Below are 72,089 nucleotides of genomic sequence, written 5' to 3'. Positions count from 1 at the left end.
CTTTAATCCATTTTGAGCTTATTTTTGTGTATGGAGTTAGGGAGTGATCTAATCTCATACTTTTACATGTACCTGTCCAGTTTTCCCAGCACCACTTATTGAAGAGGCTGTCCTTTCTCCACTGTACATTACTGCCTCCTTTATCAAAGATAAGGTGTCCATATGTGCATGGGTTTATCTCTGGGCTTTCTATCCTGTTCCATTGATCTATCTTTCTGTTTTTGTGCCAGTACCATACTGTCTTGATAACTGTAGCTTTGTAGTATAGTCTGAAGACAGGGAGCCTGATTCCTCCAATTCCTTATTTTGTTCTCAAGATTGCTTTGGCTATTCGGGGTCTTTTGTGTTTCCATACAAATTGAAAAATATTTTGTTCTAGTTCTGTGAAAAATGCCAGTGGTAGTTTGATAGGGATTGCATTGAATCTGTAGATTGCTTTGGGTAGTAGAGTCATTTTCACAATGTTGATTCTTCCAATCCAAGAACATGGTATATCTCTCCATCTATTTGTATCATCTTTAATTTCTTTCATCAGTGTCTTATAATTTTCTGCATACAGGTCTTTTGTCTCCTTAGGTAGGTTTATTCCTAGATATTTTATTCTTTTTGTTGCAATGGTAAATGGGAGTGTTTTCTTGATTTCACTTTCAGATTTTTCATCATTAGTATATAGGAATGCCAGAGATTTCTGTGCATTAATTTTGTATCCTGCCACTTTACCAAATTCATTGATTAGCTCTAGTAGTTTTCTGGTAGCATCTTTAGGGTTCTCTAAGTATAGGATCATGTCATCTGCAAACAGTGACAGCTTTACTTCTTCTTTTCTGATTTGGATTCCTTTTATTTCTTTGTCTTCACTGATTGCTGTGGCTAAAACTTCCAAAACTATGTTGAATAAGAGTGGTGAGAGTGGGCAACCTTGTCTTGTTCCTGTTCTTAGTGGAAATGGTTTCAGTTTTTCACCATTGAGGATGATGTTGCCTTTGGGTTTTCATATATGGCCTTTATTATGTTGAGGAAAGTTCCGTCTATGTCTACTCTCTGAAGGGTTTTTATCATAAATTGTGTTGAATTTTGTCGAAGGCTTTCTCTGCATCTTTTGAGATGATCATATGGCTTTTCTCCTTCATTGTGTTAATTTGGTGTATCACATTGATTGATTTGCATATATTGAAGAGTCCTTGCATTCCTGGAATAAACTCCACTTGATCATAGCGTATGATCCTTTTAATGTGCTGTTGGATTCTGTTTGTTGAGGATATTTATATCTATGTTCATTAGTGATATTGGCCTGTAATTTTCTTTCTCTATGACATCCTTGTCTCGTTTTGGTATAAGGCGGATGGTGGCCTCGTAGAATGAGTTTGGGAGTGTTCCTCCCTCTGCTATATTTTGGAAAAGTTTGAGAAGGTAGGTGTTAACTCTTCTGTAAATGTTTGATAGAATTCGCCTGTGAAGCCATCTGGTCCTGGGCTTTTGTTTGTTGGAGGATTTTTAATCACAGTTTCAATTTCAGTGCTTGTGATTGGTGTGTTCATATTTTCTATTTCTTCCTGATTCAGTCGTGGCAGGTTGTGCATTTCTAAGAATTTGTTCATTTCTTCCAGGTTGTCCATTTTATTGGCATAGTGTTGCTTGTAGTAATCTCTCATGATACTTTGTATTTCTGCAGTGTCAGTTGTTACTTCTCCTTTTTCATTTCTAATTCTATTGATTTGAGTCTTCTCCCTTTTTTTCTTGATGAGTCTGGCTAATGTTTTATCAATTCTGTTTATCTTCTCAAAGAAGCAGCTTTTAATTTTATTGGTCTTTGCTGTCATTTCCTTCATTTCTTTGTCATTTATTTGTGATGTGATTTTTATGATTTCTTTCTTTCTGCTATCTTTGGGTTTTTTTTTTTGTTCTTCTTTCTCTAATTGCTTTAGGTGCAAGATTATGTTGTTTGTTTGAGGTGTTTCCTATTTTTTAAGGTAGGATTGTATTGCTATAAACTTTCCTCTAAGAACTGCTTTTGCTGCATCCCTTAAGTTTTGGGTCATAGTATGTCCATTGTCATTTGTTTCTAGGTATTTTTTGATTTCTTCTTTGATTTCTTCAGTGATCACTTCGTTATTAAGTAGTGTATTGTTTAGCCTCCATGTGTTTGTATTTTTTACAGATCTTTTCCTGTAATTGATATCTAGTCTCATAGTGTTGTGGTCAGAAAAGATACTTGATATGACTTCAGTTGTTTTAAATTTACCAAGGCTTGATTTGTGACCCAAGTTATGATCTATCCTGGAGAATGTTCCATGAGCACTTGAGAAAAATGTGTATTCTGTTGTTTTTGGATGGAATGTCCTATAAATATCACTTAAGTCCGTCTTGTCTAATGTATTATTTAAAGTTTGTGTTTCCTTATTCATTTTCATTTTGGATGATCTCTGCATTTTTGAAAGTGTGGTGTTAAAGTCCCCTACTATGAATGTGTTGCTGTCGATTTCTCCTTTTATGGCTGTTAGTGTTTGCCTTATGTATTGAGGTACTCCTATGTTGGGTGAATAAATATTTACAATTGTTATATCTTCTTCTTGGATCGATCCCTTGATCATTATGTAGTGTCCTTCTTTGTCTCTTGTAATAGTCTTTATTTTAAAGTCTATTTTGTCTGATATGAGAATTGCTACTCCAGCTTTCTTTTGATTTCCATTTGCATGGAATATCTTTTTCCATCCCCTCACTTTCAGTCTATATGTGTCCCTAGGTCTGAAGTGTGTCTCTTGTAGACAGCATATGTATGGATCTTGTTTTTGTATCCATTCAGCCAGTCTGTGTCTTTTGGTGGGAGCATTTAGTCCATTTACATGTAAGGTAATTATCGATATGTATGTTCCTATTCCCATTTTCTTAATTGTTTTGGGTTTGTTTTTGTAGGTCTCTTCCTTCTCTTGTGTTTCTTGCCTAGGGAATTTCCTTTAGCATTTGTTGTAAAGCTGGTTTGGTGGTGCTGAACTCTCTCAGCTTTTGCTTGTCTGTAAAATTTTTGTTTCTCCATCAAATCTGAATGAGATCCTTGCTTGTTAGAGTAATTTTGGTTATAAATTTTTCTCCTTCATCACTTTAATTATGTCCTTCCATTCCCTTCTGGCTTGCAGAGCTTCTGCTGAAAGGTCAGCTGTTAGCTTATGGGGATTCTCTTGTGTCACCACTTACTTTTACGTTGTGAAGGTTGGCTCTAGCCTTGAACCAATGAAACCAACCATGGGTGGCATTAAACGGTGAGCCCTCTGAATCTTCACTGTGTTTTTTCTTCAAGTCTTCGTAAAGGCTTTTAGCTTTCTTTTGAATCAGTATTAAGCTGAGTGAGACTTAATGCTGATGCTGATCCTGCGTCTACACACTGAGAAGTTTCTCCATCTTCTCCATCATTTTTCCATGCTTCTTCAATATTATTGTTGATTTCATTGGCACAACAGACTTCACATGTTCCATGATCTTGTCCTTGTCCTTTAGAATCATTGCTGTGGTTGAATGATTCATGTTATATGAGCAAGCGATGTCTACCATCTTTTCACCTTGCTTCACTCTCTCAATTATTTTCACTTTTCTTTCCATCGTTATCACTTGGCACTCCTTAGCAGTATCAGCTATGTCACTGCTGCTTTTATGCTTGCTTCCAGATATCCTGGCCTTAAGATAAAGATACTGTACTACTGTACTCTATACAGTACTGTACAGTAAAGTACACAAAAGCACGACCAATTGTAGAGGATGCACGCACATGACAGTATACGCCAGACCCACGAACTAACTTAACGTGATTGGACATGAAGTTCATGTTTGCATCTTTGAAAGTTTGCAACTTGAAGTTTCATATGTAGGGGAATTACTGTAGATTCATTCGTATTATTTTTTAGATTACACATGTAAGTGATATCATATAGTATTTGTCTTTCCCTCTCTGACTTACTTCACTAAGTATATTTTCTAGCTTTATCCATGTTGCTGCCAATGGCAATATTTTATTTTTTTAAATAATAGTTGATTTTCAATACTGTGTTTGTTTCAGGTTCACAGCAAAGTGATTCGAATGTATCTATAGATCGATAGATCAATAGATCGATCAATAGATAGATAGATAGATTTGTCTTTCTTTGTCTGACTTACTTCACGAAGTATAATATCCTCTAGGTCCATCCATGTTGCTGCAAATGGCAATATTTCAACATTTTTTATGTCGAAGTAATATTACATTGTATACATATACAATATGTTCTTAAGCCAATAATCTATTGATGGGCACGAGGGTTGTTTCCATGTCTTGGTTATTGTAAATAGTGCTACTATGAACATTGGGGTGATGTATTTTTTCAAATTACAGTTTTCATATTTTCCAGATATATGCCCAGGAGTGGAATTGCAAGATCATATGGTAGCTCTATTTTTAGTTTTTAAGGAAATTCCGTACTGTTTTCCACAGTGGCTGCACCAATTCAGATTCCCACCAATAGTGACAGTGGTTTCCTTTTTCTCCACACCCTCTCCAGCATGTATTAATTGTATTTTTTTGATAATAGCCATTCTGACAGTTGTGAGATGATACTTCATTGTAGTTTTGATTTGCATTTCTCTAATAATTAGTGATGATGAGCATCTTTTCACATGCCTGTAGGTCATCTGTATGTCTTCTTTGGAGAAATGTCTATTTAGGTCTTTTGCCCATTCTTTGATCAGATTGTTTTTTGATATTGTGTTGTATGAACTTTTGTGTATATATATATATATATATATATATATATATATATATATTTACATCTTTATTGGGGTATAATTGCTTTACAATGGTGTGTTAGTTTCTACTTTATAACAAAGTGATTCAGTTATACATATACATATGTTCCCATATCTCTTCCCTCTTGTGTCTCCCTCCATCCCACACTCCCTATCCCACCCCTCCAGGTGGTCACAAAGCACCAAGCTGATCTCCCTGTGCTATGCGGCTGCTTCCCACTAGCTATCTACCTTACGTTTGGTAGTGTATATATGTCCATGCCTCTCTCTCGCTTTGTCACAGATCACACTTCCCCTACCCATATCCTCAAGTCCGTTCTATACTAGGACTGTGTCTTTATTCCTGTCTTACCCCTAGATTCTTCATGACAATTTTTTTCTTAAATTCCATATATATGTGTTAGCATACGGTATTTGTCTTTTTCTTTCTGACTTACTTCACTCTGTATGACAGACTCTAGGTCTATCCACCTCATTACAAATAGCTCAATTTCGTTTCTTTTTATGGCTGAGTAATATTCCATTGTATATATGTGCCATATCTTCTTTATACATTCATCCGATGATGGGCACTTAGGTTGTTTCCATCTCCGGGCTATTATAAACAGAGTGGCAATGAACATTTTGGTACATGACTCTTTTTGAATTATGGTTTTCTCAGGGTATATGCCCAGTAGTGGGATTGCTGGGTCATATGGTAGTTCTATTTGTAGTTTTTTAAGGAACCTCCATACTGTTCTCCATAGTGGCTGTACCTATTCACATTCCCACAAGCAGTGCAAAAGTGTTCCCTTTTCTCCACACCCTCTCCAGCATTTATTGTTTCTAGATTTTTTGATGATGGACATTCTGACCAGTGTGAGATGATATCTCATTGTAGTTTTGATTTGCATTTCTCTAATGATTAATGATGTTGAGCATTCTTTCATGTGTTTGTTGGCAGTCTGTATATCTTCTTTGGTAAATGTATATTTAGGTCTTCTGCCCATTTTTGGATTGGGTTGTTTGTTTTTTTGTTATTGAGCTGCATGAGCTGCTTGTAATTTTTGGAAATTAATTCTTTGTCAGTTGCTTCATTTGCAAATATTTTCTACCATTCTGAGGGTTGTCTTTTGGTCTTGTTTATGGTTTCCTTTGCTGTGCAAAAGATTTTAAGTTTCATTAGGTCCCGTTTGTTTACTTTTGTTTTTATTTCCATTTCTCTAGGAGGTGGGTCAAAAAGGTTCTTGCTGTGATTTATGTCATAGAGTGACCTGCCTAAGTTTTCCTCTAAGAGTTTAATAGTTTCTGGCCTTACAATCAGGTCTTTAATCCATTTTGAGCTTATTTTTTTGTATAGTGTTAGGGCATGATCTAATCTCATACTTTTACATGTATCTGTACAGTTTTCCCAGCACCACTTCTTGAAGAGGCTGTCCTTTCTCCACTGTACATTCCTGTCTCCTTTATGAAAGATAAGGTGACCATATGTGCGTGGGTTTATCTCTGGTCTTTCTATCCTGCTCCATTTATCTCTCTTTCTGTTTTTTGCCATGACCATACTCTCTTGATTACTGTCACTTTGTAGTATAGTCTGAAGTCAGGGAGCCTGATTCCTCCAGCTCTGTTTTTCATTCTCAAGATTGCCTTGGCTATTCGGAGTCTTTTGTGTTTCCATAGAAATTGTGAAATTTTTTGTTCTAGTTCTGTGAAAAATGCCAGTGGTAGTTTGATAGGGATTGCATTGAATCTGTAGATTGCTTTGGGTAGTAGAGTCATTTTCACAATGTTGATTCTTCCAATCCAAGAACATGGTATATCTCTCCATCTATTTGTATCATCTTTAATTTCTTTCATCAGTGTCTTATAATTTTCTGCATACAGGACTTTTGTCTCCACAGGTAGGTTTATTCCTAGATATTTTATTCTTTGTTGCAATGGTAAATGGGAGTGTTTTCTTGATTTCAGTTTCAGATTTTTCATCATTAGTGTATAGGAATGCAAGAGATTTCTGTGCATTAATTTTGTATCCTGCCACTTTACCAAATTCATTGATTACCTCTAGTAGTTTTCTGGTAGCATCTTTAGGATTCTCTATGTATAGTGTCATGTCATCTGCAAACAGTGACAGCTTTACTTCTTTTTTTCTGATTTGTATTCCTTTTATTTCCTTTTCTTCTCGGATTGCTGTGGCTAAAACTTCCAAAACTATGTTGAATAAGAGTGGTGAGAGTGGGCAACCTTGTTTTGTTCCTGATCTTAGTGGAAATGCTTTCAGTTTTTAACCGTTGAGGATGATGTTGGCTGTGGGTTTGTCATATACAGCCTTTATTATGTTGAGGAAAGTTCCCTCTATGCCTGCTTTCTGCAGGGTTTTTATCATAAATGGGTATTGAATTTTGTCAAAAGCTTTCTCTGCATCTATTGAGATGATCGTATGGTTTTTCTCCTTCAATTTGTTAATACGGATTATCACATTGATTGATTTGCGTATATTGAAGAATCCTTGCATTCCTGGAAGGAACCTCAGTTGATCATGGTGTATGATCCTTTTAATGTGCTGTTGGATTCTGTTTGCTAGTATTTTGTTGAGATTTTTGCATCTATGTTCATCAGTGATATTGGCCTATAGTTTCCTTTCTTTGTGACATCCCTGTCTGATTTTGGTAGCAAGGTCATGGTGGCCTTGTAGAAGGAATTTGGGAGTATTCCTCCCTCTGTTGTACTTTGGAAGAGTTTGAGAAGGATAGGTGTTAGCTCTTCTCTAAATGTTTGATAGAATTCGCCTGTGAAGCCATCTGATCCTGGGCTTTTGTTTGTTGGAAGATTTTTAATCAGAGTTTCAATTTCAGTGCTTGTGATTGGTCTGTTCATATTTTCTATTTCTTCCTGATTCAGTCTTGGCAGGTTGTGCATTTCTAAGAATTTGTCCATTTCTTCCAGGTTGTCCGTTTTATTGGCATAGAGTTGCTTGTAGGAATCTCTCCTGATCTTTTGTGTTTCTGCAGTGTCAGTTGTTACTTCTCCTTTTTCATTCCTAATTCTATTGATTTGAGTCTTCTCCCTTTTTTTCTTGATGAGTCAGGCTAGTGGTTTATGTAGTTTATCTTCTCAAAGAACCAGCTTTTAGTTTTATTGATCTTTGCTCTCATTTCCTTCATTTCTTTTTCATTTATTTGTGATGTGATTTTTATGATTTCTTTCCTTCTGCTAAATTTGGGGTTTTTTTGTTCTTCTTTCTCTAATTGCTTTAGGTGCAAGGTTAGGTTGTTTATTTGAGATGTTTCCTGTTTCTTAAGGTGGGCTTGTATTGCTATAAACTTCCCTGTTAGAACTGCTTTTGCTGTATCCCATAGGTATTGGGTCATCGTGTCTCCATTGTCATTTGTTTCTAGGTATTTTTTAATTTCCTCTTTGATTTTTTCAGTGGTCACTTCGTTATTAAGTAGTGTGTTGTTCAGCCTCCATGTGTTTGTATTTTTTACAGACCTTTTCCTGTAATTCATATCTAGTCTTATGGCATTGTGATCAGAAAAGATACTTGATACAATTTCAATTTTCTTAAATTTACCAAGGCTTGATTTGTGACCCAAGAATTGATGTATCCTGGAGAATGTTCCATGAGCACTTGAGAAAAATGAGTATTTTGTTGTTTTCGGATGGAGTGTCCTTTAAATATCAATTAAGTCCATCTTGTTTAATGTACCATTTAAGCTTGTGTTTCCTTATTTATTTTCATTTTGGATGATCTGTCCATTGGTGAAAGTGGGGTGTTGAAGTCCCCTACTACGAATGTGTTACTGTCGATTTCCCCTTTATGGCTGTTAGTATTTGCCTTATGTATTGAGGTGCTCCTATGTTGGGTGAATAAATATTTACAATTGTTATATCTTCTTCTTGGATCGATCCCTTGATCATTATGTAGTGTCCTTCTTTGTCTCTTGTAATAGTCTTTATTTTAAAGTCTATTTTGTCTAATATGAGAAATGCTACTTCAGCTTCCTTTTGGTTTCCATTTGCATGGAATATCTTTTTCCTTCCCCTTACTTTCAGTCTGTATGTGTCTCTAGGTCTGAAGTGGGTCTCTTGTAGACAGCATATGTATGGGTCTTGTTTTTGTATCCATTCAGCCAGTCTGTGTCTTTTGGTGGGAGCCTTTAGTCCATTTGCCTTTAAAGTAATTATCGATATGTATGCTCCTATTCCCATTTTCTATATTGTTTTTGGGTTCATTATTGTAGGTTTTTCCTTCTCTTGTGTTTGTTCCCTAGAGAACTTCCTTTAGCATTTGTTGTAAAGCTGGTTTGGTGGTGCTGAACTCTCTCAGCTTTTGCTTGTCTGTAAGGCTTTTAATATCTCCATCAAATCTGAATGAGATCCTTGCTGGGTAGAGTAATCTTGGTTGCAGGTTTTTCTCCTTCATCACTTTAAATATGTCCTGCCACTCCCTTCTGGCTTGCAGTGTTTCTGCTGAAAGGTCAGCTGTTAACCTTATGGGGATTCCCTTGTGTGTTATTTGCTGTTTTTCCCTTGCTTCTTTTAATATGCTTTCTTTGTATTTAATTTTTGACAGTTTGATTAATATGTGCCTTGGCATATTTCTCCTTGGATTTATCCTGTATGGGACTCTGTGTGCTTCCTGGACTTGATTAACTATTTCCTTTCCCATATAAGGGAAATTTTCAACTATAATCTCTTCAGGTATTTTCTCAGTCCTTTTCTTTTCCTCTTCTTCTTCTGGAACTCCTATAATTCGAATGTTGGTGTGTTTAATGTTGTCCCAGAGGTCTCTGAGACTGTCCTCAGTTCTTTTCATTGTTTTTTCTTTATTCTGCTCTGCAGTAGCTATTTCAACTATTTTACCTTCCAGATCACTTATCCATTCTTCTGCCTCAGTTATTCTGCTATTGGTCCCATCTAGAGCATTTTTCATTTCATTTATTGTGTTATTCATCATTGTTTCTTTCATCTTTATTTCTTCTAGGTCCTTGTTAAATGTTTCTTGCATTTTGTCTATTCTATTTCCAAGATTTTGGATCATCTTTGCTATCATTATTCTGAATCCTTTTTCAGGTAGACTGCCTATTTCCTCTTCATTTGTTAGGTCTTGTGGGTTTTTTTCTTGCTCCTTCTTCTGCAGTGTGTTTTTCTGTCTTCTCATTTTGTTTATCTTACTGTGTTTGGGGTCTCCTTTTTGCAGGCTACAGGTGTGTAGTTCCCATTATTTTTGGCATCTGTCCCCAGTGGCTAAGATTGGTTCAGTGGGTTGTGTAGGCTTCCTGGTGGAGGGGACTAGTGCCTGTGTTTTGGTGGATGAGGCTGGACCTTGTCTCTCTGGTGGGCAGGTCCACACCTGGTGGTGAGTTTTCAGGTGTCTGTGGACTTATTATGATTATAGGCAGCCTGTCTGTTAATGGGTGGGGTTGTGTTCCTGTTTTGCTAGTTGTTTGGCATAGGGTGTCCAGTACTGTAGGTTGCTGGTCATTGAGTGCAGCTGGGTGCTGGCGTTGAGTTGGAGATCTCTGCGAGATTTTCCCCATTTGATATTATGTGGATCTGGGAGGTCTCTTGTTGACCAGTGTCCTGAAGTTGGCTCTCCCACCTCAGAGGCACAGCACTGACTCCTGGCTGCAGCACGAAGAGCATTTCATCCACACAACTCAGAATAAAAGGGAGAAAATGTAGAGAGAAATAATTAGTAGAAGTAGGAAGAGAGAAAGAAAGAAAGAGAGAAAGGAAGGGGGAGGGTGGGAGGGAGGGAGGGAGGAAGGAAGGAAGGAAGGAAGGACAGAAGGAAGGAAGGAAGAAAGAAAGAAGAAAAGAAGGAAAGAAGGAAGGAAATAAAGAAAGGAGGGAGCGAGGGATGGTGGGAGGGAGGGAAGGATGGTGGAAGGAAGGAAGGAAGGAGGGATGGAAAGAAAAAAGAAAGAAAGAAGGTAAAGTAAAGTAAAATATAATAAAGTTATTAAATTAAAAAATAATTATTAAGAAAAAAATACGGACGGATAGAACCTTAGGACAAATGGTGGAAGCAAACTATACAGACAAAATCTCATACAGAAGCATACACATACACACTCACAAAAAGAAGGAAAGGGGAAAAAATCATAAATCTTGCTCTAAAGTCCACCTCCTCAATTTGGGATGATTCGTTGTCTAAAGGAGGGAAGGAAGGAAAGAAAGAAAGAAAGAAGAAAAGAAAGAAAGAAAGAAGATAAAGTAAAATAAAATAAAGTTATTGAAATAAAAAATAATTATTAAGAAAAAAAACACGGACGGATAGAACCCTATGGCAAATGGTGGAAGCAAAGCTATACAGACAAAATCTCACACAGAAGCGTACATCTACACACTCACAGAAAGAGGATAAGGGGAAAAAATTATAAATCTTGCTCTCAAAGTCCACCTTCTCAATTTGGGATGATTCTTTGTCTATTCATGTATTCCGCAGATGCAGTGTACATCAAGTTGATTGTGGAGCTTTAATCCGCTGCTTCTGAGGCTGCTGGGAGAGATTTCCCTTTCTCTTCTTTGTTCTCACAGCTCCCAGGGGCTCAGCTTTGGATCTGGCCCCACCTCTGCGCGTAGGTCGCCGGAGGGCATCTGTTCTTCACTCAGACTGGGCGGGGTTAAAGGAGCTGCTGATTTGGGGTCTCTGGCTCACTCAGGCCGCGGGGAGGGAGGGGCATGGAGTGCGGGGTGAGCCTGCGGCGGCAGAGGCCAGCATGACATTGCACCAGCCTGAGGCTCGCCATGCGTTCTCCTGGGGAAGTTGTTCCTGGATCCCGGGAACCTGGCAGCGGTGGGCTGCACAGGCTCCCAGGAAGGGAGGTGTGGATAGTGACCGGTACTGGCACACAGGCTTCTTGGTGGCAGCAGCAGTAGCCTTAGCATCTCCTGCCCGTCTGTGGGATCTGCGCTTTTAGCCGTGGCTCGTGCCCATCTCTGGAGCTCCTTTAAGCAGCGCTCTTAATCCCCTCTCCTCACGCACCAGGAATCAAAGAGGGAAGAAATAGTCTCTTGTCTCTTTGGCAGCTCCAGACCTTTTTCCCGGACTCCCTCCCGGCTAGCCGTGGTGCACTAACCCCTTCAGGCTGTGTTCACGCCACCAACCCCAGTCCTCTCCTTGCACTCCAACCAAAGCCCGAGCCTCAGCTCGCAGCCCCGCCCGCCCCGGCGGTGAGCAGACAAGCCTCTTGGGCTGCTGAGTGCCAGTCAGCACCACTCCTCTGTGCGGGAATCTCCCCGCTTTGCCCTCCACACCCATGTTGCTGCGCTCTCTTCCATGTCACCGCGGCTCCCCCGCACCCACCACCCACAGTCTCCACCTGCAAAGGGACTTCCTAGTGTGTGGAAACCTTTCCTCCTTCACAGCTCCCTCCCACTGGTGCAGGTCCCGTCCCTATTCTTTTGTCTCCTTTTTTTCTTTTGCCCTACCCAGGTACGTGGGGAGTTTCTTGCCTTTTGGGAGGTCTGAGGTGTTCTGCCAGCGTTCAGTAGGTGTTCTGTAGGAGTTGTTCCACGTGTAGATGTATTTCTGGTGTATCTGTGGGGAGGAAGGTGATCTCTGCATCTTACTCTTCTGCCATCTTCCCCCTGATGGGCTGTATATTTTGGATATTAACCCCTTGTCATTTGCATTGTTTGTGAATATTTTCTCTCATTTCATAGGTTTTTTGTTTTGTTGATGGTTTACTTTGCTGTGCAAAAACTTTTAAATTTGATTATGTCTGCATTGTTTATTTTTGCTTTTATTTGTTTCACTTTTGGAGACCGATCTAAGAAAGTATTGCTACTACTTATGTCAAAGAGTGTTTTGCCTACATTCTCTTCTAGGAGTTTTATGGTGTCATGTCTTATATTTAGGTCTTTACCATTTTGAGGTAATTTTTGTATATGGTATGAGGGAGTATTCTAATTTTATTGATTTACATGCAGTTGTCCAGCTTTCCCAGCACCACTTGTTGAAGAGACTGTCTTTTCTCCATTGTATATTCTTGCTGCCTTTGTCATAGATAAATTGACTGCAGGTGTGTGGGTTTATTTCTGGGCTCTCTATTCTGTTACATTGATCTATATGTCTATTTTTGTGCCAATACCACATTGTTTAGATAACTGCAGCTTTGTAGAATAGGCTGAAGAGTGGAAGGGTTATACCTCCAACTTTGTTTTTTTTCCTCAGGATTGCTTGGTGTATTCAGGGACTTGTTGTACCATATAAATTTTAGGATTATTTTTTCCAATTCTGTGAATAATGTCCTGGGTATTTTGATAGGGGTTGCATTAAATCTATTGATTGCTTTGTGTAGTATGGCCATTTTAACAATATTAATTCTTCCAATACAAGAACACAGGGTATATTTCCATTTCTTTGAATCATCTTCAATTTCCTTCATCAATATTTTATAGTTTTCAGCACATATGTCTTTCACCTCCTTATTTAAGTTTATTCCTAGGTATTTTTTGATATAATTTTAAACAGGATAGTTTTTTTACTTTTCCTTTCTGATATTTCATTATTAGTGTGAAGAAATGCAACAGAGTTCTGTATATTAATTTTGTATCCTGCTACCTTTCTCGGTTCATCTATTAGCTCTAAGAATTTTGGGGTGGGAATTTTAGGGTCTGTATATAAATTATCATGTCATCTGCAAATAGTGACAATTTTACCTCTTTTCTTCCAATTTGAATACATTTTATTTATTTTTCTTGTCTGACTGCTGTGGCTAGGATTTCCAATACTATGTTGAATAAAAGTGGTGAAGAGTGGGCATCCTTGTCTTGTTCCTGAATTTAGGAAGAAGGCTTTCCATTGAGTATGATGTTGGCTGTGGTTTTGAAGTAAATGGCATTATGTTGAGATATGCTCCCTCTAGACCCACTTTGATGAGAGTTTTGATCATGAATGGATGTTGAATTTTGTTCGAATGCTTTTTCTGTTTCTATTGAGATGATCATGTGTTTTTCTTGTTGTTGTTGTTAATGTGGTGTATCACATTGATTGAAATGCTTATGGTGAACCATCCTTGTGACCCTGGAGTGAATCCCACTTGATCATGGTGTATGATTCTTTTTTTAAAAACAATTTATTTATTTATTTATTTGGCTGTGCCAGGTCTTAGTTGCGGCACAAGGGATCTTCATTGTGGCATGTGAGATCTTTAGTTGCAGCATGTGGGATCTTTAGCTGCACCACATAACTCTTAGTTGCAGCATGTGGGATCTAGTTCCCTGATCAGGGATCAAACCTGGGCCCCCTGCATTGGGAGAGTGGAGTCCCAGCTACTGGACCACCAGGGAAGTCCCATGATTCTTTTTATGTATTGTTGGATTTGGTTTGCTAAAATTTTGCTGAGGATTTTTGCATCTATATTCATCAAATATACTGGCCTGTAATTTTTTTTTTATAGTGTCTTTGTCTGGTTTAGGTATCAGGATGGTGGTGGCTTCATAGCATGGCTTTGGGAATGTTTCCTCCTCTTCTATCTTTTGTGATGGTTTCAGAAGGATAGGTATAAATTATTGTTTGTATATTTGCTTGAATTCCCCAGTGAAGCCATCAGGTCCTGGACTTTTGTTTGCAGGAAGTTTTTTGTTTGTTTGTTTTTTACAGATTCTATTTCACTTTTAGTGATTGATCTGTTCAAATTGTCTGTTTCTTCTTGGCTCAGTTTTGACAGTCTATGTTTCTAGAAACTTCTAGGTTGTTCAATTTGTTGGCACATAATTTCATATTATTGTCTTATGATTTTACTCTGTACTTGGGTGGTATCAGTTATTTCTTCTCTTTCACTTCTTATTGTTTTTGGGTCCTCACTCTGTTTTACTTGGTGAGCCTGGCTAGAGGTTTGTTGACTTGTTTATCTTTTAAAAAAAACCAGCTCTTTGTTTTATTGATCTTTTCTGTGTTTTAAAAATCTCTATTTTCTTTATTTCCTCTCTGATCTTTATTATTCATTTCCTTCTGTTGCCTTTGGGTTTTGTTTGTTCTTTTTCTAATTCTTTTAGGTGGTAGGCCTTTGTTTTATACTCAGTTTTGTCTGATATGAGTTTTTGTTACTCCTGCTTTCTAGTTCTTTCCATCTGCATGAAATATTTTTTGCCATTCCCTCACCTTCAATCTGTTTGTGTCTTTTACCCTGAAGTGGGTCTCTTGTAGGTAGCATATTGCAGGTTCTTGTTTTTTAATCCAATCTGCTACTCTGTGTCTTTTGATTGATCCATTGGCTTTTAAAGTAATTATTGTTAGCTTTGTATTTATTGCCATTTTAATCCTTGTTTTCCAGTAGTTTTTGTAGTTCTTTGTTCATTTCTTCATTTTTACCCTTTGGTAGTTTGATGATTTTCTTTTGTAGCTTGCTTCAGTCCTTTCCTATTTGATTTTTGTGAATCTATTGTATATTTTTGATTTGTGGTTACCATAGAGTTTATGTATGTTGACCCATAACTATATATACTTGCTTTTATCTGGTAGTCATTCAAGTTCAAACGCTTTCTAAGAGATCTGCATTTTTATATTCCCCTCCCCCACATTTTGTGATTTTGATGTTTTGTTTTATGTGCTCATGCTTATTCTTCTGCTGTTAATTGTAGTTATAATTGCTTTTACAAAAATTTTTTATTGTTTTTAAATCTATGTACTGGCTTATTTAATGGTCATCAATCCTTTTATATATTTGCCTTTCCTATTGTGATTTTCCCTTTCCTATAGATTCTTGCTTTTTTCTATTTAGAGAAGACCTTTAAATATTTCTTTTAAGATACCTTTAGCACTGCTGGATTCTTTTAGTTTTTGTTTGTCTGAGAAATTCCTTATCTCTCCTTCTATTCTAAGTTATCTAGCTGCGTAGAGTATCATAGGTTGTAGGTTTTTCCCTTTCAGGACTTTGAATATATCATGTCACTCCCTTCTGGGAGTTCCCTGCAAAGTTTCTGCAGAGATATCAGCTGATAGCCTTATGGGCATCCCCTTGTAATTGACTGTTTTTCTCTTGCTGCTTTAGAATCCTGTCTTTAACTTTTGTCCTGTACTTGCATATATTTTTCCTTCTTTGGTTTTAGGAAATTTTCAGCCATAATGTCTTCAAATACATTTTCAATCCTCTTTCCTCTGTCTTCTCCTTCTGGAATCCCTATTATGCATAGGTTGGCATGTTTTATTTCATACCATAGGTCTTGTATGTTGCTTTCATTTTTTTTTCATTTTCTTTTTGTCTGCTATTCTGATTGGGTGATTTCCATTATTCTACCATCTAGATCACTTTTTCGTTCTTCTGTGTCATTTAGTCTGTCTGCTATCATTGCTTCTAGATTGGTTTTTATCTTGGCAATTGAATTGTCTATTTTTGATTAGTTCATCTTAATAATTTTTTAGTTCCTTGTTACAGTGATCTGCATTTCTATCAATAATGTTTCTTAATTTGATTAGCATTTTTATTATCATCTTTTAGAACACAGGGTCTAGTAGACTGGTGAGCTCTGTTTTATTATTTATTCTTTCAGGGAATCTGTCTTGTTCTTTTAATTGGGAGTAGTTCCTCTGCCTTTTCATTTTACTTAACTTTCTCTGTCTCTATGAATGTAGGGGAAACAATTATCTACTATGGTCTTGAAGGGATGTATTTATGTGGGAGCATCCCTGTGTAGACTGTGTGTATTGAATTGTGTTTGGTGCAAGGACTGGTTTTGGCATGGATCCTAGCCATGTCTTTCCTCATAGTGTGCTGGCCGTTATCCCCTTAATAGGGGGTGTTGTTGTTGTGGTACCTAGAGCCTGTGAAGGTTGTGAGGCAGAGCTTTCTCTGTACTCCATGGCTGTCACTGCCCTGTCAGGGGTGTGGTCTGCTCTCCAGTTGTTAGAGTATAAGCCCTGAGAGTTGGGTTCGATCAGGCTCCATTGCCCTTGAGTGTTTGCCCTGCCCCAAAGGAGGTGATTGCTGAAACAAGTGAGGCCTGTGTGGTCACAGAGGACCTATGTATCACTATGTATATGTTCATGGTTCTGCTCAAAAGTAGCCCAAGTTTGCATCATTTTCACTGTTGTGTTAATCTCCAATCTAGTGTGATGCTGTGGCATGGAGTAGGCTGGGACTGGGGGTTGGGGTGTTGTGGCTGCAGGAATTGAATTGGTTGCATTGCTGACTGAGATCTGGGCTGTCTCTGTGGCAGTCTTCTCCCAGTACCTGTCTGCCTCAGATGTAGTGTTAGGCTGTGGAGTGGAGTGGGCAGAGCTGGGGTGCTCTCAGTTGGAGAGGAACCACTGTGTGCTTCTGCATGCGCTGACAGTGTCTGCTGCTGCCCCACCCATATCACACCCAGGCCTTTCAGGCTGTCTCTGCATTGTTAGATGAGTCCTCTCCCAGGGCCTGTCTGCCCAAGATTCAGCTCAGACCCTGCATGGTCTTGTGGCACTGCCCCATGCATTTGCTGACAATGGTCACCACACTGCCATCTGCCACCTTGTGCGTGCACTGACAATGGCCTCCATGGCTCCACCCAGATCACAGCCCAGGCACACTGGTCTGTTTCTCCATGGATAGGCTGAGGCTTTGTGCAGATCTTGTACCAGGCTATAGTGTGGAGTGAGTGGGCCCAGGCTATTAACCCCTTTGGATTGGGGAGTGTGGATAGGCTGTAGCTGCCAGCACAAGGCTCTCTCTGTCCTGATTGTTGGCAAGCCAGCGCTCACTCTTCCTTGTGAGTAGAGTCTAGGATTCTCTAGCCCTTCTATCTGTCCCAGTAGATTACCCGGCAGGACCTGGAGGCTTGTCTCCTCTGTGCAGGATCCCTGGACTGGGATGCCCAGATTGTGGCTTGGCCTGCTACTTGCCAGGGCAAGGGTCTGCCCACGTGGACTTCTCTTCCTCACATATCCTTCCCAAGGGTGCAGATCCTAACTCAATGCCTTTTTTTCTGTCCTACCTGGTTACGTAGAGATCTTTCTTGCAGCTTTGGTTGTATAGGAGTTCTTCTGCCAGTTTCCAGTTAGTTTTCCATGAGAATTGTTAACATGTGGATGGTTTTTTTTGTTTGTTTGTTTTTGGTGTTTTTTTTTGTGGTACACAGGCCTCTCACTGTTGTGGCCTCTCCTGTTGCGGAGCACAGGCTCCGGATGTGCAGACTCAGTGGCCATGGCTCACGGGCCTAGCTGCTCCATGACATGTGGGATCTTCCCGGACCGGGGCACGAACCCATGTCCCCTGCATCATCAGGCAGACTCTCAACCACTGTGCCACCAGGGAAGCCCTATGTAGATGTATTTTTGATGAGTTTGTAGGGGAAAGTATGTTCCACATCCTCCTACTCTGCCATGTTGATCCCAGCCTCTGCCCTATCCTGAGTTTTGACTAGGGAGATTAAGCTTTCTTTAAGGGCTTTTAAAATCTGCCCCTGTAGAATTTCCAGGTTGCTGGGCTTTTCAGCTCTAACTCTGAAATACCTGAGGAAGAGAGTGAAATTAGTGAAATTATCATCCTGTTGCTACTAATGTGCCTTTTCTCATCACATGTAAGAATCTTCATATATTTCTGTATAATATCCAGAGTATTTTGTAGTTAACAGGAGGATTAGGGAAAAGTATGTTTACTTTTACTTCCCATAAGTGAAAGTCCTCTGGCTTTCTTTTTAAAAGATATTGATAATTTTAGGTCAAAATTTTTTTTCTTCCTTTTTCTACTTTTACAAAGTTTTCTACTGTCTTCCTTGCAATATTTTTTCTTTAACATATTTATTGGAATATAATTGCTTTACAATGTTGTGTTGGTTTCTGTTTGTATAACAAATTGAATCAGCTGTACGTATAAATATACCCCATATCCCCTCCCTCTTGCGTCTCCCTCCCACCCTCCCTATCCCACCCTCTAGGTGGTCACAAAACACCAAGCTGATCTCCCTGTGCTATGTGGCTGCTTCCCACTAGCTCTCTATTTTACCTTTAGTAGTGTATATATCTCAATGCTACTCTCTCACATTGTCTCAGCTTACCCTTCCCACTCCCTGTGCCCTCAAGTCCATTCTCTACATTTGTGTCTTTATTCCTGTCCTGACCCTAGGTTCAGCAGAACCCTTATTTTTTCTTTTATTTTTAGATTCCATATATATGTGTTAGCACACAGTATTTGTTTTTCTCTTTCTGACTTACTTCATTCTGTATGACAGAACTCTAGTTCCATCCACCTCGCTACAAATAACTCAATTTCATTTCATTTTATGGCTGAGTAATATTCCATTGTATATATGTGCCACATCTTCTTTATCCATTCATCTGCCAATGGACACTTAGGTTGGTTCAGTGTTCTGGCTATTGTAAATAGCTTGCAATAATTTGAATGAAAAATCTCTTGTCATCCCTTTCTTTTTGTTGTTTTTCCTCTGTACATAAATTGTGTATTATTTCTGGTTGACTTTAATATACTCTTTTTTATTATTGATTTTGAAGAATTTGATTATGATGTGACTTGTTTGTTGTTTCTTGTGTCTCAGGTTTTTTATCATATTGGATTTACGAGTTTATATCTTTTTATAAATTTTTCTTATTTTTTATTATTTTACATCTTTATTGGAGTATAATTGCTTTACAATGGTGTGTTAGTTTCTGCTTTATAACAAAGTGAATCAGTTATACATATACATATGTTCCCATATCTCTTCCCTCTTGCATCTCCCTCCCTCCTACCACCCTATCCCAAAGCACCGAGCTGATCTCCCTGTGCTATGCGGCTGCTTCCCACTAGCTATCTACCTTACATTTGGTAGTGTATATGTCCATGCCTCTCTCTCGCATTGTCACAGCTTGCACTTCCCCCTCCCCATATCCTCAAGTCCATTCTCTAGTAGGTCTGTGTCTTCATTCCTGTCTTACCCCTAGGTTCTTCATGACATTTTTTCCCTTAAATTCCATATATATGTGTTAGCATATGGTATTTGCCTTTCTCTTTCTGACTTACTTCATTCTGTATGACAGACTCTAGGTCCATCCACCTCATTACAAATAGCTCAATTTCGTTTCTTTTTATAGCTGAGTAATATTTCATTGTATATATGTGCCATATCTTCTTTATCCATTCATCCGATGATGGGCACTTAGGTTGTTTCCATCTCCTGGCTATTGTAAATAGAGCTGCAATGAACATTTTGGTACATGAATCTTTTTGAATTATGGTTTTCTCAGGGTATATGCCCAGTAGTGGGATTGCTGGCTCATATGGTAGTTCTATCTGTAGTTTCTTAAGGAACCTCCATACTTTTCTCCATAGTGGCTGTACCAATTCACATTGCCACCAGCAGTGCAGAGGGTTCCCTTTTCTCCACACCCTATCCAGCATTTATTGTTTCTAGGTTTTCTGATGATGGCCATGCTGACTGGTGTGAGATGATATCTCATTGTAGTTTTGATGTGCATTTCTCTAATGATTAATGATGTTGAGCATTCTTTCATGTGTTCCTTGGCAGTCTGTATATCTTCTTTGAGAAATGTCTATTTAGATCTTCTGCTCATTTTTGAATTGGGTTGTTTGTTTTTTTGTTATTGAGCTGCATGAGCTGCTTGTAAATTTTGGAGATTAATCCTTTGTCACTTGCTTCATTTGCAAATATTTTCTCCCATTCTGAGGGTTGTCTTTTGGTTCTTTTTACGGTTTCCTTTGCTGTGCAAAAGCTTTGAAGTTTCATTAGGTCCCATTTGTTTATTTTTGTTTTTATTTCCATTTCTCTAGGAGGTGAGCCAAAAAGGATCTTGCTGTGATTTAGGTCATAGAGTGTTCTGCCTATGTTTTCCTCTAAGAGTTTGATAGTTTCTGGCCTTACATTTAGGTCTTTAATCCATTTGGAGCTTATATTTGTGTATGGTGTTAGGGAGTGATCTAATCTCATACTTTTACATGTACCTGTCCAGTTTACCCAGCACCACTTATTGAAGAGGCTGTCCTTTCTCCACTGACCATTCCTGCCTCCTTTATCAAAGATAAGTTGACCATATGTGCATGGGTTTATCTCTGGGCTATCTATCCTGTTCCATTGATCTGTCTTTCTGTTTTTGTGCCAGTACCATACTGTCTTGTTTACTGTAGCTTTGTAGTATAGTCGGAAGTCAGAGAGCCTGATTCCTCCAGCTCCTATTTTTGTTCTCAAGATTGCTTTGGGTATTCGGGATCTTTTGTGTTTCCATAGAAATTGTGAATTTTTTTGTCCTAGTTCTGTGAAAAATGCCAGTGGTAGTTTGATAGGGATTGCACTGAATCTGTAGATTGCTTTGGGTAGTAGAGTCATTTTCACAATGTTGATTCTTCCAATCCAAGAACATGGTATATCTCTCCATCTATTTGTATCATCTTTAATTTCTTTCATCAGTGTCTTATAATTTTCTGATTACAGGACTTTTGTCTCCTTAGGTAGGTTTATTCCTAGATACTTTATTCTATTTGTTGCAATGGTAAATGGGAGTGTTTTCTTGATTTCACTTTCAGATTTTTCATCATTAGTGTATAGGAATGCCAGAGACTTCTGTGCATTAACTTTGTATGCTGCTACTTTCCCAAATTCAATGATTAGTTCTAGTATTTTTCTGGTAGCATCTTTAGGATTGTCTATGTATTGTATAATGTCATCTGCCAACGGTGACAGCTTTACTTCTTCTTTTCCAACTTGTATTCCTTTTATTTCCTTTCCATCTCTGATTGCTCTGGCTAAAACTCTAAAACTATGTTGAATAAGAGTGGTGAGCTTGGGCAACCTTGTCTTCTTCCTGATCTTAATAGAATTGCTTTCCGTTTTTCACCATTTAGGACGATGTTGGCTGAGGGTTTGTCATATATGGCCTTTATTATATTGAGGAAAGTTCCCTCTATGCCGACTTTCTGCAGCATTTTTATCATAAATACGTGTTGAATTTTGTCGAAAATTTTCTCTGCATCTATTGAGATGATCATATGGTTTTTCTCCTTCAGTTTGTTAATATGGTGTATCACATTGATTGATTTTGTATATTGAAGAATCCTTGCATTCCTGGAGTAAACCCCACTTGATCATGGTGTATGATGCTTTTAATGTGCTGTTGGATTCTGTTTGCTAGTATTTTGTTGAGGATTTTTGCATCTATATTCATCAGTGATATTGGCCTGTAGTTTTCTTTCTTTGCGACATTCTTGTCTGGTTTTGGTATCAAGGTGATGGTGGCCTCTTACAATGAGTTTGGGAGTTTTCCTCCCTCTGCTATATTTTGGAGGAGTTTGAGAAGGATAAGTGTTAGCTCTTCTCTAAATGTTTGATAGAATTCACCTGTGAAGCCATCCGTTCCTTGGCTTTTGTTTGTTGGAAGATATTTAGTCACAGTTTCAATTTCAGTGCTTGTGATTGGTCTGTTCATATTTTCTCTTTCTTCCTGATTCAGTCTTGGCAGGTTGTGCATTTCTAAGAATTTGTGCATTTTGAAGAATTTGTCTATTCCTTCCAGGTTGTCCATTTTATTGGCATAGAGTTGCTTGTAGTAATCTCTCATGATCTTTTGTATTTCTGCAGTGTCAGTTGTTACTTCTCCTTTTTCATTTCTAATTCTGTTGATTTGAGTCTTCTCCCTTTTTTTCTGGGTGAGTCTGGCTAATGGTTTATCAATTTTGTTTATCTTCTCAAAGAACCAGCTTTGAGTTTTATTGATCTTTGCTATCATTTCCTTCATTTCTTTTCCATTTATTTCTGACCTGACCTTTATGACTTCTTCCCTTCTGCTGACTTTTGGGTTTTTTTGTTCTTCGTTCTCTAATTGCTTTAGGTTCAAGTTTAGGTTGTTTATTTGAGATGTTTCCTGTTTCTTATGGTAGGACTGTAATTTTTTAAAATTTAATTTAATTTATTTTTTATACAGCAGGTTATCTATTTTATACATATTAGTGTATACATATCAATCCCAATCTCCCAAATCATCCCACCACCACCACCATCACCACCATCCCACCTTAGTGTCCATACGTTTGTTTTCTACATCTGTGTCTCCATTTCTGCCCTGTAAACCGGTTTATCTGTACTGTTTTTCTGGATTCCACATATATGCGTTAATATGCAATATTTGTTTTTCTATTTCTGACTTACTGCACTCTGTATGACAGTCTCTAGGTCCATCCATGTCTCTACAAATAACCCAATTTTTTTCCTTTTTCTGGCTGAGTAATAATTCATTGTATATATATGTACAGCATCATCTTTAGCCATTCGTCTGTCGATGGGCATTTAGGTTGCTTCCATGACCTGGTTATTGTAAATAGTGCTGTAGTGAACATTGGGGTGCATGTGTCTGTTTTTTCTTTTAACATCATTTTGGGGTATAATTGCTTTACAATGGTGTGTTAGTTTCTGCTTTATAACAAAGTGAATTAGTTATACGTATGTTCCCACACCTCTACCCTCTTGCATGTCCCTCCCTCCCACCCTCCCTATCCCACACCTCCAGGCAGTCACAAAGCACTGAACTGATCTCCCTGTGCTATGCGGCTGCTTCCCACTAGCTATCTACCTTACCTTTGGTAGTGTATATATGTCCATGTCTCTCTCTCACTTTGTCACAGCTCACCCTTCCCCCTCCCCATATCCTCAAGTCCATTCTATAGTAGGTCTGTGTCTTTATTCCTGTCTTACCCCTAGATTCTTCATGACATTTTTTCTTAAATTCCATATATATGTGTTAGCACATGGTATTTGTCTTTCCCTTTCTGACTTACTTCACTCTGTATGACAGACTCTAGGTCTATCCACCTCATTACAAATAGTTCAATTTCGTTTCTTTTTATGGCTGGGTAATATTCCACTGTATATATGTGCCACATCTTCTTTATCCATTCATCTGATGATGGGCACTTAGGTTGTTTCCATCTCTGGGCTATTGTAAATAGAGCTGCAATGAACATTTTGGTACGTGAATCTTTTTGAATTATGGTTCTCTCAGGGTATATGCCCAGTAGGGGTATTGCTGGGTCATATGGTAGTTGTATTTGTAGTTTTTTAAGGAACCTCCATACTGTTCTCCATAGTGGCTGTACCAATTCACATTCCCACCAGCAGTGCAAGAGTGTACCCTTTTCTCCACACCCTCTCCAGCATTTATTGTTTCTAGACTTTTTGATGATGGTCATTCTGACCAGTGTGAGAAGATATCTCATTGTAGTTTTGATTTGCATTTCTCTAATGATTAATGATGTTGAGCATTCTTTCATGTGTTTGTTGGCAGTCTGTATATCTCCTTTGAGAAATGTCTATTTAGGTCTTCTGCTCATTTTTGGATTGGGTTGTTTGTTTTTTTCTTATTAACCTGCATGAGCTGCTTGTAAATTTTGGAGATTAATCCTTTGTCACTTGCTTCATTTGCAAATATTTTCTCCCATTCTGAGAGTTGTCTTTTGGTCTTGTTTATGGTTTCCTTTGCTGTGCAAAAGCTTTGAAGTTTCATTAGGTCCCATTTGTTTATTTTTGTTTTTATTTCCATTTCTCTTGGAGGTGAGTCAAAAAGGATCTTGCTGTGATTTATGTCATAGAGTGTTCTGCCTATGTGTTCCTCTAAGAGTTTGATGGTTTCTGGCCTTACATTTATGTCTTTAATCCATTTTAAGCTTATTTTTTGTATGGTGTTAGGCAGTGATCTAATCTTCTACATTTACATGTACCTGTCCAGTTTTCCCAGCACCACTTCTTGAAGAGGCTGTCCTTTCTCCACTGTATATAACTGCCTCCTTTATGAAAGATAAGATAACCATATGTGCGTGGGATTATCTCTGGGCTTTCTAGCCTGTTCCATTTATCTATCTTTCTGTTTTCTTGCCTGAACCATACTGTCTTGTTTACTGTAGCTTTGTAGTATAGTCTGAAGTCAGGGAGCCTGATTCCTCCAGCTCCGTTTTTCGTTCTCAAGATTGCTTTGGCTATTCGGCGTCTTTTGTGTTTCCATACAAATTGTGAATTTTTTTGTTCTAGTTCTGTGAAAAATGCCAGTGATAGTTTGGTAGGGATTGCATTGAATCTGTAGATTGCTTTGGGTAGTAGAGTCATTTTCAGAATGTTGATTCTTCTCCAAGAACATGGTATATCTCTCCATTTATTTGTATCATCTTTAATTTCTTTCATCAGTGTCTGATAATTTTCTGCATACAGGTCTTTATCTCCTTAGGTAGGTTTAATCATAGATATTTTATTCTTTTTGTTGCAATGGTAAATGTGAGTGTTTTCTTGATTTCAGTTTCAAATTTTTCATCACTAGTGTATAGGAATGCCAGAGATTTCTGTGCATTAATTTTGTATTCTGCAACTTTACCAAATTCATTGATTACCTCTAGTAGTTTTCTGGTAGCATCTTTAGGATTCTCTGTGGATAATATCATGTCATCTGCAAACAGTGACAGCTTTACTTCTTCTTTTCCGATTTGGATTCCTCTTATTTCCTTTTCTTCTCTGATTGCTGTGGCTAAAACTTCCAAAATGATGTAGAATAAGAGTGGTGAGAGTGGGCAACTTTGTCTTGTTCCTGACCTTTGTGGAAATTGTTTCAGTTTTTCACCATTGAGGACAATGTTGGCGGTGGGTTCATCATATATGGCCTTTATTATGTTGAGCAAAGTTCCCTCTATGCCTACTTACTGCAAGGTTTATATCATAAATGGGTGTTGAATTGTGTCAAAAGGTTTCTCTGCATCTATTGAGATGATCGTATGGTTTTCCTCCTTCAATTTGTTAATATGGTTTATCACATTGATTGATTTGCGTATATTGAAGAATCCTTGAATTACTGGAATAAACCCCACTTGATCATGGTGTATGATCCTTTTAATGTGCTGTTGGATTCTGCTTGCTAGAATTTTGCTGAGGATTTTTGCATCTATGTTCATCATTCATATTGGCCTATAGTTTTCTTTCTTTGTGACATCCTTGTCTGGTTTTGGTTTCAAGGTGATGGTGGCCTCACAGAATGAATTTGGGAGTGTTCCTCCGTCTGCTATATTTTGGAAGTGTTTGCGAAGGATAGGTGTTAGCTCTTCTCTAAATGTTTGATAGAATTTGCCTGTGAAGCCATCTGGTCCTTGGCTTTTGTTTGTCGGAAGATATTTAGTCACAGTTTCAATTTCAGTGCTTGTGATTGGTCTGTTTATATTTTCTATTTCTTCCTGATTCAGTCTTTGCAGGTTGTGCGTTTCTAAGAATTTGTCCATTTCTTCCAGGTTGTCCATTTTATTGGCATAGAGTTGCTTGTGGTAATCTCTCAGGATCTTTTGTATTTCTGCAGTGTCAGTTGTTACTTCTGTTTCATTTCTAATTCTATTGATTTGAGTCTTTTCCCTTTTTTTTAATGAATCTGGCTAATGGTTTATTAATTTTTTTATCTTCTCAAAGAACCATCTTTTAGTTTTATTGATCTTTGCTATCGTTTCCTTCATTTCTTTTTCATTTATTTCTGATATCATTTTTATGATTTCTTTCCTTCTGCTAACTTTGGGCATATTTGTTCTTCTTTCTCTAATTGCTTTAGGTACAAGGTTAGGTTCTTTATTCGAGATGTTTCCTGTTTCTTAAGGTGGGCTTGTATTGCTCTAAACTTCCCTCTTAGAACTGCTTTTGCTGCATCACATAGGTTTTGGTTTGTCTTGTCTCCATCGTCATTTGTTTCTAGGTGTTTTTTTTTTTGTTTTTTTTGTTTTTTGTGGTAAACGGGCTTCTCCCTGTTGTGGCCTCTCTGTGGACATCTCTCTGTTGTGGCCTCTCCCATTGCACAGCACAGGCTCCGGACATGCAGGCCCAGTGGCCATGGCTCACGGGCACAGCTGCTCCACAGCATGTGGGATCCTCCCGGACCAGGGCACGAACCCGTGTCCCGTGCATTGGCAGGCGGACCCCCAACAACTGCGCCACCAGGGAAGCCCTGTTTCTAGGTAGTTTTTGATTTCCTGTTTGATTTCTTCAGTGATCACTTCGTTATTAAGTAGTGTATTGTTTAGCCTCCATGTGTTTGTATTTTCTGCAGATCTTTTTCTGTAATTGATATCTAGTCTCATACCGTTGTGGTCGGAAAAGGTATCTGATACAATTTCAATTTTCTTAAATTTACCAAGGCTTGATTTGTGACCCAAGATATGATCTATCCTGGGGAATGTTCCATGAGCACTTGAGAAAAATGTGTGTTCTTTTGTTTTTGGATGGAGTGTCCTTTAAATATCAATTAAGTCCATCTTGTTTAATGTATCATTTTTAAGCTTGTGTTTCCTTACTTATTTCATTTTGGAAGATCTGTCCATTGGTGAAAGTGGGGTGTTAAAGTCCCCTACTATGAATATGTTACTGTCAATTTCCCCTTTTATGACTGTTAGTATTTGCCTTATGTTTTGAGGTGCTCCTTGTTGGGTGCATAATTATTTACAATTGTTTTATCCTCTTCTTGGATCGATCCCTTGATCATTATGTAGTGTCCTTCTTTGTCTGTTGTAATAGTCTTTATTTTAAAGTCTATTTTGTCTGATATGAGAATTGCTACTCCAGCTTTCTTTTGGTTTCCATTTGCATGGAATAACTTTTTGCATCCCTTTACTTTCAGTCTATATGTGTCTCTAGATCTGAAGTGGCTCTCTTGTAGACAGCATATATATGGGTCTTTTTTTTGTATCCATTCAGCCAATCTGTATCTTTTGGTGGGAGCATTTAGTCCATTTACATGTAAGGTAATTATCGATATGTATGTTCCTATTCCCATTTTCTTAATTGTTTTGGGTTCTTTATTGTAGGTCTTTTCCTTCTCTTGTGTTTCTTGCCTAGAGAAGTTCCTTTAGCATTTGTTGTAAAGCTGGTTTGGTGGTGCTGAACTCTCTCAGCTTTTGCTTGTCTATAATGGTTTTAATTTCTCCATCAAATCCAAATGAGATCATTGCTGGGTAGAGTAATCTTGGTTGCAGGATTTTCTCCTTCATCACTTTAAATATGTCAGGCCAGTCCCTACTGGCTTGCAGAGTTTCTGCTGAATGATCAGGTGTTAACCTTATGGGGATTCCCTTGTGTGTTATTTATTGTTTTTCCCTTGCTGCTTTTAGTATGCTTTCTTTGTATTTAAATTTTGTTTGTTTGTTTTGTTTTGCGGTATGCTGGCCTCTCACTATTGTGGCCTCTCCTGTTGCAGAGCAGAGGCTCTGGATGTGCAGGCTCAGCGGCCATGGTTCACGGGCCCAGCTGCTGTGCGGCATGTAGGATTTTCCTGGACAAGGGCACGAACCTTTGTCCCCTGCATCCACAGGCGGACTCTCAACAACTGTGCCACCAGGAAAGCCCTGTATTTAAATTTTTGACTGTTTGTTTAATATGTGTCTTGGCATATTTCTCCTTGGATTTATCCTGTATGGGACTCTGTGTACTTCCTGGACATGATTAACTATTTCCTTTCCCATATTAGAGAAGTCTTCAAGTATAATCTCTTCAAATATTTCCTCTGTGCGTTTTTTTCTCTTCTTCTTCTGGAACCCCTATAATTCGAATGTTGGTGCATTTAATGTTGTCCCAGAGGTCTCTAAAATATCCTCAGTTCTTTTCATTCTTTTTTCTTTATTCTGCTCTGCAGTAGTTTTTTCCACAATTTTATCTTCAAGTCACTTATCCATTCTTCTGCCTCAGTTATTCTGCTATTGATCCCTTCTAGAGTATTTTTAATTTCATTTATTTTTTTGTTCATCATTGCTTTTTTCATCTTTAGTTCTTCTAGGTCCTTGTTAAATGTTTCTTGCATTTTGTCTATTCTATTTTCAAGATTTTGGATCATCTTTACTATCATTATTCTGAATTCTTTTTCAGGTAGACTGCCTATTTCCTCTTCATTTGTTAGCTCTGGTGGGTTTTTATCTTGCTCCTTCATCTGTTGTGTGTTTTTCTGTCTTCTCATTTTGCTTATCTTACTGTGTTTGGCGTCTCCTTTTCGAAGTCTGCAGGTTCGTAATTCCCGTTGTTTTTGGTGTCTGTCCCCAGTGGCTAAGGTTGGTTCAGTGGGTTGTGTAGGCTTCCTGGTGGAGGGGACTAGTGCCTGTGTTCTGGTGGATGAGTCTGGATCTTGTCTTTCTGGTAGGCAGGTCCACGTCTGGTGGTGTGTTTTGGGGTGTCTGTGGACTTATTATGATTTTAGGCAGCCTCTCTGCTAATGGGTGGTGTTGTGTTCCTGTCTTGTTAGTTGTTTGGCATAGCGTGTCCAGCACTGTAGCTTGCTGGTCGTTGAGTGAAGCTGGGTGGTTGTGTTGAGATGGAGATCTCTGGGAGATTTTTCCCCTTTGATATTATATGGAGTTGGGAGGTCTCTTGTGGACCAGTGTCCTGAAGTTGGTTCTTCCACCTCAGAGGCACAGCACTGACTCCTGGCTGCAGCACCAAGAGGCTTTCTTCCACACAGCTCAGATTAAAAGGGAGAAAAAGTAGAAAGAAAGAATTAATAGAAGGACACAAAGAAAGAAAGAAAGAAAGAAAGGATGGAGGGAGTTAGGGAAAGAGGGAGGGAGGAAGAAAGGAATGAAGGAGGGAAGGAAGGCAAAAAAGAAAGAAAGTAAGAAAGATGATAAAGTAAAATAAAATAAAGTAAGATAAAATATAATAAAATTAGTAAAGTAAAAAATAATTGTTATGAAAAAAATTTAAAAAAATATGTACGGTTGGAACCCTAGGACAAATTGTGGAAGCAAAGCTATACAGACAAAATCTCAAACAGAAGCACACACATACACACTCACAAAAAGAGGAAAAGTGGAAAAATCATAAATCTTTCTCTTAAAGTCCACCTCCTCAATTTGGGATGATTCGTTGTCTATTTAGTTATTCCACAGATCCAGGGTACATCAAGTTGATTGTGGAGCTTTAATCCGCTGCTTTTGAGGCTGCTGGGAGAGATTTCCCTTTCTCTTCTTTGTTCTCACAGCTCCCAGGGGCTCAGCTTTGGATTTGGTCCCGCCTCTGCGTGTAGGTCCCCTGAGGGCGTCTGTTCTTCGCTCAGACAGGATGGGGTTAAAGGAGTAGCTGCTTTGGGGACTCTGGCTCACTCAGGATGGGGGGAGGGAGGGACACGGAGTGCGGGGCGAGCCTGTGGCGGCAGATGCTGGCGTGACTTTGCACCAGCCTGAGTCGCACCATGCGTTCTCCCGGGAAAGTTGTCCCTGTATCCTGGGACCCTGGCAGTGGCAGGCTGCACAGGCTTCCCGGAAGGGGGGTGTGGATAGTGACCTGTGCTCGTACACAGGCTTATTGCTGGCAGCAGCAGCAGCCTTAGCGTCTCATGTCCGTCTCTGTGTTCCACGCTTTTAGCCGTGGCTCACGCCCGTCTCTGGAACTCCTTTAAGCAGCACTCTTAATCCCCTCTCCTCATGCACCAGGAAATAAAGAGGGAAGAAAAAGTCTCTTACCTCTTTGGCAGGTCCAGACTTTTCCCCAGACTCCCTCCCAGCTAGCCGTGGTGCACTACCCCCCTGTAGGCCGTGTTCACGCTGCCAACCCTAGTCCTCTCCCTGTGCTCCGACCAAAGCCCGATCCTTAGCTCCCAGCCCCGCCCGCCCCGGCGGGTGAGCAGACAAGCCTCTCGGGCTGCTGACTGCCCGTTGGCACCGATCCTCTGTGCGGGAATCTCTCTGCTTTGCCCCCTGCACCCCTGTTGCTGTGCTCTCCTCCACGGCTCCGAAGCTTTCCCCCTCTGCCACCCGTAGTCTCCACCCATGAAGTGTGTGGAAACCTTTCCTCCTTCACAGCTCCCTCCCACTGGTGCAGGTTCTGTCCCTATCCTTTTGTCTCTGTTTATTCTTTTTTCTTTTGCCCTACCCAGGTACGTGGGGACTTTCTTGCCTTTTGGGAGGTCTGAGGTCTTCTGCCAGCATTCAGTAGGTGTTCTGAAGGAGTTGTTCCACGTGTAGATGTATTTCTGTTGTATCTGTGGGGAGGAAGGTGATCTCTGCGTCTTACTCTTCTGCCATCTTCCCCTCGTCCCACGAGTTTATATCTTTTATTATATTTGGAAAAATTTTTAGCCATAGTTTTTTTTCTTTAAGTTGAGATACAATTAAAACACTACAAAATTCACACCTTTAATGCATACAATTCTTTGGGTGTTAGTATATGCATAACTATGTAACTGTCACCACTATCTAATTTCAAAGTATTATTATCACCCTAAAAAGACATCCCATACCAATTAGCAGTCACTCCTTTATTTCCCTTTTTCCAGTCCCTGTCAGTCATTAATGTACTTTATATCCTATTGATTTGTCTACTTGGGAATTTTATATAAATGGAATAATAAAATATGTGATGTTTTGTGACTAGGTCTTTTTTTTATTTTTCAGATTTTTATTTTATGCTTATACTTTTTGATTGAAGGCATTTATAAACTAATATGGCATATATATATATTTTTTTAATGTTTAGTGCCTTTTAAGCAAGCAGGGATCTGGAGTAAGGACTGTATATTCTTTTATCAAATCTAAAAATTCTCTATATCTCCATAGCCCCATTCTCCCTAATCCTATCCCCAACACACATGCATATACACACTCTTCTCCTGAAGTAGAAGATAGGAAATGCAGGTGTTTGTAAGTCTTTCTCATTAGTGGGAATATTTCTAGCAGGAGGACATCAGAGATCTCAGTCTTCCATATCTCTTTTTTCAGACATAATCATCTCTCACTGCGTTACTCTTCCCAGCAAAATCCAGCATGGTAACCATGTGAAGTGGTGATATCAATATATGTTTACACTCTAAATAAAGAGCAAAACAGGACTAGCCCAGGCAGTTTCTTATCAGCAAATCTTGAATAATCTATCAAAAGCATGAGACTGATTATAAGATTGTGACTAGGTCTTTAACTTAGCATAATATTTCCAAGATTCAGCCATGTGTTAGCATGTATCAGTACTTCATTTTATGGTAAAATCGTATTCTATTATATGGATTTGCCACATTTTGTTCATTCACTCATCAGTTGATAGATATTTGGGTTATTTCTGCCTTTTGGCTATAATGCATAATGCTGTTATGAACATATGTATACAAGTCTTTTTGTGGACATATGTTTCATTTCATTTGGGTATATACATTGAAGTAGAATTTCTGGGCCAAACGGTAACTGTAACTTTTTGAGGAACTGCAAGACTACTTTTGAAACTGCTGCACTATTTTATCTTCCCACCAATAGTGTATGAAGGTTCAGATTTCTTCACCTTTTCATCACTTGTTATTAACCATCTTTCTTGAATATAGCCATCCTGGAATGTGTAAAGTTGCATTTCATTGTGCTTTTCATTACCTGTGTTTTAAAATTATATCCACCTAATGATATTAAGTGGTATTTTATTATAATTTCAATTTGCATTTCCCTAATTCCTGTTGCTATGAGCATTTTTTGTGAACTTATTAGCCATTTTTTTATCTTCTTTAGAGAAATATCTATTCAAATTCATGCCTAATTTTATTTTATTTTATTATTATTATTTTTTTTTTCTGTACGCAGGCCTCTCACTGTTGTGGCCTCTCCTGTTGTGGAATACAGGCTCTGGACGCGCAGGCTCAGAGGCCATGGCTCACGGGCCCAGCCGCTCTGCAGCATGTGGGATCTTCCCGGACCGGGGCACAAACCCGTGTCCCCTGCATCGGCAGGCGGACTCTCAACCACTGCGCCACCAGGGAAGCCCCATGCCTAATTTTAAATTGATATATTTGTCTTTTTTATTGAGCTGTAAATATTCTATGTATATTCTGGATACAGCTCACTTATGAGACATGATTGCAAATATTTTCTCTCATCCTATGAACATTCTTTTCCTTTTCTTGATAGTATCATTTGAATTACAAAACAAATATTCCTGTGTCAAAAACCACACTCTTTGGTTACTACAGCTTTGTAGTAAGATTTGAAATCAGGAATTGTAAGTCCTCCAAATATGTTATTTTTAAAGATTGTTTTGACTATTCAATGTACCTTGAGATTCCATATGAATTTTAAGATGAATTTTTCTATTTGTGCAAAAGACATAATTGGCAGGAATTGCATTGAATCTGTAGATCATTTTATGTAGTATGGCCATGTTAACAACATTAAATGTTCTGATCCATGAGTTTGAGGTGCACTTACATTTTTTCCAGCTTTATTGAGATACAATTGACATATTGTATAAGTTTAAGGTGTAAAAAGTGATGATTTGACACACATATACATTATGTAATGTTTACCAAAATAAGGTTAGTTAACATATCCTTCACTTCATATAATTACCATTTAGTTGTTGTTGTTATGGTGAGAACCTTTAAGATTTAATCTCTTAGCACCTTCATGTATACAATGCAGTATTATTAAGTATACTCAGCATGCTGTACATTAGTTTCTCAGAATTTATTCTTCTTAAAACTGGAAGTGTGTGCCCTTTGTGTTTGCATTTATTTGTGTATTCTATCATTTAGTTCAGCAACATTTTGTAGTTTTCATTGTTGAAGTCTTCTGCCTCCTTGGTTAAGTTTATTTCTAAATATTTTATCCTTTTTTAATGCTGTTATGGGTGGAACTGTTTTCTTAATTTTCTTTTCATATTGTCCATTGTTAGTGTATAGCAACACAACCAGTTTTTGTGGGTTGTTTTTACATCTTGCAACTTTAGCTGAATTTGGTTTTTAGTTCTATATGTGTGTGTGTGTGTGTGTGTGTGTGTGTGTGTGTGTGAGAGAGAGAGAGAGATATTTATTTATTTATTTATTTTTAATAGATCTTTATTGGAGTATAATTGCTTCACAATACTGTGTTAGTTTCTGTTATACAACAAAGTGAATCAGCCATATGCATACATATATCCCCATATACCCTCCCTCTTGAGCCTCCCCCCACCCTCCCTATCCCACCCCTCTAGGTCATCGCAAAACACCAAGCTGATCTCCCTGTGCTATGCTGCTGCTTCCCACTAGCTAACTAGTTTACATTCGATAGTGTATATATGTTGATGTTACTCTCACTTCGCCCCAGCTTCCCCCTCCCCTCCACATGTCCTCAAATGCATTCTCTATGTCTACATCTTTATTCCTGCCCTGCCACAAGATTCATCAGTACTTTTTTTTTAGATTCCATATATATGTGTTAGCATACGGTATTTGTTTTTCTCTTTCTGACTTACTTCACTCTGTATGACAGATTCTAGGTCCATCCACCTCACTACAGATAACTCAATTTTGTTTCTTTTTATGGCTGAGTAATATTCCATTGTATATATGTGACACACCTTCTTTATACATTCATCCAATGATGGACACTCAGGTTGCTTTCATGTCCTGGCTATTGTAAATAGAGCTGCAATGAACATTTTGGTACATGACTCTTTTTGAATTATGGTTTTCTCAGGGTATATGCCCAGTAGTGGGATTGCTGGGTCATATGGTAGTTCTATTTGTAGTTTTTTAAGGAACCTCCATACTGTTCTCCATAGTGGCTGTAACAATTTACATTCCCACCAACAGTGCAAGAGTGTTCCCTTTTCTCCACACCCCCTCCAGCATTTATTGTTCCTAGATTTTTTGATGATGGTCATTCTGACCAGTGTGAGATGATATCTCATTGTAGTTTTGATTTGCATTTCTCTAATGATTAATGATGTTGAGCATTCTTTCATGTGTTTGTTGGCAATCTGTATATCTTCTTTGGAGAAATGTCTATTTAGATCTTCTGCCCATTTTTGGATTGGGTTGTTGGTTTTTTGTTATTGAGCCGCATGAGCTGCTTGTAAATTTTGGAAATTAATCCTTTGTCAGTTGCTTCATTTGAAAATATTTTCTCCCATCTGAGGGTTTTCTTTTGGTCTTGTTTATGGTTTCCTTTGCTGTGCAAAAGCTTTTAAGTTTCATTAGGTCCCATTTATTTATTTTTGTTTTTATTTCCATATCTCTAGGAGGTGGGTCAAAAAGGATCTTGCTGTGATTTATGTCGTAGAGTGTTCTGCCTATGTTTTCCTCTGAGAGTTTGATAGTGTCTGGCCTTACATTTAGGTCTTTAATCCATTTTGAGTTTATTTTTGTGTATGGTGTTAAGGAGTGTTCTAATTTCATACTTTTACATGTAGCTGTCCAGTTTTCCCAGCACCACTTATTGAAGAGGCTGTCTTTTCTCCACTGTATAGTCTTGCCTCTTTTATCTGTGTGTGATATTTATTCTTTTCTGCATTTAAGATAATGTCACTTATGAACAGAGATAATTTAACTTCTTTGTTTCCAATTGGATGCTTTTATTTCTTGTTCTTGCTTAATTGTTCTGACTAGAACTTAAATCATGTTGAAATGAATAAAGGTGGCAAAAGTGAATGTAGTCTTCCTATTCCTGATCTTAGAAGAGAAGCTTTCAGTCATTCACCATTTAGTGTTATGTCAGCTGTGAGTTTTACGTAAATATTATTATGTTAAGTTTCCTTTTATTTTGGATTTGAGTGCTTTTGTTTTAAAATGGCATTGAATTTTGTCTAATGCTTTTTCTACAGCAATTGAAATAATCATGTTTTCCCCCCTTTATTCTGTTAATGTGGTGTATAATAATGACATGTTTATATGCTAAAACATGCTTGTATTAATTAATCCCACTTGGTCATGGTGTATAATAATGTTAATATGCTGCTGAATTAAGTTTGCTAGTATTTTGTTGAGTAGTTTTGTATCAATCTTTATAGAGAATATTGATCTGTAATTTTTTAACTTGTAGTAGCTCAGCATAATGTGGGCCTCATGGAATGAGTTAGGAAGTGTTCTTCCCCTTTAGTTTTTTGAAGCGTTTGAGAAAGATTTGTTTAATTCTTTACATGTTTGGTAGAATTCACCAGTGAACCCATCTGATGCAGGGCTTTTTTTGTTGGAAGGTTATGGTTACTGATTTAATATTCTTATTAGTTATAAGTGTATTCAGATTTTCTATTTCTTTATGTTTCAGTCTTGGAAGGTTATATGTTCCTACAATCTTGTCCATTTCACTTAAGTTATCTGATTTGTTGGAGTACAATTGTTCATAGTACTCTTTTCCAATTCTTTTTTATTTCTGAAAAATCAGTAGAAATGTCCTCACTTAATTTTTCTCACTTTGTTGATATTCTCATTTTGTTCATATATTCTTTTTCTGATTTCCTTCAGTTCTTTTGTCTATGTTTTTCTTTAGCTTTTGTGGGCATGTTTAGGAAAGTTATTTTAAAGTACTTGTCTAGTAAGTCTTATGTCTCCTCAGTTATAGTTTCTGCCACTTAAATATTCTTGCTTTGCATGGGCCATGTTTTTCTGCTTCTTTGTATGTATTGTAAAAATTTTGTTGAAATTCAGGTATTTGAAAATACCCGAATTTCCAGCCTTGTAGACTGATCTGTGCCTCAGATGCCCTTCACTAATTAAGAACATGTGTTCTGAGCCCTGGGATCAGCATGAGCAGAAAGCTTGAGGTCTTCTCAGGTCTTTTCTGGGCATGCATTTGCTCTACTCTCCCCAGTTCAGGAGAGGGAATTGGCAACTGTGCTGACAGCTGCTCCAGAGCAAGACCATACCATGCTGGGGATGGAGTGGGGCAAGGGCAAGAAAAATCACCATGAAATTTCCTTACCTTTTCAAATGTGTCTTTTTCTTCCCTGGCTATTTTCTTGGCAGCTGCAGATTTTTGACTTTTTCAGAGTTCCCACAAGATCACTTTAGCCAGCTTTTGGTTCCTTTTCTATATCTCTGTGGGGAATGGTCTTGTAGTTTTCTTGTCCACCATTTTGCTGATAGTACATCTCAACAATTTAAAAATTTCTCTTGAAACTTTATATTTGAACCATGTATTATTTAGAAATGTATAGTCTCATTTCCAAGTGTTGGAGGTTTTCCTGTTATCCTTCTGTTATTGATTTGTAGCTTGACTCAATTGTGTTTGTACAACACTCTCTATATGATTTCAAATAGTTTAAATATATTGAGGTTGTTTTGACCAAATATATGGTCTACCTTGGTGCATGTTCCTTGAGCATTTGAAAAACTGTGCATTTTCTTGTTGGTGGGATGTGGTGTAAATTTTAATTTGACCATGCTGAATGATGTTTACTTTCTCTATATCATTGCTGATTTTTTGTCATTTCTCAGTTGTTGAGAGAGGGCTGTTGAAATATCTAACTACAATTGTGAATTTGCATTTTCTACCTACAGTTCAATCAGTTTTTGTTTCAAATATTTTGCAGTTTTATTATTTGGTGCATACTTATTTAGAATAAGTATTTATTCTGGGAACCTAAGAAAAGGTTCCACATGAATGGAACACAGAGAGTATGGGGATGGAAGTTGGGACATGATGTAGAAAAAGAACAGAAAACCAATACTGAAGGTTTTTCATACTGCAATTAACATCTTGGAATTACTCATATTTGTGATATGAAATGGTGAAATGCTAAAATCACCTCTATGGTGGAACTTTCTAATGTTGTTTTGGTGGTTGATATGTAGCTTAATTTCACAACATACTTAATATGTTTTCATTTTTTAGAAATGTGTTGAGACGGATGGTATAGTCTGGCATATGGTAAATTTGGGTAAAGTTTTCAAGTGCACATTTGGCATATGGTAATTTGGGGTATATGTTCCATGTGCACATATAAAGAACACTACACCTACTAACTTCAGTTCCTACATGCTTGGAGATTGATGGATGCATTTGCATTTTTATTTCAATTGTGTTGAATTAGTAGATCAAAATGGACACAATTAATGTCTGTTCAATATTGAGCCTGTTCAGCTATGAACATGGTTGGTTTATCCCTCCAATATTTCAGTGTTCTTTTATTTTTATAAATGCTGTTCTATAAATTTATGGACAGAAGTATTTCAAAACTTTCATTAGATTTATTTCTAGGTATTTTGTACCTAGAAATTTTATTTTTAAAGTTTAAATATTGACTGTCCTATGACTGGTAGATAGAAATAAAAAATCTGTCTATTAAACTTGAAAAAAATGATCTCTTCCAATTCTTTGGTTTTATTATAAATTCTAACTACTGCTATTAGAGGATATGTTTTTATTCTGGAAACAGTTTTATAAAGTTTATTGAAGTACTTATGATAGAACATCTGTAATCTCTTTGGGATTATTTATTATTCCCAGCATTATGCGTGATTCTTTCATTATGAATGCTTGTCTAGGTATCCATGCCATTAGAGAAGTTTAAAGACTTCTCTGTTCACTGGTGCAGTTACAAAGAATGGCCAAATATGTATGTATGTATTTGTAGATTATTTTGCTTCCCTGAGAAGCAAAGCATGCTGCCAGCATAGCACCCACTCATTCATTCTGAAATTCTTAGGAGAATATTGTATATGCTAGACACAGTGTCAGAATTTGTGAGAAACATCTGAGTCACTTCAACATTGGACCCAGAGGAGGTCACAGACGGATAAGAAAGCCTTGATATGAATCAAGCACTGTAAATGGGTACTGTGAGGGTCTGTCATATGTAAAGTTAGGCTCAGAGTCAGCAGGAGGCTAAGGTCAGATCCCAGCACCTTGAAATTGGTTCTAAGGATCCATTTATGATATAATCAGTCTATTGCTCCCAAAGAGCTCACAACCTGCTTCACCAGGGCCAGATCCTGCTTCTTAGATGAGTTTCTTAGTGGTACAAGAGTCCTTTCTGGCCAGAGGACTAGTGCCAACTTAATATCTGACTAGAGAAGAACTCAATGAAAATCAGAGTTTCTCACTGACTTCAGGGGTCTTATCTGAGTTTCTAAATGCTTTTTATTCATTCCTACTTTCCCCCTCATAGTTCTATAGTGATGGATTGATTTTTAAACTTTACTCCCTTTAAAACTGTAAGTGCTTTGTAAACAAAAATGAAATTTGGAAGAAGCAGCAGTGCCTTACTCTCTCAACACATTGTACAACTTGCTACTGGTTTCAGGCTTGTTGGTGGTCCTTCCCAGCCATTATGTAGTTTCTAAGGCAGAATGACCTCTTCCAAAAATATTAATTATCTGTTCTACAGAAAAAAAAATAGGTGGAGCCCACGTGGATTTGCACACCCTTTCTGTTAGATTAGTAGTCAGTCAGCTATAACCCATGGGCCAATCCAGCCCATGAGCTAGGACTGGTTTTTACAAGTGAATATTTTGATAATGAGAAACACTAATATTGAACCTAAATTAAGTAAAATGTTATCCCCACCTAAAGAAAGAATTCCATTCTTCAAACAAATTTTTGAGATATAATTGACATACAGCACTGTATAAGTTTAAGATGTACAGCATAATAATTTGACTTACATATATTGTGAAATGATTGCCACAATAAATTTAGTTAAAACTGCTATAAGACAACATAGGAGAAAACCTAGATGATCATGGGTCAATGACATTTTAGCCAGAACATCAAAGGCACGATCCATGAAAGAAAAAAATTGATAAATGGACTTCATTATAATTAAAAACTTCGGCTCTATGAATGACAATGTCCAGAGAGTTAGAAGGCAAGCCACAGACTGAGAGAAAATATTTGCAAAAGACACATCTGATAAAAAACTGTTATTCAAAATATACAAAGAATTCTTGAAACCCAACAATAAGAAAGCAAAAAAATCCTTGATTTAAAAATGGCTTAAGACCTGAACAGACACCTCACCAAAGAAGATATACAAATGGTAGACAATCATATGAAAATATGCTCCAATCATATGGATCCCCTGCATATCAGGGAAATGCAAATTAAAACAAGATACCACTGGACACCTATGAGAATAGCCAAAATTCAAAACATTGATGATACCAAATGCTGACAAAAATGTGGAGCAACAGGAACTCTCATTCATTGCTGGTGGGAATACAAAATGGTGCAGCCACATTGAAAGACAGTTTGGGAGTTTTTTACAAAAGTAAACATACTCTTGCCATAAGGTCTAGCAAATTTATGTCCACACAAAAACCTTCACATGCATGTTTAATGTGAACTTCATTCATAATTACCAAAACTTGGAAGCAATTAAGATGTCCTTCAGCAGGTGAAATGTATATAACTCTGTTACAACCAGACAGTAGAAAATCTAGACAGTGCTCAAATAAAATGAGCTATCGAGCCATGAAAAGACATGGAGCAGCCTTAAATGCATATTACTAAGTGAAAGAAGGAAATGTAAAAAGGCTACACACTGTGTGATTCCAACTTTATGACATTCAGGAAAAGGCAAAACTATGGGAATAATAAAAATATCATGGAAGTCCAGTCTTCAGAACTGTGAGAAATAAATTTCTGTTATTTATAAGCCACCCAGTCTGTGGTATTTTTTTTTTAATTTTATTTATTCATTTTTGGCTGCGTTGGGTCTTCATTGCTGCACAAGGGCTCCTCTCTAGTTGCGGCGAGCGGTGACTACTCTTCGCCGCAATGCGTGGGCTTCTCATTGCGGTGGCCTCCCCTGTTGTGGAGCACAGGCTCTAGGCACACGGGCTTAGTAGTTGTGGCTCACGGGCTCTAGAGCGCAGGCTCAGTAGGTGTGGCACACGGGCTTAGTTGCTCCGTGGCATGTGGGATCTTCCCCGACCAGGGCTCAAACCCATGTCCCCTGCATTGGCAGGCGGACTCTCAACCTCTGCGCCACCAGGGAAACCCTGTGGTATTTTTTTATAGCAGGCCAAACCAACTACGACATGTTAGAAATCTTCCTCTACCTGTATCTTGTAAAGAAACATCTGGTTGCATTTAGGGTCTACCCAGATAATTCAGGGTAAGATTTTCCTCTGAAGTTCACTAATCTAATTTTTTGTCATATAAGAAAATATTCACTCTTTTGCTATATAAGATATTATTATTCAGAAGTTTTTAGGATTAAGAAGTGGATATATCTTTTGAGGGGCCACCATTCAACCTGTTCTGGGCTCCATTTTTCTTCTACTTTTCTTTCTTCAGGTTGGCCAAGAGCCAGGAGAGGCTATGCTAGAAGCAGAGAGGGGAGAATTGTTTTCTTTTCCCCAGAAGGCATTTGACTTGCTACTTCCCTTACCCATAGGGGAAAATGAGAAATGTGTGCACAAGTACAACTAAAGGCAAACTTATAAAGTCCAAATAATTTGTGTTTATTATTTTGTGGTATACTTCTCCTGTTTTAGGGGATTCATTCCTGTTTAAGGGAGTTATTTCCATGTGTTCCATTTTTAGCTGTCCTTTCTAAGTCTTTTCTGCTTGGAAAGAGTTTGGAGAAATGACTAATAGCACGTTAAGTGCCTTCCTCTTCCAGTGATATTTGCATTTTAATTAGAGATTCGCAGACCTAGAATTTTAGAGATTGGCAAGATTAAGCTCTAAATCCACATTTTGTACTTGGAGACATGGAGACTCTGAAAGAGGAAGTCCCATGGTAAACACTGGAAGACAGAAAAAGTCTTTGAGTCCAAAGGATTGAATCTAGCGTCAGTTGAACTTTAGTCCCTGAGAACAAAGAGAAGGTGTGTGTGTGTGTGTGTGTGTGTGTGTGTGTGTGTGTGTGTGTGTGTGTACACACGTGCTCACACGCATATTTTATTTTGTGTGAGTAGTGGGGAAGGGTGAAAGCATATGGGTCTTCCCAGGATGTCATATAGAAACTAGAGCTGGAATAAATTCATAATGCCAAGTCAAAACCCTAGAGTATAGAAATGAAATGACTGAGACCCTTATTAGTGAAGTGACTTGACCAACAATTACACAGCTATTTAGTTGCAGAATTAGGTAAAATTAGAACTTCATGTCTCATTTTCCAATTTGGTGCTTCCTTTTTAAAGTTTTATTTATTTATTTATTGTGACATATAGTTGCCTCACAATATTGGTTTCAGTTGTGCAACATAGTGATTTGATATTTTCTGGATTATACTCTGTATAAAGTTATTATAAAATGTTGGCTATAGTCCCAATGCTGTACATTACAACCTTGTATCTTATTTATTTTATACCTAGTAGTTTTTGTCTTTTAATCCCCTTCTACTAACTTTCCCCTCCCCCTACCACTCTCCCCACTGGTAACCACTAGTTTGTCCTCTGTATCTGTGAGTCTGTTTCTGTTTTGTTATAATTGTTCCTTTGTTTTACTTATTAGATTTCACATATAAGTGAAAACACAGTATTTGTTCTTCTCTGTCTGACTTAATTCACTAAGCATAATAGCCTCCATGTTGTTGCAAATGGAAAATTTCATTCTTTTTATGGCTGAGTAATATTCCATTATATATATATATATATATATATATATCCATCTCCTTTATCCATTCATCTGTTGAACACTTAGGTTGCTTCCATATCTTGCCTATTGTAAATAATGATGCTATGAACATTGATGTGCATATATCTTTTTGACTTAGTGTTTTTCAGATATACATCCAGGAGTGGAATTGCTGGATCATATAGTAGCTCTATTTTTAATTTTCTGAGGAACATCCATACTGTTTTCCATAGTGGCTGTATCAATTTACATTCTCACTGACAGTGTACTAGGGTTCCCTTTTATTCTAATTTTTGCCAACACTTGTTATTACTTGCCTTTTTGATGATAGCCATTCTGACAGGTGTGAGGTGATATCTCATTGTGATTTTGATTTGTGTTTCCCTGATGATTAGTGATGTCAAGCATCTTTTGATATGCCCGTATCTTTTCCTGTCACTTGTATGTCTTCTTTGGAAAAATGTCTATTCAGGTCCTCTGCCCATTTTTAAACTGGATTGTTTGTTTTTTGGATATTGTGTTGTATGAGCTCTATATATTTTGGATATTTACCACTTATTGGTTATATCATTTGCAAATATCTTCTCCCAGTTAGTACAGTAGGTTGCCATTTCATTTTATTGATGGTTTTCTTCACTGTGCAAAAGTTTTAAAGTTTGATTAGGTCCCATTTGCTTATTTTTGCTTTTGTTTCCCTTGCCTGAAGATATAGATCCAAAAAAATATTGCTAAGGCCTATGTCAAAGAGTGTACTACCTATGTTTTCTTCTAGGTAGGAGTTATAGTTTCTGGTCTTACATTTAGGTCTTTAATCCATTTTGTGTTTATTTTTGTATTGATATATGGTGTGAGAAAATTCTCTAATTTCATGCTTTTAGCTGTCAAGTTTTCCCAAACAACTTATTGAAAGACTGTCATTTCCCCATTATATATTATTGCCTCATTTGTTATAGATTAATTGACCATATGTGCATGGGTTTATTTCTGGGCTCTCTGTTCTGTTACATTGATCTATTTGTTTGGTTTTGGGTCAGTACCACATTGTTTTGATTACTGTAACTTTGTAATATCAATATATTCTGAAGTCAAGGAGCGTGATACCTCTAGCTTTGTTCTTTTTTCTCAAGATTGCTTTGGCAATTTGGGGTCACTTGCATTTCCATATAAATATTAGGATTATTTGTTTTAGTTCTGTGAAAAATGTCATGGGTATTTTGATAGGGATTGCATTAAATTGGTAGATTGCTTTGAGTAGTATGGATATTTTAATAATATTAATTTTTCCAATTCATGAAAATGGGATATCTTTCCATTTATTTATATTTTCTTCTATTTCCTTCATCAAAGTCTTTTAGTTTTCAGAATATAGGTCTTTCACTTCCTTGGTTGAATTTATCCCTCATTATTTTATTTATACTATTTAAATGAGATTGTTTTCTTGCTTTCTCTTTCTGATAGTTATTATTAATGTATAGAAAAGCAACATATTTCTCTATATTAGTCTTGTATCCTGCAAATATACTTAATTCATGTATTAGTTCTAATAGTTTTTGGGTGGAATCTTTAGGATTTTCTATATATAATATTATGTCATCTGCAAACAGTGACAGTTTTACAACTTCCTTTCTAATTTTGATGCCTTTTATTTCCTTTTCTTGTTTGATTGCTGTGGCTAGGTCTTCCAGTACTATCTTAAATAGAAATGATGATAGAGGACATTCTTATCTTGTTCTTGATCTTAGAGGAATATCTTTAGGTTTTTCACAGTTAAGTATGATGTTAGCTGTGGGTTTGCCATTCATGGTTTTATTATGTTGAGATATATTCCCTTGATACCCACTTTGTTGAGAGATTTTATTGTAAATAGATGTTGAATTTTGTCAGAAGCTTTTTCTGGATTTATTGAGATGATCATGTGATTTTTATTCTTTGTTTTTTTAATGTGGTGTATCACATTATTCATTTGTGAATGTGGAACCATCCTTGCATCACTGGAATAAATCCCACTTGATCTTTGTATATTATCCTTTTAATGTATATTTTATTTGACTTACTCATATTTTGTTGAGGATTTTTGCATCTATATCGGCCTGTAATTTTCTTTTTTTGGGTGGGGGTATCTTTTTCTGGTTTTAGTATCAGGGCAAAGCAGAACTAATAGAATGAGTTTGGGAGTGTTCCCTCATCTTCAGTTTTTGGGAATAGTTTGAGAAGAATTGAATTTAGTCTTCTTTATGTTTGGTAGATTTCCCTGTGAAGCTGTCTGGTCCTGGACTTTTGTGTGTTAGGAGTTTTTTGACTACTGATTCAACTTCAATATTAGTAATTGGTCTCTTCAGATTATTTGTTTCTTCCTGATTCAGTCTTGGAAGATTGTATGTTTCTAGGAATGTTTCCAGTTTTTTTTACGTTGTCCAATTTTTTGGAGTATAACTGTTTGTAGTATTGTCTTATGACTATTTGTATTTCTGTAACTTCTCTTCTTTCATTTCTAATTTTGTTTATTTGGGTCCTCTCACTTTTTTCTTAATGAGCCTAGCTAAAAGTTTTTCAATTTTGTTTATCTTTTCAAAAAAACAGCTCTTGGTTTCTTTGATCTTTTCTATTTTTTTTTGCTTCTGTTCTATTTATTTTTGCTCTGATCCTTATTATTTCCCTCCTTCTGCTGACTTTGGACTTTGTTTGTTCTTGTTTTTCTAAATCCTTTAGATGGTAGGTTAGATGTTTATTTGAGATATTTCTTGTTTCTTGACATAGGCCTGTATCACTATAAACTTCCCTCTTAATACTGCTTTTGCTGCATCCCATAAATTTTGGAAAGTTATGTTTTTATTTTCATTTGTCTCAACGTATTTTCTGATTTCCTCTTTGACTTCTTCATTGACTCATTGGGTTTTTCAGTGGTATATTGTTTAATCTACACATGATTATGTATTCCCATATTTCTTCCTGTAATTTTTTTGTAGTCTCATATACCATTGTGGTTGGAAATGATGCTTGACATAATTTCTATCCTCTTGAATTTGTTGAAACTTGTTTTGTGGCCTAGTATGTGATGTCTTGCAGAAGGAGAACATTCTATGTGCACTTAAAATGAATGTGTATTCTGCTGTTTTGGGCGGAATGCTCTGTAGCTATTTTTCAAGTGTAGGTGGTCTAATGTGTCGTTTAAGGTTACTGTTTACTTATTGATTTTCTGCCTAGATGATCTGTCCATTGATGTGAATCGGGTGTTAAAGTCCCCTACTATTATTGCATTATTGTCAGTTTCTCCACTTATGTCTGTTAACATTTGCTTTCTTTATTTGGGTGCTCGTTTATTAGGTACATATATGTATATGATTATTATATCCCCTTCTTGTATTAATCTTGCTATCATTATATAATGTCCTTCTTTGTCTATTATTATAGACTTTATTTTAAAGTCTATTTTGTCTGATATGAGTTTTGCTACCCCAGCTTTCTTTTCATTGTCATTTGCACAGAATATCTTTTTCCATCCCCTCACTTTCAGTCACCCTATGTTTTTGATTGGAGCATTTAGTACATTGAAATTTAAAGTGATTATTGATAGGTATGTACTTATTGCAATTTTGTTACTTGTATTCTGGTTGTTTGGCCCATCCCCTCTATTTTTTTCTTTTTCATTTATTTTCTTCCTTTGCAGTTTGATGATTTTTCTTCTTCTTTTTTAAAAAATGTTTATTTATTTGTTTGTTTGTTTATTTATCTGGCTACACCGGGTTGTAGTTGTGGCATGTGGCATATTTAGTTGTGTCATGCGGGATCTAGTTTCCTGACCAGGGATCGAACTCAGGCCTCCTGCATTGGGAGCATGCAGTCTTAACCACTGGACCACCAGGGAAGTCCTGATCATTTTCTATTTTTTTTCTTTTTTTTTTTAACATCTTTATTGGAGCATAATTGCTTTCCAATGTTGTGTTAGTTTCTGCTGTATAGCAAAGTGAATCAGCTATATGTATACATATATCCCTATATGCCCTCCCTCTTGCTTCTCCCTCCCACCCTCCCTATCCCACCCCTCTAGGTGGTCACAAAGCACTGCGCTGATCTCCCTGTGCTCCGATCATTTTCTTTATTGTTATGTTTGAGGTCCTTTCTTGCTAATTTTGATGTATCTAATGTAGGTTTTTGATTTGTGGCTATCATGGAGTTCATATAGTTGACTTGTAAGTATATCTACTTCTTTTTAACTTATAGTCAGTTAAGTTCAAATGCATTCTAAAAGATCTACATGTTTTACTCCTTTCCCCCATGTTTTGTGTTTTTGATGTCATATTTTACAAATTCATGTCTATCCACTGTTTACTGTAGTCACATTTGATTTTATAATTTTTGTCCTTTAACATTTGTGCTAGCTTATTTAAGTGCTTGATCCACAGTACTTACTACATATTTACTTTTACCTGTGGGATTTTTTCTTTCCTATAACTTCTTATTTTTTGTTGTAGCCTTCTCTTTTTCACTTAAAGAAGACCCTTTAACACTTCTTGTAAGGTTGGTTTAGTATTGATGAACACTTTTACATTTTGCTTATCTGAAAAGCTCTTTATCTTTCATTCAATTCCAAATGGTAACTCTGATGGATAGAGTAACACAGTTTATAGGTTTTTCCCTTTCAGCACTTTAAATATATCATGGCACTCCCTTCTTGCCTACAAAGTTCCTGCAGAAAAATCAGCTGATAACCTTATGAAGTTTCCCTTGTATATGGCTATATTCTCTTGATGCTTTTAAAATTCCTTCTTTAACATTTGCCTTTTTAATTTTGATATATATTGTGTGAGTCTCTTTGGGTTCATTTTGTTTTGGACTTTCTGTACTTCCTGAACCTGGGTTTCTGTTTCCTTCTTCAGGTTCAGGAAGTTTTCAGCCATAATTTCATCAAATACATTTTCTGCCCCTTTCACTCTCTCTTCTCCTTCTGGTACCCTTATAATATGAGTGTTAATATGTTTGATGTTGTCACAGAGATCCCTTAAACTATCCTTATTTTTAAAAAATTGCTTTTCTTTTTTGTTGTTCTGATTGGGTGATTTCCACTTTTCTATCTTTTGGATCACTTGTGTGTTCTTCTGTATCACCTCATCTGCTTTTAATTCCTTCTAGTGTATCTTTTTTTTTTAACATCTTTATTGGAGTATAATTGCTTTACAATGGTGTGTTAGTTTCTGCATTACAACAAAATGAATCAGTTATATATATACATATGTTCCCATCTCTCTTCCCTCTTGCATCTCCCTCCCTCCCACCCTCCCTATCCCACCCCTCCAGACAGTACAAAGCACCAAACTGATCTCCCTGTGCTATGCGGCTGCTTCCCACTAGCTATCTACCTTACACTTGGTAGTGTATATATGTCCATGCCTCTCTCTCGCTTTGTCACAGCTTACCCTTCCCTCTCCCCATATCCTCAAGTCCATTCTCTAGTAGATCTGTGTCTTTATTCCTGTCTTACCCCTAGGTTCTTCATGACATTTTTTTTCTTAAATTACATATATATGTGTTAGCATATGGTATTTGTCTCTCTGTCTGACTTACTTCACTCTGCATAACAGACTCTAGGTCTATCCACCTCATTACTAATAGCTCAATTTCTATTCTTTTTATGGCTGAGTAATATTCCACTGTATATATGTGCCACATCTTCTTTATCCATTCATCCGATTATAGACACTTAGGTTGTTTCCATCTCTGGGCTATTGTAAATAGAGCTGAAATGAATATTTTGGTACATGACTCTTTTTGAATTTTGGTTTTCTCAGGGTATATGCCCAGTAGTGGGATTGCTGTGTCATATGGTACTTCTATTTGTATTTTTTTTTTGAGTTACACGGGGCTCTCGCTGTTGTGGCCTCTCCCGTTGCGGAGCACAGGCTTTGGACGCGCAGGCTCAGCGGCCACGGCTCGCGGGCCCAGACGCTCCGCGGCACATGGGATCCTCCCGGACCGGGGCACGAACCCGCGTCCCCTGCACCGGCAGGCGGACTCCCAACCACCACGCCACCAGGGAAGCCCTATTTGTAATTTTTTAAGGAACCTCCGTACTGTTCTCCACAGTGGCTGTATCAATTTACATTCCCACCAACAGTGCAAGAGGGTTCCCTTTTCTCCACACCCTCTCCAGCATTTATTGTTTCTAGATTTTTTGATGATGGCCATTCTGACTGGTGTGAGATGATATCACATTGTAGTTTTGATTGCATTTCTCTAATGATTAGTGATGTTGAGCATTCTTTCATGTGTTTGTTGGCAGTCTGTATATCTTCTTCAGAGAAATGCCTATTTAGGTCTTCTGCCCATTTTTGGATTAGGTTGTTTGTTTTTTGTTATTAAGCTGCATGAGCTGCTCATAAATTTTGGAGATTAATCCTTTCTCAGTTGCTTCATCTGCAAATATTTTCTCCCATTCTGAGGGTTGTCTTTTGGTCTTGTTTATGGTTTCCTTTGCTGTGCAGAAGCTTTGAAGTTTCATTAGGTCTCATTTGTTTATTTTTGTTTTTATTTCCATTTCTCTAGGAGGTGGGTCAAAAAGGATCTTGCTGTGATTTATGTCATAGAGTGTCCTGCCTATGTCTTCCTCTAAGAGTTTGATAGTTTCTGGGCTTACCTTTAGGTCTTTAATCCATTTTGAGCTTATTTTTGTGTATGGTGTTAGGGAGTGATTTAATCTCATACTTTTACATGTACCTGTCCAGTTTTCCCAACACCAGTTATTGAAGAGGCTGTCCTTTCTCCACTGTACATCCCTGCCACCTTTATCAAAGATAAGGTGACCATATGTGCGTGGGATTATCTCTGGGCTTTCTATCCTGTTCCATTGATCTATCTTTCTGTTTTTGTGCCAGTACCATACTGTCTCGATTACTGTACTTTTGTAGTATAGTCTGAAGTGAGGGAGCGTGATTCCTCCAGCTCCATTTTTTGTTCTCAAGATTGCTTTGGCTATTCGGGGTCCTTTGTGTTTCCATAGAAATTGTGAATTTTTTTGTCCTAGTTCTGTGAAAAATGCCAGTGGTAGTTTGATAGGGATTGCATTGAATCTGTAGATTGCTTTGGGTAGTAGAGTCATTTTCACAATGTTGATTCTTCGAATCTAATAACTTGATAAATCTCCCCATCTATTTGTATTACCTTTAATTTCTTTCATCAGTGTCTTATAATTTTCTGCATACAGGTCTTTTGTCTCCTTAGGTAGGTTTATTCCTAGATATTTTATTCTTTTTGTTGCAATGGTAAATGGGAGTGTTTTCTTGATTTCACTTTCAGATTTTTCATCATTAGTGTATAGGAATGCCAGAGATTTCTGTGCATTAATTTTGTATCCTGCTACTTTACCAAATTCATTGATTAGCTCTAGTAGATTTCGGGTAACATCTTTAGGATTCTCTATGTATAGTATCATGTCATCTGCAAACAATGACAGCTTTACTTCTTCTTTACCAATTTGGATTCCTTTTATTTCCTTTTCTTCTCTAATTTCTGTGGATAAAACTTCCAAAACTATGTTGAATAAGAGTGGTGAGAGTGGGCTACCTTGTCTTGTTCCTTATCTTAGTGGAAACGCTTTCAGTTTTTCACCATTGAGGATGACGTTGGCTGTAGGTTTGTCATATGTGGCCTTTATTATGTTGAGGAAAGTTCCCTCTGTGCCTACTTTCTGCAGGGTTTTTGTCATAAATGGGTGTTGAATTTTGTTGAAAGCTTTCTCTGCATCTATTGAGATGATCATATGATTTGAGTCTTTTCCCTTTTTTTTTGAATGAGTCTGCCTAATGGTTTATCTATTTTGTTTATCTTCACAAAGAACCAGCTTTTAGTTTTTTCGATCATTGCTATCGTTTCCTTCATTTCTTTTCATTTATTTCTGATCTGATTTTTATGATATCTTTCCTTCTGCTAACTTTGGCTTCTCTTTGTTCTTCTTTGTCTAATTGCTTTAGGAGCAAGTTTAGGTTGTTTATTCAAGATGTTTCTTGTTTCTTAAGGTAGTATTGTATTGCTATAAACTTCCCTCTTAGAACTGCTTTTGCTGCATTCAATAGATTTTGGGTCATTTTTTCTCCATTGTCATTTGTTTCTAGGTATTTTTTGATCTCCTCTTTGATTTCTTCAGTGATCAGTTCGTTATTAAGTAGTGTATTGTTTAACCTCCATGTGTTTGTATTTTGTACAGATCTTTTCCTGTAATTGATATCTAGTCTCATAGCATTGTCGTTGGAAAAGATATTTGATACAATTTCAATTTTCTTAAATTTACCAAGGCTTGATTTGTGACGCAAGATATGATCTATCCTGGAGAATGTTCCATGAGCACTTGAGAAAAATGTGTATTCTGTTGTTTTTGGTTGGAATGTCCTAGAAATATCAATTAAGTCCATCTTTTTTAATGTATTATTTAAAGCTTATGTTTCCTTATTTATTTTCATTTTGGATGCTCTGTCCATTGGTGAAAGTGGGGTGTTAAAGTCCCCTACTATGAATGTGTTACTGTCGATTTCCCCTTTTATGCCTGTTAGTATTTGCCTTATGTATTGTGGTGCTCCTATGTTGGGTGCATAAATATTTACAATTGTTATATCTTCTTCTTGGATTGATCCCTTGATCATTATGTAGTGTCCTTCTTTGTTTGTTGTAATAGTCTTTATTTTAAAGTCTATTTTGCCTGATAGGAGAATTGCTACTCCAGCTTTCTTTTGCTTTCCATTTGCATGGAATATCTTTTACCATCCCCTTAGTTTCAGTCTGTATGTTTCTCTAGGTCTGAAGTGGGTCTCTTGTAGACAGCAAATATATGGGTCTTGTTTTTGTATCCATTCAGCCAATCTGTGTCTTTTGGTGGGAGCATTTATTCCATTTACATTTAAGGTAATTATCAAAATTTATGTTCCTCTTTCCATTTTCTTAATTGTTTTGGGTTCGTTATTGTAGGTCTTTTCCTTCTCTTGTGTTTCTTGCCTAGAGGAGTTCCTTTAGCAGTTGTTGTTGAGCTGGTTTGGTGGTGCTGAACTCTCTCAGCTTTTGCTTGTCTGTAAAGCTTTTAATTTCTCCATCAAATCTGAATGAGATCCTTGCTGGGTAGAATAATCTTTCTTGTATGTTTTTCTCTTTCATCACTTTAAATATGTCCTGCCAGTCCCTTCTGGCTTGCAGAGTTTCTGCTGAAAGATCAGCTCTTAACCTTATGGGGATTCCCTTTGGTGTTATTTGTTGTTTTTCCCTTGCTGCTTTTAATATGTTTTCTTTTATTTAATTTTTGACAGTGTGATTAATATGTGTCTTGGCGTGTTTCTCCTTGGATTTATCCTATATGGGACTCTCTGTGCTTCCTGGACTTGATTAACTATTTCCTTTCCCATATTAGGGAAGCTTTCAACTATTAATCTCTTCAAATATTTTCTCAGTCCCTTTCTTTTTCTCTTCTTCTTCTGGAACCCCTATAATTCGAATGTTGGTGCATTTAGTGTTTTCCCAGAGGTCTCTGAGACTCTCCTCAGTTCTTTTCATTCTTTTTTCTTTATTTTGCTCTGCAGTAGTTATTTCCACTATTTTATCTTCCAGGTCACTTATCCGTTCTTCTGCCTCAGTTATTCTGCTATTGATCCCATCTAGAGTATTTTTCATTTCATTTATTGTGTTGTTCATCAGTATTTGTTTCATTTTTAGTTCTTCTAGGTCCTTGTTAAATGTTTCTTGTATTCTGTCTATTCTATTTCCAAGATTTTGGATTATCTTTACTATCCTTATTCTGAATTCTTTTTCAGGTAGACTGCCTATTTCCTCTTCATTTGTTAGGTCAGGTGGGTTTTTATCTTGCTCCTTCATCTGCTGTGTGTTTTTCTGTCTTCTCATTTTGCTTATCTTACTGTGTTTGAGGTCTCCTTTTTGCAGGCTGCAGGTTCGTAATTCCCGTTGTTTTTGGTGTCTGTCCCCAGTGGCTAAGGTTGGTTCAGTGGGTTGTGTAGGCTTCCTGGTGGAGGGGACTAGTGCCTGTGTTTTGGTGGATGAGGCTGCATCTTGTCTTTCTGGTGGGCAGGTCCACGTCTGGTGGTGTGTTTTTGGGTGTCTGTGGACTTATTATGATTTTAGGCAGCCTGTCTGTTAATGGGTGGGGTTGTGTTCCTGTGTTGCTAGTTGTTTTGCATAGGATGTCCAGCACTGTAGCTTGCTGGTCGTTGAGTGAAGCTGGGTGCTGGTGTTGAGATGGAGATCTCTGGGAGATTTTCACCATTTGGTACTACGTGGAGCTGGGAGGTCTCTTGTTGACCAGTGTCCTGAAATTGGCTCTCCCACCGCAGAGGCACAGCACTGACTCCTGGCCGCAGCACCAAAAGCCTTTCATCCACACGGCACCCAATGGATCACTGAAGAAATCAAAGAGGATATAAAAAAATACCCAGCTATAATGAAGTGCCTTTTCCTCCTCCTAGCGGTATCAAAAGAGATTGAACTGGGAACATAGCAGCATCTTCCCCTGCCAGTGTGATGTTGGAGGAGGCCTGTCATTCGTCAGAAATTGAACTCTGTTGTATGGTCAAGCCCAGCTGCAAAGAAGTCTGGGAAGTTCCTTCTAGTGTATCTTTCTTTTCAGTTATTGTATTCTTCTGCTTTCACTGCTTCTTTTTTGTATTTTCTAGTTCTTTGTTAAAGTTCTCTTTGTGTTCATCTATTATTTGCCTGAGTTCACTTAGCATTTTTATGACTATTGCTTTGAAGTATTTTTCAGGTAAATTATTTTCCTCTGTTACATTAGGGTTTTTTCCTGAGCTTTTATCTTGTTCTTTCATTTGAAACCTATTTCTCTGTTTTCTCATTTTGTTTAAGTTTCTCTGTTTGTCGCTGTGAAATTAGGTGAAATAGTTACCTATTCTGGTCTTAAAGGCATATCTTTGTTTGGAGGCATCCCTGTGCAGTCTACAAGTGCTTAGTGGCTTATTGGGAGAGCTGGACTTGAGGTGATCATGGGCTACATCTTCTCCCTGGGTACACTGGCCTTAGTGGGAGATAGGGCTGGAATCAGAGGGGCCAGAGACAGAGCCAAGTGTGAATTGGGGATTCTCCTAGGCTCAATGGTGGTCACTGCCATATTGGAGCTGTGACTGGGGCCTGAAGGCTTAGGTTTCACTTTTTCCCTGGTGTGTGTGTCTTTGTTAGAGGCAGTGTTGGGGCCAGAGGGGTTGGGGCCACACTACTGAGCAGGCTCTGCTCCTTCCCTGGTGTATGTGCACACTGGCATTGGCAGTCTCCACCCTAGCTAGGGGCAAGGCTATGGCCCAAGCTGGCTCTGCTCCTTCCCCAGTGAGTGCATGTGCATTGGCAATAGTGGCCTCCATCTTAACAGGGAGGAGTGCTAAAGCAGGAGGGGCTGGAGTGGTAGCCTGGTGCAGGCTGTGAGGCATGCTGAGGCAGTGCTGGCAGGCTGGCAAGAGCACCAGGCAGCTTTTCAATCTATGATATCCATGCTGGGACTGGGAGCCAGCAAATCTGTGTGTGTTCTTCAAGAGTGGAGTCCTGGTTTCTTACATCTTTCCGTTATGCCCCACTGGTTTTCAAACCAGATAATGGAGCTTGATTTCCCAGTGTTGGACCCTAGGGCTGGGATGCCTAATATGTGGCTTAAATCTCTTGCTCCCCAGGGAGGATCCTGAGCCTTCTGGGTCACCCACTAGCGATGTAGGTCCTGACTAACTCACTTCTCCTCCCTTCCTACTAGACTCTGTGTGGATCTTTCATTACAGCCTTGGTTGTAGAAGAGCCACTCTTCTAGTCTTCAGGTCATTCTCCGTGAGAGTTGCTGTTTATGTAGTTGTAGTTTTAATGTGTTTGTGGGGGGAGGTGAACTCAGGGTCTTTCTACTCTGCCATCTTGATCCCACCTCTGACCAGTGCTTCTTTTTCTATATGATGTGAATAGCTACTTTTACTACCAAATCACAATATTGGTCCTGAAAGAACACAATATGGGACTTATTTGCCTTGAGTTGACACTCATACTTCAAGATTCAATGTCCACATATCTTGGCCTCTCCCTACCCTCCAAACCCATCCTCGTTTTATGAGAGACTCACTGACTATCAATTATTGGTGTCCCTCCTCAATAGCACACTCAGACGTGAGTATAAAAGAAAGTGATCCCCACCTGCGGGCTGAATCTAAGTTATCTAAGGTGACTATCTCCATAGACTAACTCCTCTAGTGAGTTCCTCCCTTCTGTATTGTTATTACAGTTGCAACCACTCTGTTGTACTTGTTTGCAGCTTTCTTAAGACATAGCTGACATATGAGAAACTGCATATATTTGAAGTATAAAAGTTGATATTTTGACATATGTATACACTCATGAAACCATCACCAGAATTAAGATAATAAACATGTCTACCACCCCTCACACCAATATTCCTCATACCCTGTTATAATATATCCCTCCCTCCCACCACCCAACTCCCTTGCAATCTCCTCTTGCCCTTCTTGACTTGGTTTGGTAACGTTAAAGTGTTCCAACCCAGGAAAACAGTTAGATTCTCTGCATCTGAGCCAAGAGTAGAAGACATCCTTTGGGCCTTGCTTCCTTCCTCCTTTGAAAAGAAGTCAGACCCTCCCAAAGACTTATGTTTGCAGCTGTACACAAACAACTCTAGGACTGGATCAGAGGCCTTAAGTAAGGAACTAGGAGATTGAAACACTTCTATAAGTTGCAAGTAGGGTCTAAAGTTGCAAATTACTTGAAGATAAACTAAAGAAAGATTTGAGGTGAAAGCATGTTTCTTAAGGAAACTTCTATTATAAAATACCACACATTTGAAAAGTAATGAAAAGAAGAAAATCTGCATCATCCCACTACTCTAGCTGAACACTGTCAGTCATTTGGCATGTTTTCATTCCTGACTCTTCCCCCAACCAGAAAAAAAATTCTTTATTGAAACCTATTTTGAATGCAATTTTTGAGTTTTTGTGTTTAACTTTTTCTCTATATACCTCCAGCGCACACCATCATAATAAAACCATAAAAGCATGGGTATATATTTTTCTCAGGTCTCAGAGAAAGAATCAACATGTCTTCTTAGAGGACGTAGCTGCAATATGAGGCTAAGAACAAAAGCTCTATATTGTGGTTCTGCTAGCAGGTTCTAGAGAATTAGAATCTATAAAAATAGAGAAATGTTTCTTCTCTGTGGAACAAAAAGTTTACAGCAGGAAAGAACAACCCCCAAGGAAATCCAACTGCTATAGCCAAAGGTATACATGTTTTTGGGGGTATTATGGATGAGAAGCTAACTTCTGAGTGTACTTTGAATGTACATAGACAAGTACACTCAGAAGTTAGCTTCCTCATACTTATAATTCCCACTTTCCCTTTACTAGTTTGGAAGGACTCATTTATTGCTGATTTTCTATGTTCAGCAATCCAGATGGCCTGTTGACCAGTTAACATGTAGTCCACCCCATATTTATTGGAAGCAGTGAAATGGAATAGCCACCCCCTTTCTGAGATTTTCATAAGGAGAGGGAGGATAAATTTCTTACCCCCAACCCAAGAACAGGTAGTTATGCTCAAGATTCTATTTTCTTAAGAACGTCAAAGGTGTGTTTTGAAAAGGAAAGGAAAGTTGTGCTCTGATCCTTTGCCTACTTTAATCAAAATTTCTTTTAAACCATGTTAATTTTAAATGATTCAGAGTTCATCCTCTGGCCACTTTGATATGCAAACAGTGAACTGGACCAACACCACAAACTCCAGGCAACTCCATTCACTGCAGCCTAAGTTGTGTGTTTGTAACCTGTAAACTGCAGTTTCTTGGGCCGCACTGCACTGACATGATATAATGTAGGTAAAATTGAACAGATTGAAGATGATGGCAATGAGAGAAGCTATAGAACATACACTGTCCTTGTGCTCATGTTCAATCTGACTTCTGTTTCACACTCTAACAGTAAATGGAGTGGAGAGACAGAATAGGGGAAGGGTTTATTCTGTGTGTTAGAAATCTGCCCTTTCTAATGATTCAACCAAGCTGGCCTGTATTATTCTAGTCTGATTTCATTGTTTTGGCAAGATTTGAAACTGACACTGCAGTTTGGAAGTTCTGAGATAATTGATGCCAGACGAGTGTCACCAAGGGATGAAAACTTTTAAAAAATTTATTATTTTTATTAACAAGTGACTATGGATTCAGAATCACCTCCTGATGTTTTTAAAAACATTTGTCTTGTTATGAAAACGCTGTTAGCTTTTGAATTAAACATGTGAGAGTTTAGCTAGAGTTAGATAAATTTCTGCTTAACCTTTTCCCCACTCCCAAAAGATAGCATCAAAAGACACACCCAAGCATCAAATGACAAACATAAGTATACATATACAAACATGCATCCTGGCAGAACTGTTTTTTACAGCCTGTTCACAAGCAAATTTCTGAAGTTGTGAATAGAGTTCAAGGGCTCGCAATTTTAGCTTTTAATTATACAGCTTATCACCAAGCTCCCTGAGTGACTGACATAGCATAGCACACAACAGTTTTCTGGGGATAGTTCCTAACAGTAAGTGACCCTTGAATTATCTTCAACCCATGGCACATCCACTTGTTCTGAATACTGCCTTACAAGGAATTACATAATGTTGCAACTCCCCTGCTGATATCTTAGAGACCAAAAAGACAATGCTAAAGGAAAGGCACTTTCCATTTCTCTTTGCCTTTCTTTCATTCAGAGACTATGACCTGAGGTATCTCAATAGGCTGAAATCCACGGACAGCAGATGGGGTGGTGAAAAAAGTGTTAGGTAGTTCCCCAGGGCTGATGGAGCCAGAGTCACTTTGCACTGAGCCTCTACTGTTCTCAAACTGGGATATTTTCTTTTTGATCATCTTTCTCTCCTTGGCTCTGCGATTCTGAAACCAGATTTTCACCTGAAACACAAAATGCTTTGGATTTAATGGGGCAACATACTGAATGCACTTTTCAGTCATTGCTGATATTGTTCAGGGACTCTAGTATTTACAAAGTCCTTTCACATGCATCGCTTAATTGAGCCTCACAATGACCTTGTGAAGTATGCCCATTTAACAACAGGTTTAAAAAAGGCTGAGACTCAGAGAGGGAAAGTATCTTGCATGAGATGAAACTGAAATCAAGTCCAAGGCCTCAGACTCTGAATGCAGTGCTCTTTATATTATACCTCACCCACCATCTCTGTTGTGCAGGTAGAAATAAATAATGATAGAATGGCAGATGCTGAGCCATGGTGATAAAAAGGGAGGGATTTAAATAGCAAAGGTGATTATGATCTATCATTAAAAGAAGTTAGGTTGTTAAAACAGAACTGGGTGAACAAGGGTGATGAAATACTATATCTCTTGCTGTGATACCAGCGTGCCTTCATAAATGGTTGAAATGCAGGCTTCTTGGGATACAACAATACATTAATGGACTTTACAGTTCTAGAATCTTATGATTTCCAGGTTTACTCCTAGACCTAAGTAAAAAACAAATCAGGTAGTTATGTAATGTCAAAATCTGGGTGAGTGGAAACCACTGATCCTTGCCATGATTTAATCTTTACTGAGTACCCATAGTAAGCTAAATTTGAGGCAGGAATCATAGGATTACATAGACCACAGAAAATTAAATTCCTACCCTGAGTAATAGAAAAACTTGCTTCAGGTAGCAGCATTGGTGTTCATTTACTGTTACAGTTTGACTGATATGAACCAGATAATTGCCATGATTGACAGATTTCCACTTCACATATTGATTATGACTACTTGGGGAACCATATCAAGGTTTTGCCCTGACTGATCAATTGTATGGGAGTTTTAATCCTTCTCATCCCCCTACATCCCCACCCTTGCTTTCACACCTACACAGTGCCCACCACATTCAATTATTAATAAACCCATCAACCAACGGTACTAAACTAGGTGGTCCAGTAGGATGAATGTGGGCTTTAGGAGAGCTTTGAGAATGGCTTGGTCTTCTGTTTTGCTTCCACTATTAGTTACAGACTTCCCTAAAACCTTAGCTTATTGAAATGCTTATATGAAACGTGTTAGATGTACTTCTGGTGTACCTGTCTCTCAGAAAGGCCCAAGTTGACTGCCAGCTCTGATTTTCTCCGAATGGTGATGTATCTGTTGCAGTGGAATTCCTTCTCCAGCTCCAACCTTTGATGATCTGTGTAAACCACACGATACTTTTCTTTTGTCCTGGTTTTCCCTGTTAGGGGAGAAAGCAGTGCATTTAATCATATTTTGCATCTTTGGAGATTGTTTTGGTTAGAGGAATCATAGTCATTGTTCCTACCCTTAGCTATTACTTTCAAATACAAAACAAGTACATTTTTTAACCACATATGTCATAAGTCCATTTCTCCATTAATTACTTTGTCATCTGTGGCTATTTTACATATATATATATATATATATATATATATATATATATATCATACCTATATATATCAACACACCTATCACACCACCATTGATATACTGTTACACCAAAGCATTTTAAAGCAAACAGTTAAGCCATGATTTTCATTCCCTTCACACTAACATATGGGAACAGCATTGTCATTGTCAGTAGTAGCAACATTCATTATACATGCACTTCCTTTTATATTGATATTTTATGCAGTTCATTTATATTGTTTCCTATTGAACCTCTCACTTACCCTTTCAAATTACGCAAAATGTGTCTTATCCCCATTTTGCAGATAAGGAACCTGAGGCTCAGTGTAGGTAAGTAAGTTGCTTTGTGCTAGTGAGCTGAGGAGTGGGGACCCAAACACATACCCTTGGCTCCCAGTCTGGTGTGCCAAATGTTATTCCTGATTTAAACATGCTGGGCAGTATAAGAATGGCCCAAGTGAGGCAAGCTGCTTTGTGATCCTGACATTCTAATTACATATACATTCTAGAATTTCATTTGGATAGTAATTTAAAAAGAAAACATCTATTGTCACTTAGATTCTGTTCTAGGATAGCCCCTATTACTTATTAGAAAAAATAGTTTAGTTTTCTGGGGAGAGTCTTAAACAAATTTTTATTCCCAAGTGGATAATGAATGGGGGAAATAGGGGGTGTTGACTTTAGCAGAATAAAATGGGTATTCTAGTATTCTTTGAAAGGATATACAAACATTTGCTTTGTGTTACAACGTTTAACTAATTTCTCATGCCCTCCTTCAAATAGAGTTTTATTCCTCCTTTCAAATTTTCCAAAGGTGATTAGGAAGTTTCTCTTTCTTTTCCATTTTTCTAACCCCCTCCAGGATCTTCATCCTTTTCTCTATGGCTTTTGGCAAACTCCTTCTGATCTTCCCTGGTTGTTTTTGATGTGAAGTTTTGGGGAGCGATCTGTAAGACAAAGGTTTCTTTAAAGTGTTTCCCTAAACTCCATTGAGGTGTTAAGATGCAGCACAAGCTTAACAAAGGAGCTACATAGCATCAGATCCCATCCTGAACCCTCTTTACATTCAGGAACACCAGCAAATTGGTTTGGAATTTACAAGCCCTAAACAAATGTCAGACACTCTTTCATCTCCAGGAAAGAAAAAAAAAGGGACATGAATGTAGAAACAAATTCTAGATGAGAGATATGTTTTAGGATTAACTCATGGACTAAAGAACTAAACAAAACTTTCCCTCTTAAAAATGGAAAACAATGAATCCCAGTCAATCTGTCTCAGAGGCTCAAATTTTAAGCTGGTTTTCTTTTTTGTTTGTTTGTTTTTTGTGGGTTTTTTTGTTGTCAATTTTTAAAATTGAAGTATAGTTGATTTACAATATTGTGTTAGTTTCATTTGCAGCAACGTGGAAAGACCAAGGGAATATTATGCTTAGTGAAATAAGTCAGACAGAGAAAGACAAATACTGTATGATATCACTTACATGTGGACTCTAAAATATAATACAAATGAATGTATATGTAAAACGAAAACAGACTCACAGATACAGAAAACAAACTTGAGTTGGTTTTCTGAATTTAGGAAACCAAAGGTCTGGCACTTGGTATGTTACAAAGGCAGAATGTATATTTGAGGTCACAGTGAAAACATTGAGGTTTAATTTATTTCCAGAACCTCAAATCTTAGAATCAAAATATATCTTTGAAGAGATGTTCCCTAAAACCCTTCCTAATCCCAAAGTGACTAAGTGTTTAAATTCTAACTTGAGGCAGAAGTTAAAATTCAACTTGTGTGTGTCTGTTTTCCGCTCTTTGATAATCGGTAAATATAACCAGACTTCAAGAACTCTGGAAGGTTGCAGTTCTTCCCCACCCCCATTGGTCATAAATTCCCCTCTTGCAGTTTCTTCTGAGGACAATAAAGTCAAGACCAGGCCTCTTTATTTGCCATGAAAATCCTCACCCTTTCCGGCAATATAACCCCTGAAGAAAGGAGGAATGAGGAAGAGCCAAGCTGCATATCAAAGCCATGCAAAGTGTTAAAAAGAGTCTGTTGCCCCAATCTAACAGATAAGACCTCAAACCTCAAGAAGACATAGATCAGGGGGAAATATTGACTGCACATTTAACAAAAAGAAATGAATTCCTGTTTCCTGGTGCTCCTCTTGTGTCCCTGCTCCCAAACTGTCTTCTTATCACCCCTTTCATTGCCTCTTCCCTTAAATGATGAAATCTGATTGAATGGATTTTGGACATTTTTCTAGTAGAGTATAATGCCATATTTCCATACTAAAACATCAACAAAGCACTAAGAGCACTAGCTTTTATTGTTCAAGCTATTCTCTTCTCCCAGAAACTACATTTCTGAGGGTGAGGGAACCCCTTCTCTGGTGCTATTGTGGGTTAATTTAGGAAAGTAACAAACCGTAAGTTGTATTACAGGGCTGCTTCATAGCCCTGTGGTGGGGATTTCACTGCCTCCGCCTGCCTAAAGCCTTGGACAAACCTCTGTAGTTCCCACTACCTAGAAGACAGTATCCCTACAGAGTTTGCAAACACATGTCACTATATATGATGACTCATCATCACCCTAAATGTGCTCATTTGAGAGACTGGCTGTGAAAACACTGTTAGGCAGAAAAGCACTCTCCAAACCTAGGGGTTATGATGATGATGACAATGAGGGTAAAGAGGATGAAAACCAATCTCTTTCTTTAGGGAGTAGAGTGTAATTGACACCATCATGATGACTTTCCATCTGATGGTAATCTTTTGCTGCTTTTAGTTAAAAATTGCATCCAAATTCATTCATAAAAATTGTCCAATTAAATGATCAAAACAAAAAAAGATAATGATAAGCTTCAGGAATTATTAAGTAACTCATTTTCTGAAGGGTCCTAACTGAATAAAATCTTTTATGTATAACTTCCTCAGTGTTTTGTATTTTGTCCAGTGGGTTAATCATAATTATTCAAAGTCACTTCCTTCTCTCCTCTTCTTTCCCACACCTAAAAAGAAAGCCCCTCTCCAGCCCTACTTAGGTTACCACCTTGCCAATACTCATCCAAGGTTACAACTCTGGGTAAAAAAAAAGCAAAAAATGAAAAAATTCCTAGCTGTAATGCACTGACAGTATTTAAAATACGAAAATACTGAACTTTTCCCAGAATCTTTCTATCAGCTTCCTTTCCATATAATTTTTAAAACCAGAAGTGTATTGGAACAGAATACTTAGGGAAAAAAGTAGAAATAAAAATATTTCATTTTTAAATCAAATCACTTAGTGGACATTCATTTATTCTGTATGTCAGTCCCCTTTCTCTCATTTGAAAATCAAATATGACAATAATCACTATGAAATGTTTTCCAATTGTCCCCTAATATGTGTATTTTTGTTTCTTTAACTTAAGGCTATTTTAAAAACATTCATCAGTGATGGAAAGAGTTTTCATTTGATTACCATAATCAGGGAGGGGTTACTTCAATTTTGTAGTTCATCTATTTTCTTCTCAGCTGTAAGTCAAATGTTGTCCTACGATACTACAGAGTGAAGTAGAAAATTTAGGAGGATCTGACTTATTCATTCATTTAACAAATATTTGTTTAACACTCCCTATGTACTAAGCATACAAATGGGTGTCTTTTTGTTTGGAGTGATACAAAGAAGTGATCAACTTAATTTTTTGTGGGGTTCATAACCTGAGATCCGTGGAAGGGCTTCAGTGGATCCATGAATCTCCCAAAATTATTCAAAAAATGACATGTGTGTGTGTGCATGCTCATTTGCGCCTTTGTGCATTTTTCTGGGGAGAGGGTCCATACTTTTCATCACATTCTTAAATTGTTGCTAAATATACACCTTAGGCTACAAGAATATAATAAAGGGGTACTTTTATAAGACATTAAAATGAAATGGAGATTGAATTTAATAAAGCCCCATCTATAGGATAGGCTGCCAGAAGTCAATGGGGTACCAAAATCATTCAATTTAGAATTTCTCATAGAAGTTGGAGAGAAAATCTTGTGAAGGTGGCATGGTACACCCAGGTTTCAAGAGTTAGCCACCACAGAGCAATTTAGTCTCCTCATTCACCCACTGATGAAGACACCACAGAGCAATTTAGAGTCCCTTTCTAAACTTACCCAAAAGAGAGAATCTGACAAATGCAAATGAAAGACTTTTAAGCAGAGAAACCCATCATATTTTCTCTCATAAACAGAAAATTCATGACTCAAGATAATTTATTTTATCTTGTCCTTTTCTTCCCATTGTTCTCTCTTCCAAACAACATACTAGTGACTTTCCTCTTCTAAAGTATTTCAAAACATAATCCTGAACTGGGAGCAGCTACTTTTCTGGCTTTTGTGTCTTTTGCTGATGGTTAGGGCTTAGTGAATGGATGTTAATTACAACCCTAAGATTAGATATAATAACAGCCCTGGGAATACAACACCCTAACCTCATTTTCTATTCTCTTTAGCCAGCCAACTCACTCTTATTTCAAAAAGCAATATGCAGACTTACTTCCAAACACTTTAAAGCTAAGTATTTAAGCTCAACTCTTAATTTGGGATTGCTACCCCAGTAATGTCCTAATCAATTGGAACTATCTCCTCTGGGCTGAGTCCTCTTAACGGTGAAAGTTGGTCCCATCCCACCCTCCTGCTTTTGCTTTTTTTAGGGAGAGAAAAAGGGCAGAACCGTGAGCAGAAGCATAATCATTGTGGACAAATGCTATTGAAATGTCATTTCTTCCCCAGAGGGATGAAAGTGATAGAGCTGAATTTTACTAATTTTCTCTAATGACAGGGAGCGATAGGTTGGAATAATAAGAATGTGATAAAAGAACAACTATAGCTGAAAACAAACATCTCCCCGCCTCCCTCCTCCACCCCCTGTCCAAGATTAAAGCAGAGTACCCACTTCCCCCGCCCCTGGCTCCCAGTAGCCGCCCACCGGCTTGCTGGCAGGAGCGTGGGTAGGCATTAGGCTGGGATCTCTGGGCTTTCCTATGTGTGGTGACAAGCCTGCATCTAGCCCCTGCACCTCGATACGTCTACCTGACTGTTAGGAGGGCTTTAATCACTTTAATCTTATTGATGTGGGGCTGATATTCGTGCACGCACAGGGGATGTTAGGGTTGAGTAGCTTATTATGTCCCAGTGGTGTACTGTAGCTTTCTCACAGCCTCTATGCTTCCATTGGCGGAAGGGAAGTTGTAAGAAGGCATTGGGTTTGAATCCAGCTTGCCTCTGTCAGCTTGGGCGAAAGAAGCTGGAGCTTCCTTGAGAGTCCAGGGTGACCAGGTTGCTTTGCCACTGGGACCTTCGTGGCTAAACTGGAAGGTCTGTTGCCAACCAAGCAACATGAACCTAAGTTGAGAACCACCAGCTTTGAGGGGGAAGCCAACCTGCCCAGATGGGGAAGGGTTTGAAATGGAACGAGCAAGCAGCAGTGATTGAGCACAGGGACACGTGGCTGTCCTCTCCTCATTCACCCACTGATCTTCCCCGTGCATCTGTTTTCCCATCTGGGCAACTGCAGGGTTGGATCTTGACCCTTGTGGATCAACATGCCCATTGTCCGCCCGGTTGCTCCCTTGACTGATCAGAAAATGGTGAAAAAGTCCCCTACGGTCGGCTTAGTTCCAAGCACCATGCTCTGCTTTTGATCAGAGGCACAAGCGAAGGAGGTCTCTAATGGGCTGGGGCCCTGGGCAGCAAGACACTCAATAGTCTCCTTAGCTAAGCTGTCCGGGGAGAAGCCTGAGGAGTAGGAGGGCCAGAAGGCCAAGAGAAGTAGATGAGAAGCAAAGGAAGGAAAAGTTTGAGAGCATTGGAATCGATTACTCACCAGTCACCTGCACGGTCTTGCGCATCCACGCATAGGGGCTGTGGCGGCTTCTGTTAGAACTGGCGTCGGCGGTGCAGGCGTCGATGGGGAACAGTGATCCGCCGGCTGGTGTAGGCAGGCTGCTACCGCTGTTTCCACCCGCTGCGGGTTCCAGGTTGCTGTATTCCGGCGAGCCGAAAGCAGCAGGGCTCGAGGTCATGTCGTTCATGGGCACCGTGCCCATTGTACTGGACGGCCCGGGGTACACGCTCCAGTCTTCCCGAGGGGGACTATAGGGTGACCCCCAGGCCCCCAACGATGGCCCGTGAGGATCCATACCGGGCATATGGGGATACCCCATATAGTGCGCATAAGACGGAGCCGCTGCGAAGTTGGAGGCTGGCATCGGACTCCCACCATCCCCAGTGGCGCCAGCCCCGGCTGTGCCACCTCCTGCAGGGCTCCTGAGAGTGCCCGAGTACATGCCCGTTTCTTTTTCCAAAAGGCAGCTTCTGTACATAGTGGCTTGGGTATGAGAAAGGAGCTCCCTAAGCCATCCTGAAGTCCCTGTAAGGCCCCAACCCGACTTTGAGAAGCAGTAGGGAACCAGTAAGTTAGGCCGTAGCTGTGCTGCAAGCTCCTCCGCGCCCCTCAGACAACTCCATCGGCGTTTCCTACCCTGACGGTTTCCAGGTGACTGGTAGCCCGGTATAGATGGGCCCCCAATGGCTGGGCTGACGTCAAGGGGCTTTAGGCTTTTACATAGCATTTGCATTCAAATGAACGGCCATTTCACTTTCACAGCGACTTGTTCACTCTACACTCCCTCTCCCAGAGCTCCTGGGCCTTTCTATCTCATCTTTTTTGCTTTTCTCCATCTGGTCCCATAGCACTAATTTTGCGCTTTTGGAGGCAGAAGGGAGCTCCTCCAGAGGTTTCTGAGCAGCTCCCTCCAAAGTGAGATGGAGACGTGTAGAATCAGGGCCAAATCCTGCTCTTTGGTCCTTACCCCGCGGTTTCTTTACGCTGATCTTCCCGCACCCAGTCTGCATCCTTGGTATCCCCTCTGCCCACATTCCCTGGCATGGGTACTCCACATGGCACTGGCCCATGATACCCTTCTCCTCATCGCCCCCTCCACCAGGAGGAGAGCTTTGTTTCTAAGGACAGAGATTCATTTCACAGAGATGCATTTGTAAAACATCCAATTAATCCGGCCTGCCATCTACTGGAAAGTAACCTTAGGAAGGCAGAGCAGGGATGTTTGTCTCTTGTTCACTGCTCTATCCCCCGTGTCTACAACAGTCCAGCACACATTAGGCACACAATAAATTGGATGTTTTACAAATATGCACAAATTAAAGAAAGATGAAGAGAGGAGGTTATGAAAAAAGGAAGGAAAGAAGGAGAAGACCCATGTGGGTAGTGGGCTTTTTAATTTCCCTTTCAGTTCACTAGTCTTGCTTGGGTGTCTCTTTCTGCCAGTACTCCAAGGAGTCAAATTCCTGCAGTCTCAAGTCCAGGGCAGCTGAAGCTCCCAACTTTCTTTCACACTTGAGGAGACTTCCTTTGTAAAGCTCCAATTGTTGAAAACGACATGGACTTGCCAGTAGATGCCAGTGAACTCAAGATTTTGCTTCAAGAAGCCAGATCACCTCCTGATGACAAAACCAATTTGTATTGCAGGATTCCTTCTCACCCACATGCTCCCTCACCCCTTCCCCCTCCCAAAGCCTACCACAACCTTTAGTTCAGGCTGTGCTCCTATTCAGAGAATGTGCTCTTCTATGAAGTCCAACACAACATGGCACCTCCATTAACTAATCCCTCTTTGGCTTTGGGAATATCACTTCACTTCTGGGAGTTTCAGGGTTTTCCCCTGTGTAATAGGGATCCTAACAGTGTCTACATTTACAAGGCAGGATTTCCTGAGATGATGTATGCAAACTGCTTAACTTAACACTTGGCACACAGCACAGGACCACTGTATTCATTAATTTACTCAACAAATATTTATTGAGCACTAGGTGCTATTCTATGCATGGAGACATCAATAGTGAACAAAGCCTTTGACCTTATTAAACTTATATTCTCAAGGGGAGAAATACTAGTAAGTAATTAAATTTTGTGTTATGTCAGATGATAATAATCAATGTTGTGAAGAAAAAGAAAGCAATTAGGAGAATAGGAAATGCTGGAGGATGTTGCAACTTAACAAGTGGTGGTCTGGAGGACCTTACTTAGAAATGATATTTAAATAAAATATAGAAGTGATGGAGTGAGCTATGAGGAGAGGATCCAGACAGAGAGAACAAGAAGTAAAAAGTCTGTCTTCTATTGAAGAAGTAGCAAGAAGGAAAGTGTGGCTAACAGGTAGATGAGGTCCAAAAGCTAATGGGGTAGGTCATTTTTAATTTCTAAGTTTTTACTCTAAGTGAGGTAGGGGGACAATGTAGGGTTTTGAGTAGATGAGTCACATGATTTGACTTAAGTTTTGAAAGGATTGCTCTGGCTACTGGATTAAGAATAGACTGTAAATAGGCAAAATAGAATCAGGCTGATTAATTAAAAGGCTATTGCAATAATCCAGGTGAATGGCATTGGGGATGGAGAGAAGTGGTTGAATTCTGGATATATTTTGAAGCCTGCTTTGGAGAAGGAGAAGGAAAAGAAGGAATAGAAGTAATTGGTCAGCAAAGACTGATTAAAACCAAGCACTGGGGAGAAGGGACTAAGGGACAGGAAAGTCACATACCTATAGGCACTTTTTGCTCATGATCTCATTTAACCTTCACAACAGCCCCATGAGTTACTTATTTTCACTCCCATTTTAGAGATGAAGAAACTGAGGCTCAGAGAGGTGGCATGAGTATTTAAATGAACTACTGGTGTATAGTAGAGCTAGGTTCCCATCCTAGGCAGCTCTGATTGCAAAGTTCATGTTCTTAAATTGGAACCAGGAAAAATGTACAACCTCAGGGCTGGGGCCTGGGCCCTGGCTTCTATTTTCTTTGCCTGCTCAGGCTCCCAGGCCCAGCATTCAATCCTTTTCATAACATAGACCCAATACCCTTGCATTATTGTCTTTCAGCTATTCTATCCTGAGGCAAACTGGTCTACCTGACATTTGAAAAGGTTGAAAGCATATGCAGGAACTTTAAAAGTAAGCTAATGCAATATTATCATCTTACCTATGAGGAAACTGAGGGCATGAGTAGGGAAGGTATTCCTTAAGGCAGTGAACGACAGAACTGAGATTCAAACTCAGGTCTGTTGACTCCCAGATCAACACTCTTTCCACTAAAAACTGTATGCTTGCTTATGCAAGTCCCTTTGTCTAGACTGTTTTTATGCATAAAAATGTTCAAATTCTCCCTCTTCTTCAAGGCTCAGTTCAAATGTCACCTCCTCCCTAAAGCCCTATGTTGTGATACTCTCAGAAAGCACTCTTCTTCTTGTCTGAATCCCATTGTCAACTCCCCTCCCCCACTGACTAATACTATTCTTGTCCACCTTGGAGTTACTTAGGGTCTTATCTGAATTTTTTTGGAATTTGAGCACATTGAAAGGGTGTGAGGAGGTGTGTTTGAGCCCTGCAGAGTGGAGTGTCATGCACATGATAGGGTCTCAAGAAATATTTGTGTGCTGAATCAATAAATGACCTTGGAATAACAGATTGGAAATCACCATTTTGACTCAACTTTAGGGATGTCTGGAAGAGAAGCCAGTAAGTACATTGTCCAGTGCTTGGCAGAACTTGGCTTCAGGATTAATTCAGTTTTGTGTTTTTGTTTGTTTGTTTCTGGGGATGGGAGTGGAATGTGGGGTAGGAAGGTGGGAGAGAGAGGTGGACTGGCACGGAGGTTCAGTGTAGTTTATTTGACTGGAAATCTTTATTTCTTTTTTTTAACCTGGAGATTAATCAGAGAGGCAGTCTCACTGCAGAAAGCAGAGTGGCCTGCAGAAAAGTCAAAGCCCACAGGCTGAAAATCATGGCCCAGGCTATGCAAGGGTTATTTAACATCACTAGGGAGTGATTGCTTAGTTTTTCTCAGACTTAGAGGGGCATGGGTCAAATGGGGCTTCAGTTGACACCCCTCCACTGCCAGGTCTGAGGTGACCCACACAAACCATGTTATTGTAAGGCTTGCAGGAGATAATGAATGTGAGATTGCTTTATAAACAGTACAGTCCACCCGTGATGGGCTATGGGGATCTGGGTAAGCCTTTTCTTTAGCAGGCTTAATGCTTGGGAGGTTCTCACTGCCTGGTAAATATTTTCTAAGCCTGGTCTGTCCTCTCGGGGTTGCCAGAATAGCCCAGGGCTACTCTCCACTACCATCAAACTTCTCCCACTTCCCTGGCCCAGATTTCAGCTTGGTTCAACCTCTGCAGAGGGACAGGGAGAGGGGAAGGAGTGTATTTGTGTTATGGAGCTCGGCTTCAGTCGTCAGTCATTGGACCCTCGCTACTACTAGGAAGGATATGAAGAATGCAGATTAAGTCTTTCTTACTGACATGGTAACTGAGGCTGAGCATAGGGAAGAGACTTACCTGAGTCTCACACTAGTAATTTATCTGTGGAACTTGGATTTAAACCCAAGCATAATCGACTGAGGAACTCTACAAGGCACTCTACCTATCTCGGCCTCAGTTTCCAACAGGAAAAATGGGACTGACAGTAGAAATCACTCTAGATGGATGTTGGGAGGATTCAGTGCACCATTGGTATACTCAACAAATGGCCATTATTATTGTCATCCACAGAGTGGTTGAGATTTCCACAGGGCACGGACCTACCATCCTTCCCTTAGTCCACATCTAAGCAAGGACAGCATTGAGAGATTGGGGAGAAGGCTCAGAGCAGTATGGACTTTCCTGCCTATTGGCTCTCAATTCAAGCTTTGCATTCTGGGCTCTGAAAACAGCATCCTTCCACCAACCCATCCTTACCTACCTCCCTGAACTCCTTGGAGCCTTAGTGATGCCAGCACTTGTGCCTTGGACAAGAAAGGAGCCCTGTGTCCTTTCCATCCATCTTCATCATTGTGATGGGCTTTTGTAATTGCAAGGCCAGACACCCTGGAGAATGAGCACTACTAGGCTCTGGGCCTACCCCAAAGTATCGTAGTGGGGTCAGGACCAAGGAGTGTTTTGGAGAAAGGTTAAGGTTCTTTCATGGGAATGTTAATAGGGCAAATACTTGTTGGAGTGGTGGAGGGCCAGGGCTCTGTACCCACCCTGCCCCCAAGGTAAGCTGCCCATTTCTGGGTTAGGAGAACAATAGGAATGAAGAAAGTCTAGGGCTTTGAGATGGAGGCAAAAATACAATATACTGGAGAAACAGGCTTCTTGTGCATTCAAAGGCATCCTCAACTCTGGGAGAGAGAAGGTATGTGTATGGAAGCAAGCAAGGGCTAAGTGCTTAATGCTAAGATCCCAAACTTAAGAAGGATATGTCAGGGAGGGGTTTTACAGAAGAGAGAGGAGGAAGGCAGAGAGGGCAATCAAAAATGAGGAGACTACAAACCCAACACTGGTATTAAAGGAGCCTCAGACTGAGTCTGAAAGGATTAGGGTAGGCTGATTCTCTGAAGAAAAAGAGAAATGCAAGTTCCGGCTATCTTCTCAGGGAAAGAAAATCAGAAACCCAGTTCACAAAACATGTACTCTAGGCCAGAACCAGTGCTGGTTCCTTTCCAGTGTGAACTCCCACTAAGGTCATTACAATCAAAAGGAGTAGATGGTATCAGCCCTGTTTTACAGTGGGTGGGGGGAAGGAGGTGAGAATGGAGACTCAATGAGGTTTAGCAACAGGCCCAAGGTCAAACATCCAGTAAGAAGCAGCCAATAAATCACTAGTGTGGCCATAATGTTCATGCAGGGTCTAGGGATCAGGACTTGGAGAATTCCTGACAATTCTATAACAACAAGCCCAGTCGTTATGCCCATATTCACTGAACACAGGATAAAAAGGAAAATTGGCACAAACTATAATGGGAGAGATTTAGATTAGTTCCAAAGAGGAACATGTGCACTATGAGGGCCAGGAAGTACTGTGGTGGGTGAACTAGTTGACGAAAGAAACATGGAGTGTGGCCTTTTTCATAACTCTAGGTGGCATTCTGTGAGGGATTGTTTCAGAACAGGTTGGCTTTGAAGCCAATATAGAGTCACATTAGTGACTGACGTTTGATTTTGTAATGAGCATTTTCACTCTAAAAGGTTTGCTTTTACTGTGACCTGCCTTCAGTCCCGTTTCATTATTCTCTCCCATTTGAAAATACCTCTCACATCATCTCACCTTAGTATTTTTTGCTCATTCTCTCACTGGATAATTTCTCCACTGCATTTTCATTCTCTCCTAAACACCTAAACTTCATTATCCTTCATCTAACCAAACTGAGGCCTGTGAGCTAATAATGGTGTATACATATTTTGTATATATATACACATATACATATGAATTAAATAAATATATAACATTATGAATTATATAAGATTTATAAAATAATTAATAAAATTTATTTTTAAATCAGTTTTAGGTTCACAGTAAAATTGAAAGTACAGAGAGTATACCCCTGGTCCCCACCTATCCGCAACCTTCCCCACTACACAGTGGTACAATTGTTACAATCAATGAACCTACTTTGATGCATCATTATCACTTAAGTCCATAGTTTTTATTAGGGTTCACTCTTGGTATTGTATATTTTATGGGTTTTGATATGCATCCACTATTATAGTATCCTACAGAATACTTTCACTGCCCTAAATATCCTCTGTGCTCTGCCCATTCATCCCTCCTTGCCCCTAACCCCTGGCAACCACTGGTATTTTTACTGTCTCCATAGTTTTGCATTTTCCAGAATGTCACAGAGTTGGAATCATACAGTATGTAGCCTTTTTAGATTTTCTTCTTTCACTTTAATATACATTTAAGTTTCCTCCATGTCTTTCATGGCAGGGTAGCTCTTTTTTAAAAATCACTGAATAATATTCCATTCTCTGGATGTACCAAGGTTTATTTATCCATTCACCTACTGAAAGACATCTTATTTGCTTCTAAGTTTTGGCGATTATGAATAAAGCTGCTATAAATACCTGTGTGTGCAGGTTTTGTGTAGATAAAAGTTTTCAATTAATTTGGGTAAATACCAAGAAGCATGACTGTTGGATCACACGATAAGAACATGATTAGTTTCAAAAGAAACTACCAAGCTGTCTTCCAAAGTGGCTGTATGATTTTACATTCCTACCAGCAGTGAATGAGAGTTTCAGCTGCTACACATCCTTGCCAGCATTTGGTGTCAGTGTTTTGGATTTTGGCCATTCTAATAGGTATGTTGTGGTAACTCATTTTTGTTTTAATTTGCAATACCCTAATGACAAATGATGTTGAACATCTTTCATACACTTATTTGGCATCTGAATATCTTCTTTGTTGAGGAATCTGTTCAGATCTTTTGCCCATTTAAAAAATCGGAGTGTTCATTTGCTTATTGTTGAGTTTTTCTTATATTTTGGATAAAAGTCCTTTATAAGATGTGTCTTTTGCAAATATTTTCTCCAAGTCTGTGGATTGTCTCCTTCTTCTCTTGACCTAGACTTCTGCAAGTTTTTCTTTCATAGATCATACCTTTGGTGTTGCATCTAAAAATTCATTGCCATAACAAAGGTCATATAAGTATTCTCCTATGTTATCTTCTAAATGTTTTAGAAAGTATTCAATTTTACATTTAGGTCTCTTATTCACTTTGAGTCAATTTCTGTGAAGGGTGTAAGGTCTGTTTCAATTTTTTTGCGTGTGAATGTCCAGTACCTGTTTCAATTTTTTTGCATGTGAATGTTCCAGTACCATTTGAGCAAAAGCTTATCTTTGCACCACTGTATTGCTTTTGCTTCTTTT

At 38.5% G+C, this 72,089-nt stretch overlaps 1 protein-coding gene across 1 annotated transcript; it reads right to left on the bottom strand.

Moving 5' to 3' along the window:
* Positions 1–56,646: 56,646 nt before the first annotated feature.
* CDX4 (caudal type homeobox 4) lies at positions 56,647–64,700 on the bottom strand (the record flags this gene model as incomplete). Its single annotated transcript, XM_079910284.1, has 3 exons — positions 56,647–56,853; positions 58,014–58,159; positions 64,202–64,700. The coding sequence occupies 3 exons, from the start codon at positions 64,698–64,700 to the stop codon at positions 56,647–56,649; spliced, it is 852 nt and encodes a 283-aa protein (XP_079766410.1).
* Between the last annotated feature and the right edge of the window lie 7,389 nt (positions 64,701–72,089).

The sequence above is a fragment of the Stenella coeruleoalba genome, assembly GCF_951394435.1.
Source record: "Stenella coeruleoalba genome assembly, chromosome: X".
NCBI classification, from domain to species: domain Eukaryota; kingdom Metazoa; phylum Chordata; class Mammalia; order Artiodactyla; family Delphinidae; genus Stenella; species Stenella coeruleoalba.
The sequence above is the reverse complement of the archived record's forward strand: the minus strand, read 5'-3'. Positions and strand labels throughout refer to the sequence as shown.